The 72,089-nt window shown below is 36.0% G+C and overlaps 1 pseudogene; it reads left to right on the top strand.

Moving 5' to 3' along the window:
• Positions 1-25,992: 25,992 nt before the first annotated feature.
• Positions 25,993-26,116, top strand: LOC116526388 (annotated as a pseudogene).
• Positions 26,117-72,089: the final 45,973 nt, after the last annotated feature.

Here is a 72,089-nt window from a genome sequence, read left to right on the forward strand (position 1 = left end):
AACAGCCTTACTTACTATGGTGAAATCATTAGTGAAGGGTCAATCAGTGCAGCAAACTTCATTGTTGTCTTATTTTAACAAATTGCCACAGCGATTCCAACCTTCAGCAGCCAACACCCTGATCAGTAAGCAGCTGGATCCACATTGAGGCAAGACCCTCCACCAGAAAAGCGATTACAACTTGCTGAAGGCTCAGATGATTGTTAGCATTTTTAAGCAATAAGAAGTTTTTAACTAAGGTGCATACATTTGTTTAGGCGTAATGCTATTGCATACCTAAAGAGCTATATTATAACGTAAATACAACTTTTGAATGCACTGGGAAACCAAAGTATTCATGACCTGTGTTATTGTGAAATTTACTTTATAGGCTGTAGTCTAGAACTGGACTCATAATATCTCTGAAGTATGTTTGCATGTGCAAATAAACTTGAGAAGAAAACAAAAGACAAAAAAAGAGAAAAGAAATTTGGATTTTACCTAATAAAATTTGAGCCTTTCCTATGTATTAGAAATCACATAAATTTGATGATATTTGACCATTTTTGGCCTTCCTTGCTATTTTGTTGCTCCATCTACTATTAGGTGCATTCACATACACAAGTTTACTAACAGAAATATATATTATTATGCCTAACTTTGTGGATGAGGAAACTGAACTTGGTTAAAATCACAAAATTTTTACACAGAGATATCAGGTTTAAATTACAGACTATTTCATCTAAAGTGCACCCTTCCTTATTTTTATTCCAACAGACTTCTCCCTAAGAATCTAACCCTTTCCTAAAAAATTCTCAGAAACACAATGATAAGCTATTAACCTTTTCCATTATCCCAATTCTGGTTTTTATTCTTAAGGTGATAAAAATTATCCTCATACATGGTCAGACACTAGTTATTATGTTCCATTTTTTCTACCAAGTTAGGAACAATAATAAATTTTCTCTCAGAATTCAGGTGAGACTTAAAAAAAAGGGCAGGGGGGTGTTTAAATATTAGGCAGGAAGCATCTCTTAGATGAATTCAAAAGTAAAAGAACTCATGTGTCCAAATTCTTAGTTAAGAAGAGGAAAAAAAAAAAACTCTGAAAATTCTGAAATGTTCCTTTGTGCATATTGCTTTTAATGAATTTGAATTGAGAGTTACTTTATGCTATTAAACACCATTTTTAAGCAGCAGGTTATACTCCTTGGTATGACAGACAGCATAGAAATAAAAAGTAAGAAAGAAAAAAAAAAACATGAAACCCCAAAACTCCGAGAGCATTATTTGTCTAGTGTTGTTTGTCAACTTATGGACATTAGTAGAAAGCAATTTCAAAAATCTGTGCACTGCCAATCTGGGAACTGAAAAGACATATGGATTTCTCTGGACTGGGCCTTGCTTCTTAGTGATTAGTAAAGTCCTGTTATGTGAACGTTTGAAATGATTCAATCTTGACATTAAACTAATTGACAAAAAAGAAGTTTCATTTGGCAGTATTACCACCCTTGTTGCTATTATTTAGCATTTGTGCGGCATGTTGTTCTTGCATATTTCTCCACAAAATCCTTATATAGTGAGAGTCGTTCTTTTTTTTTCTTCATTTAAAGATTAATATTTAAATGATATCCTTAAATTTAAAAACTCAAGTATTTTATCAAATCAGAATTCGATTAGCATTTTCAGAAATCCAGCCATTTGCTCAGGTTTCTTATTTTAATAACAACCTAAAATGACTAGTTCATTCAACTTTACTCTTTTAAATTTATACCTCTTGAAGGCTACATATCTACTTTGCTAAATATGCCATGCTTTTTTTTTTTTTTAATAATTCCAAGTCTTTCTTTTAGAGCTCTGTGACTTATGTATAAGGGAAAGACTGAAAGAAGAGTATTTCCCAAATATTGATGAAACTACTCCTGTGATTGAAGACTACATGTTTCAGAATGGCATTTATAGTACCTGCTTCCATATGCCCCCAGATTGAGGTGATCCCTAACAAGCCAGTGTTATATCTCATCTCTGTTAAAAAAAAAAAAAAAAAAGTGTAAACCTTCTCCAACCTCAACAATTTCTCAACATTTGTTCTTTTGAAAGCTCTGAAAACCTTCTTGTCTCACAAGCTCCTTCATTATTTCTGATACATGAATTGCACCTCAACATTTCCATTCTGTTAAGGGGAAATGTTTGTGCATAAAGCTTTCCATAAATTTTCATGAAATTTTATAAATGTCAACTGAAATTTCAAAAGCTGATTAGATTAGAATTAGCTTGCTACATGTTCCATTTCTTGGTTGCTATTTTGGTTTGAAGATTAGCAACCTAGATTAGGCAGTCGAGTTCCTCTTCTGAAGCTGGTATATAAGACTTGCCCAGGGGAGGAGGATCCAAGTTGGCCATTTAGGAACAGCTCAGGATTGTAGCTCCCAGTGAAAGCGCAGAGGGTGAGTGGATGCCGCATTTTTATTGCCCACAGACTAGGAAATTCCCAGGAGGAAGATCTCCACAGGTCACCAGCGCAGCTGTTTCGGCCAGCGCGGCTATGCCGGCCGGCGCCACTGCTTCGCCCCATGCGGCTGCTTTGTCGGCGCCCCGGAGCAGCGGTTCTCCACACAAAATACACCGGTCTGGGTGCCCCTTTTGGCTGGCGATTGGAGCCACGGGAAGTCGCCCATTCGTCTGTTTAAAAAGGGGACAGAGCAGGGAACCAGGACAGTAGATTCCAGGGCAAAAACAAAAAAAAAAAAAAAAAATAAGTGCCACAAACCTCAGTGCCGCTGTTTAAGCCAGCACAGTGAGTGGCCGCAGGGGAAAACAAACAGACCCCGGCGCCTCTTCAACAAGCGACTGGAACACCAACTTAAAAAAGGCTCTGAGGCAGGGAGCCAGTCGATCAGGCTCGGCTGGTCTCACCCCCACAAAAGAACAGCAACCAGAAACTCTTGATTGAGAGTTTCACAGCAAGAGCAGCTGAACCCGGGACGGTCCAGCTCTGAGGGTGAGGGGCGTCCGCCATTACAGAGGCAGCCCGCCAGGACGGAGGTAGTCAGCCAATGTTGAGGCAGCCACCCGTTGCCAAGGCAACCTGCCATTGCTGAGGCAGCCCGCTGTTGCCAAGGCAACCCGCCACAGCAGAGAGACTCCGCCTCAACAGAGGCGGGCCACCATCGCCAAAGCAGTTCTAACTACATCCATATAAACAGGACTGCAGGGAAGTTCACTCAGCAGCTGGGCAGAGCGCACAGCAGGTCAGCAAAGCCTCTACAGGCAGACAGTGACTAGGCTGCCTCCTTGCTAGGCAGGGCAGGTCTGAAGGAAAAAAAAAAGAAGGCAGCAGCATAACGGAAACTCATAAATAAAGCCCTAAATCCCTGGGACAGAGCACCTGGGAACAAAAAGCAGTTTATGAGTTCTGCTGCAGCAGACCTAAACGTACCTGCCCAGCAGCTCTGAATGAACAACAGACCTCACAGCTCACCATTTGAGCTCCTATAAAGAAGAGACCATCTCCTCAAGCAGCTCCCTGACCCCTATATATCCAAAGAGACACCTCATAAAGGAGAGATCAGATTGACACTAGGTGGGTATCCTTCTGAGACAAAGATAGCAGAAGAAGAAAACTGGTAACAACCCTTACTGTTCAGCAGCTGCTGCAGGTGAACCCCAGGCAAGCAGGGCCTGGAATGAACCTCAGCAGACATACAGCAGAGGGGCCAGACTGTCAGAAGGAAAACCAAGAAACAGAAATAACCTCATCATCAATAAACAGAACATCAATCTGAAAGATTTGAGACCCAATCTGAAAGCCAGCAACTACAAAGTCTACAGGTGGATAAATCCTTAAAGATGGGAAGAAACCAGTGCAAAAAGGATGAAAACATCCAAAACCAGAACACCTCTCCTCCTACAAGGGATCATAACTCCTCACCAGCAAGGGAACAAGGTTGGAGGGAGAACGAGTGTGATGAAATGACAGAATCAGACTTCAGAAGGTGGGTAGTAAGAAACTTCTGTGAACTTAAAGAACATGTTCTAACCAAATGCAAAGAAACTAAGAACCTTGAAAAAAGATTTGACAAAATGCTAATGAGAATGGACAAAATAGAAAGGAATATAAGTGAATTGATGGAGCTGAAAAACGCAACACGAGAACTTCGCGAAGCATGCACTAGTATCAACAGCCGAATTGACCAAGCAGAAGAAAGGATATCAGAGGTCGAAGATCAACTCAATGAAATAAAACGGGAAGGCAAGACTGGAGAAAAAAGTGTAAAAAGGAATGAACAAAATCCCCAAGAAATGTGGGACTATGTGAAGAGACCTAATCAACGTTTGATAGGCGTACCTGAATGTGATGAAGAGAATGAATCCAAGCTGGAAAATACTCTTCAGGATATTATCCAGGAAAACTTCCCCAACCTAGCAAGGCAGGCAAACATTCAAGTCCAGGAAATACAGAGAACACCACAAAGCTATTCGTCAAGAAGAGCAACCCCAAGGCACATAATCGTCAGATTCACCAGGGTTGAAATGAAGGAGAAAATACTAAGGGCAGCCAGAGAGAAAGGTCGGGTTACCCACAAAGGGAAGCCCATCAGACTCACAGCAGATCTCTCAGCAGAAACCCTACAAGCCGGAAGAGAGTGGGGGCCAATATTCAACATCCTTAAAGAAAAGAACTTTCAACCCAGAATCTCCTATCCAGCCAAACTAAGCTTCATAAGTGAAGGAAAAATAAAATCCTTTGGGAACATGCAAGTACTCAGAGATTTCGTCACCACCAGGCCAGCTCTACAAGAGCTCCTGAAAGAGGCTCTACACATATAAAGGAACAACAAGTACCAGCTCAACTAAAGGGCAAAACACCCAGCTAGCACCAAAATGGCAGTATCAAATTCGCACACAATATTCACCCTAAATGTAAATGGACTAAATGCCCCAATCAAAAGACACAGACTGGCAAATTGGATAAAAACCCAAAACCCATCGGTGTGCTGTATTCAGGAAACCCATCTCACATGCAAGGATACACAAAGGTTCAAAATAAAGGGATGGAGGAAGATTTACCAAGCAAATGGAGAGCAAAAAAAAAGCAGGAGTTGCAATTCTCATCTCTGATAAATTAGACTTTAAAGCAACAAAGATCATAAGAGACAAAGAGTGACATTACATAATGGTAAAAGGATCAATGCAACAAGAAGAGCTAATGATCCTAAATATATACGCACCCAATACAGGCGCACCCAGATACATAAGGCAAGTTCTTAATGACTTACAAAGAGACTTAGGCTCCCACACAATAATAGTGGGAGATTTTAACACCCCATTGTCAATATTAGACAGATCAACCAGACAGAAAATTAACAAAGATATCCAGGACTTGAACTCAGACCTGGACCAAGCAAACCTAATAGACATGTACAGAACTCTCCACCCCATATCCACAGAATATACATTCTTCTCAGCACCACATCACACCTACTCTAAAATTGACCACATAATTGGGAGTAAATTGCTCCTCAGCAAATGCAAAAGAACGGAAATCGTAACAAACAGTCTCTCAGACCACAATGCAATCAAGTTAGAACTCAGAATTCAAAAACTAACCCAGTACCGCACAGCTGCATGGAAACTGAACAACTTGCTCTTGAATGTTGACTGGATAAACAATGAAATGAAGACAGAAATAAAGATGTTCTTCGAAACCAATGAGAATGAAGACACAACATACCAGAATCTCTGGGACATATTTAAAGCAGTCTCTAGAGGAAAATATATGGCAATAAGTGCCCACATGAGAAGCAAGGAGAGATCAAAAATTGACACCCTATCGTCAAAACTGAAAGAGCTAGAGGAGCAAGATCAAAAAAACTCAAAGTCTAGCAGAAGACAATAAATAGCTAAGATCAGAGCAGAACTGAAGGAGATAGAGACACAAAAAAACCCTTCAAAAAATCAATGAATCCAGGAGCTGGTTTTTTGAAAAGATCAACAAAATAGACAGACCACTAGCCAGATTAATAAAAAAGAAAAGAGAGAATAACCAAATTGATGCAATAAAAAACAATAAAGGGGATATCACCACAGATTCCACAGAAATTCAAACCATCATCAGAGATTATTACAAACAACTCTATGCACATAAAGTAATAAACCTGGAAGAAATGGATAAATTCCTGGACACTTGCCTCCTCCCAAGACTAAACCAGGAAGAAGCCGAAACCCTGAATAGACCCATAACAAGGTCTGAAGTTGAGGCAGAAATTAAGAGCTTACCACCCAAAAAAAGCCCAGGTCCAGACGGGTTCTCTGCCGAATTCTACCAGACATACAAAGAGAAGCTGGTACCATTCCTTCTGAAACTATTCCAAACAATACAAAAAGAGGGAATTCTTCCCAAATCATTTTATTAGACCAACATCATCCTGATTCCAAAACCTGGCAGAAACTCAACAAGAAAAGAAAACTTCAGGCCAATATCCATGATGAACATAGATGCAAAAATCTACAATAAAATACTGACAAGCCGATTGCAACAGCACATCAAAAAGCTTATCCACCATGATCAAGTAGGCTTCATCCCGGGGATGCAAGGCTGGTTCAACATACGCAAGACTATAAACGTAATTCACCACATAAACAGAACCAAAGAAATAACCACGTGATTATCTCAATTGATGCAGAGAAGGCCTTTGACAAAATTCAACAGCCCTTTATGCTAAAAACCCTCAATAAGCTAGGTATTGATGGAATGTATCTCAAAATAATAAAAGCTATTTATGACAAACCAACAGCCAATATTATACTGAATGGGCAAAAACTGGAAGCATTCCCCTTGAAATGTGGTACCAGACAAGGATGCCCTCTCTCACCACTGCTATTCAATATAGTATTAGAAGTTCTAGCCAGAGCAATCAGGCAAGAAAAAGAAATAAAGGGCATTCAAATAGGAAAGGAGGAAGTCAAATTGTCTCTATTTGCAGACGACATGATTGTATATCTAGAAGACCCCATCATCTCAGCCCCAAATCTCCTGAAACTGGTAAGCAAGGTCAGCAAAGTCTCAGGATACAAAATCAATGTGCAAAAATCACAAGCATTCCTATACACCAATAACAGACATAAAGAGAGCCAAATCAAGAACAAACTTCCATTCACAATTGCCACAAAGAGGATAAAATACCTAGGAATACAACTAACAAGGAACGTAAAGGACCTCTTCAAGGAGAACTACAAGCCACTGCTCAACAAAATAAGAGAGGACACAAACAGATGGAGAAACATTCCATGTTCATGGTTAGGAAGAATCAATATCGTGAAAATGGCCATACTGCCCAAAGTAATTTACAGATTCAATGCTATCCCCATCAAGCTACCAATGACCTTCTTCGCAGAACTGGAAAAAGCCACCTTAAACTTCATATGGAACTAAAAGAGAGCCCGCATAGACAAGTCAATTCTAAGCAAAAAGAACAAAGCGGGAGGCATCACGCTACCAGACTTCAAACTATACTACAAGGCTACAGTAATCAAAACAGCATGGTACTGGTACCAAAAGAGAGATATAGACCAATGGAACAGAACAGAGGTCTCGGAGGCAACACAACATATCTACAACCATCTGATCTTTGACAAACCAGACAAAAACAAGCAATGGGGAAAGGATTCCCTGTTCAATAAATGCTGTTGGGAAAGCTGGCTAGACATGTGCAGAAAGCAGAAACTGGTCCCCTTCCTGACACCTTACACTAAAATTAACTCCAGATGGATTAAAGACTTAAACATAAGACCTAACACCATAAAAACCCTAGAAGAAAATCTAGGCAAAACCATTCAGGACATAGGTGTAGGCAAGGACTTCATGACCAAAACACCAAAAGCATTGACAACAAAAGCCAAAATAGACAAATGGGACCTAATCAAACTCCACAGCTTCTGCACAGCAAAAGAAACAGTCATTAGAGTGAATCGGCAACCAACAGAATGGGAAAAAATTTTTGCAGTTTACCCATCTGACAAAGGGCTGATATCCAGAATTTACAAAGAACTAAAACAGATTTACAAGAAAAAAACTAACAAGCCCATTCAAAAGTGGGCAAAGGATATGAACAGACACTTTACAAAAGAAGACATACATGAGGCCAACAAACATATGAAAAAATGCTCATCATCACTGGTCATCAGAGAAATGCAAATCAAAACAACATTGAGATACCATCTCACGCCAGTTAGAATGGTGATCATTAAAAAATCTGGAGACAACAGATGCTGGAGAGGATGTGGAGAAATAGGAACACTTTTACACTGTTGGTGGGAGTGTAAATTAGTTCAACCATTGTGGAAGACAGTGTGGCGATTCCTCAAGGACCTAGAAATAGAAATTCCATTTGACCCAGCAATCCCATTACTGGGTATATATCCAAAGGATTATAAATCATTCTACTATAAGGACACGTGCACACGAATGTTCATTGCAGCACTGTTTACAATAGCAAAGACCTGGAACCAACCCAAATGCCCATCGACGATATACTGGATAGAGAAAATGTGGCACATATACACCATGGAATATTATGCAGCCATCAAAAACGATGAGTTTGGGTCCTTTGTAGGGACATGGATGAACCTGGAAACCATCATTCTCAGCAAACTGACAGAAGAGCAGAAGATCAAACACCACATGTTCTCACTCATAGGCGGGTGTTGAACAATGAGAACACATGGACACAGGGAGGGGAGCACTACACACTGGGGTCCGCTGGGGGGAAATAGGGGAGGGACGGTGGGGGGTGGGGAGCTGGGGAGAGATAGCAAGGGGAGAAATGCCAGATGTAGGTGATGGGGAGGAAGGCAGCAAATCACACTGCCACGTGTGTACCTATGCAACAATTTTGCATGTTCTTCACATGTACCCCAAAACCTAAAATGCAATAAAATAAATAAATGGGGGAAAAAAAAAAGACTTGCCCTTAGGGTAGAGGCAGAAATGTGAAGAAATCTCCAAAGAGCAAGTCACATCTACTCTCCTGAAGCTTCATTCTGTATTGTGTCTACAGCCAGAGAAACCAGAGAAACAGCTTCAATGGCACTGAAAGATTTTGTCAGTTATGGAGAGGCAATCTCTATTCCAGTGAAAAGGCTTTGAACTCTTGTCATAATCCCAACCATAAATTCATCATCTCATTAAAAGAAACATTACGAACACCAAAATTCCAATAAAATTCCTTAGGAAACCTCTTTGTAACAGAGCAATGTGCCCTACAAGACAGTATGAATATCAGAACAATTTGTACTTGGCAATCACATAAATAGTTTAGGGCACATAGCCCTAAAAGTAAATTGTGGAGAGCTATTTGGGGGAACAGAACTAAAAGAGTGAACTCTGTCAATGAGATAATCTAGCAATCTTTCCATTTCAGTGGTAGCTTATTATGTGCCTCGATAGAGATTCCACAATTTCTAAATGATTACCAGTAGACGTTATTAAGAAAAAATGTCTTCAATATGCCATCTTGTATATACCAGAAAGATAAGCTTATTTGTTAGCATCAAAAACACTTTTTTAAAAAAATCTATATTTTCCTTTCCAAAATAATGTGAGGAAAGTATTCAAAATATGTAAAAAGCTATGAAGAAATTAGTAAGTAAAATGACAATTCAACAACATATTTTATTATGGATTTCAGCTTCTTGTTAACCTAAACTGAGTTGAATAGTTTATAGAATCTCCCTAAAGTGGACATATTTGTTTAATTTTGCTTTAAAAATAAAAATGTAGCCCAACTAATGTGTAGAGAAAATGTTAAAAAATTAAATATGCTTCTTGGCCTCTTCCTCTAGAAGATAAGAAAAATATTTGAAACTCAGTAGTTTTAATGATTTATGGTTAATAACCTTTGACCTTAAGATATGGCATTATTTCTACTACTGAAGACAAAATCACAGATGTAGAATTTATCAATTTACTGCATCTATCTGATTCACATTCTGATTTTGAAAATGAAACATTATATTATAGTGTCAAAATGAAAGAAAATAAAAAGGCAGCTTTAAGAGTATTTGGATAACTTAACTATAAGTTGCTACAGTCAAAGCTGCTAAGATTTTGTAATTTTTTTAAGTTGGTAGATTTTTTTTTTGCACTTTACTATCTTTCTTACTTTCACATAAGTACATAAGTGAGAAAAAAGAACTATCCATTACAGAGCATCTCAAAAAATCGTGTTTTGTTCATCTGCCAGACTTTTTCAGCAAATGTGTCTATGATGAATTTCACTCTGCCCCATCCCTCTCTTTTATTCCATCACCATTTGAGAAAATACAGTTGCAGGATTGGACTTAAAGAATTTTTTTTTTGTGAGGGGTGTGCACTGAGAAATCTGGAAGGCCAGATGAAACACACTTATTGCTACTGAAATTATGTGGGAAGAGAAAAATCCAGGAGAAGATGGCGTTTATTAAGACCGAATAGTAAATTACTTTCCATTATTTTTCTCCTCATTGTTTGTAATGAATGGTTTGTTTTCCAAATTTCTTTTATAGGATTTGTGTTTGTGCATGTGTGTATGTTGATATTTGATAGTCTTCTATGTAGACTTATGAAAATAGTAATGTTTAAAACTAGATTTGTAAACCCAGAAATTGTGCTCTTGGACCACAATCCATGATTATGCATTACTCCAAGTAGACTGTTCTTCACCAAGAACTTGTCTTCAAATCACCTCTATTCTCTTAATTTAATAAAAGCCTCTCTTTCCTTCCCCTCTTGCTTCTATAGCCTGAAATCATGCCTACTAATCCTTCTGATGTTATTTTAACTTCTAAGTCTTGTATTATTTTCCCTATATTTCAATCCCCAGCTCTGCAATAGTCCAAACACTTCCATCTCTTCCCACCTTTGGTTACTTTGTGGTGATCAAAGAAAACTGTACAAGATAATTCACAACATTTCAATAATAACACCAACATTTTCTGTCTTTTTAGTTCCTACTAAAATGTATCCTTCCAGCTTCAAATTAGCAGATAAAGCAGTCTCTAAATCTTTATCTGACATATTTACTACATTTTGACTATGAATCAAAATGACCAAGACAAACACATACACCCTGTCAAATAAAAAATATCTACTAAACTACCTCTCACATTTCATCTCTGATAGTACCTTCACCATCCACATGTTCTCATTGGAGTCATTTTAAATTTTCACCTCATCTGTCACCTTCCAAGATACTAGCTCTCCATTTACAGAAATCAGGGAGACTTGCAAACAATCATCTAAAATATGATGCAGAAAGAACAATGAGATGTCTCCACTGGAAACTTCGGAGTTACTTCCCAACACCTTGTTCTTATTCAATTTTCAAACGCAATCTGAAACCCCAAAAATATTGTTGAATTTATTTCAAAAACATATGTCTTAAATTGATCTCCCAAAGAATGTTCTACTGATTTCTTGCCTGGAATATTGCAGCAAGTGCATGCCTTCAGTGTCTTCTTTGTTTTCAACAGAACCCGACGCTACCACCACTTGGTTTTTTTTTATGACCTATTCACTTAAATTTTTATGACTTCTTATTTTCTAAAACAAGAGACTACAAATTTTGACTGTGTACCCCATTAGTAAAACAAAAAAAGTAAAAAAGACAATGCAAACATATATGGAGCCATTTATAAGCTGCATATGTTGATGAAAATAGTCAAGTTCTGTAAAATATTTAAAGAGATTTATTCTGAGCCAAATATAAGTAACTAATGGCCCATTATACAACCTCAGGAGATCCTGAGAACATGTGCCACAGTGGTCAGGTTACAGTTTGGTGATATATATATATATCAGTGAGAAATATATATATATATATATATATATATATATATATATATATATATATTTCAGTGAGACATAGGACATCAATCAATACACATAAGATGTATATTGGTTATGTCTGGAAAGGTGCGACAAGTCAAAGGTGGGGAGGGGAGTGGGAGAGGGGCCTTTCGGGTCGTAGGTTATAGGTTTTCTGATTGGCAACTGGTTAAAAGAGTCATTATCTAACACCTGTAATCATTAAAATAGAATATCTGTGTTAAAGGTTTTATCATGCACATGAAGCCTCCATGTAGCAGGCTTCAGAGCTCTTTCAGGCCTAACATGATGCCATACTTTTGGTTAATTTTCTCCTGGATCAGGGAAAAAACCTGGAAAGGAATGGGTAATCTCTATATAATGCAGATTTTTCTCACAAGAGAAAGCTTTGCAGGACCAGTTCAAAATATGTCATATAAGCATATTTTTTACTTCAAATTTGTTCAGGGTCTGCTATCTGTCATATGATACTATACTAGAATCAGGCTGGAATTTGGTGTTTTATTACCACACAAAAAAATCTGTTTCAACAGTCTTAAGAGTTCTGTTTTAATGTAAATGCTGGTCCGCTGTGCCTGAATTTCACAGGGTGGAGAGTATAATGGGGCCTGCCCAATTCCAACTCCCCATCATGGCTTAAACTACCTTTTCAGGTTGATTTTGAAGTCCCCTTGATGAAGAGGAAGCATCCATGCTGTTGACTGAGGGATCTCAGAATTTGTTTTGCTTTGTTTTTGTTTATACATACACGCTGTATTAGTCAGGATTATCTAGATGGAATACACACACACACACACACACACACACACACACACACACATATATATACATATATGTATATATGGATAAATATACATATATATCCGTATATACATATATATGTGTGTGTGTGTGTGTGTGTGTATATATATATATATTTAAATAAATATTAACTCACATGATCACAAGGTCCCACAATAGGCTGTCTGCAGGCTGAGGAGCAAGGAGAGCCAATCTGAGTTTCAAAACTGAAGAACTTGGAGTCCAGTGTTCGAGGGTAGGAAGCATCCAGAGAGGGAGAAAGATATAGGCTGGGAGGCTGGGCCAGTCTCTCTTTTCACATTTGTCTGCCTGCTTATTTTCTAGCTGCCCTGGCTGCTGATTAGATTGTGTGCAGACAGATTAAGGGTGAGTCTGCCTTCTCCAGCCCACTGACTCAATTATTAATCTCCTTTGGCAACACCCTCACAGTCACACCCAGGATCAATACTTTGTATCCTTCAGTCCAATCAAGTTGACACTCAGTATTAACCATCACAGGTCCACTCCTTGTCAACTTGAACCCATACACATCTCCTGGGATCATACATAATCTTTGAATAAAGACAATAATAAGGTAATAATTATGCTAACATAATACAACTATGCTTCTTACAACCAAAAATGCACCAATCCTTAACCCAAATACTATTACATAAAGTTAACAATACTTAAATGCTGATGTGATGCCAATAAATCTTATGTCCCAATGATAAAAGAGAAAGGAAATAAAATGAAGATGTTTTCTTAGTACAAGTGTATACATGCACAAACATGTTTTTAATGAAAGATCTACTCATGACAATTACAGTCCTTGTGTCTGCAGCTGGTCATGTGGTCATAGCTGGTATTAATGACTACCTTCTTCCACTACCCATTCTGTATTTCCTTTGACTTCAGCAAGGACCCCAGCAGGTTGTGATTTCTTTCCTGGTGGAGTGATCCAAACCTTCATTCCTGAAGGGGCTGTGTCATTTGTAGTCCTGTCTGAATCAGGCTGTTTTAGTTTCCCATTGACCTTAAGAACAGGGCATGGTAACACTTAATGAGATGCCCTAATGGATCTCCTGTATTCCATGCATACTCTTCTTTAACTCTGTTTTGGAATAATAGACTGATATTATCCTGAAAGTTTCAGTCAATCACCCCAGCCAACACTGTAACTCCCTTCTTAGCCTGTTTACTTAAAGGCATGAGACGCCCAAAGTGTCCAGATGGCAATCTTAACTTCTAGTTTAATGGAATTGTTGTTGTGTCTCCTGGTGGCAGCATTCCTCCCTCTGGAACTAAGACCCCCTAGGCCAACAGAACAGAATGTCACAGGAACAGGAAGCAAAAATCTTGCTAGTAGATCACTAGGCGGGATTGTGAATGGTGCCACTTCCACTTTCACCCCTTGGTTCCTGGACCCGTGAATCCTGGCTGTGGGAAAAAGAGTGCCATATATTGGATGGTGATTCAGAGCATACACAGCCTTCTCGAGAACTTTGCCCGGCTCGGCAAAGTATTGTCACCTAAGCTGGCATTGTAATTGTGACTTCAAAAGGCCATTCCACCATTCTATCAATCCAGCTGTTTCAGGACGATGGGGAACATGGTAAGACCGGTGAATTCCATGAGCATGAGCCCACTGCCACCCTTCTTTAGCCATAAAGTGAGTGCCTTGGTCAGAGGCAATATTGCATGGAATACCATAATGGTATTAGGTGTGAGTAATAAGGCATTTTGTGAGTCCACAGATGGTAGTCTTGGCAGAAGCATTGTGTACAGTATAGGCAAACCCTATCTTGAGTAAATATATATTCCATGAGGGCAAACCTTTGCCCTTTCCATGATGGATGAGGTCCAATTGAATCAATCTGCTACCAGGTAACTGGCTGATAACCCTGAGAAATCGTGCCATATCGAGGGCTTAGTGTTGGTCTCTACTGCTGACAAATCAGGCACTCAGCAGTGCTGGTAGCTGGGTCAGCCTTGTTGAATAGAAGTCCATGTTGCTGAGCCCATGCATAACCTCCATCCCTGCTACCATGCCCACTTTGTTCATGGGCCCATTGGGCGATGTCAGGATAGCTGGGGAAAGAGGCTGAGTGGTGTCCATAGGATGGGTTATCCCATCCACTTGATTATTAAAATCCTTCTCTGCTGAGGTCACCCACTGATAAGCACTCACATAGGATATAAATGTCTTCACAGTTTTTGACCACTCAGAGTTGTTAATCCACATACCTATTCCATCCACATATGTGGTCCATCCACATACCTCTTCCCAAATTTCTTTGTCAGCAATTTTCCAATCATGCTTTTTCCAAGTCCCTGACCATCCAGCCAAATCATTGGCTACAACCCATGAATCAGCATATAATTGCATATCTCACCATTTTTCCTTCCATGCTAAGTGCACAATTGGACTCACTGCTCGAAGTCCTGCCCATGGGGAAGATTTCTCTTTACTGCTGTCCTTCAGGGATGTCCTAAAAAGGGTCTATAGTGCTGCAGCTGTCCACTTTCGGGCAATGCCTACATATTATTGTGCAGAACCATTTGTAAACCAGGCCCTGGTCTTCTCTTTCTCTGTCAATTGATCATAGGGAACATCCCATGAGGCTCTCAGTGCAGGTTGGGGGAGAGAAGGCAAGGTGGCAGGAGCGGAGACCATGGGCATTTGAGCAACTTCCTCATGTAATTTACTTGTCTCTTCAGGACCTGCTCAAGCTTGATTAGGTATATACCACTTCCATTTGATGATGGAATGCTGCTGTGCACAACTCACTTTACAGCTATGTGTCAGAAAGCACCCAGCTCATGATAGGCAGTTCAGGTCAAATGGTGAACTGATGACCCATAGTCAAACATTCAGGGTCCACCAAAACCCAGTAACAGGCCAAGAGCTATCTCTCAAAAGGAGAGTAGTTACCTGCAGAAGATGGCAAGGCCTTGCTCCAAAACCCTAGAGGCCTCCACTGTAATTTACCTGGTGGGACCCTGCCAAAGGCTCAAAACATCATCCCTATCTGCCACTGACACCTTAATTACCCTTGGATTGCCCAGTCATATGGCCCAAGTGGCACAGCAGCTTGCATAGTGACCTGGAACTGTTGCAAAGCCTTTTCCTGTTCTGGACTCCACTCAAAAATGGCAGCCTTTAGAGTCACTTGATAAATGAGCTGGAGTAACACTCCCAATGAGGAACACATTGCCTCCAAAATCCAAATAGGCCCACTAGGTATTGTGCCTCTTTCTTGGTTGTAGGAGGGGCCAAATGCAGCAACTTATCCTTTACCGTAGAAGGACTACCTTGACAGGCTCCACGCCATTGGACCCCTAAAAATTTTACTGAGGTAGAAGATTCCTGAATTTTAGTTGAATTTATTTCACATCCTCTGGCACACAAATGTCTTACCAATAAGTCCAATGGGTTTGATACTTCTTGCTTGCTGGATCCAATCAGCATAATGTCATCAATGTAATGAGCCAATGTGATATTTTGCAGATGTGAAAAGTGATCAGTGTCTCTCTGAGTAATATTATGACACAGAGCTGGAGAGCTGATATATCCCTGAGGTAGTACAGCAAAGGTGTATTGCTGGCCTTGCCAGCTGAAGGCAAATTCCTTCTGATGGGCTTTATGGAAAGGAATGGAGAAAAAGGCATTTGCCAAGTCAACTGCTACATATCAGGTACCAAGATATGTGTTAATTTGTTCAAGTAATGAAACCACATCTGGTACTACAGATGCAATTGGAGTCACCACTTGGTTAAGCTTACAATAATCCACTGTCATTCTCCAAGATTATTCTGTCTTTCGCACAGGTCAAATGAGAGAGTTGAATGGGGACTCAGTGGGAATCAACACCCCTGCATCTTTCAAGTCCTTGATGTTGCCAATAATCTCTGCAGTTCCTCCAGGGATGTGGTATTGTTTTTGATTTACTAGTTTTCTAGGCACAGACAGCTATAATGGCTTCCATTCAGCCTTTCCTGCCATAATAGCTTTCACCATACCAGTCAGGGAGCCAATGTAGGAGTTCTGCCAGCTGCTAAGTATGTCTTTGCCAATTATGCATTCCGGCACTGGGGAAATGACTCCAGAATGAGTTCAGGGACCCACTGTAAGTCAGACCTGAGCTAAAACTCCATTAATACCTGACTTCCATAAGCCCCTACTTTACTGGAGGACCACAGTGATGTTTTGGGTCCCCTAGAATCAATGTCAGCTCAGAGCCAGTGTCTAGTAGTCCCCGAAAATTATGATCATTTTTCTTTCCCCAATACACAGTTACCTGGTAAAAGGCTGGAGATCTCCTCAGGGAAGGAAAGGAGAAAGATTCACTGCATAAATTGTTGGTAATGTAGTGGGGGGTCTTCCTCAAGGGGACCTGGCCTTTCCTTCATTCAAGGAGTTCTGGGTCTGTAAATTGGCTCAAGTCTGGAAATTGATTGAGGGGCAGTGATTCTCTGTTTTTATAATTCAAATTAATCTTTTGTCCATTTGACCTAGAAGTTTTCTGCTTGTATAAATTAAGTAGGAATGCAGTAGGCTTCCTATCAATTTCACTTCTAGCAACACTGTGATTAATTAGCCAATGCCAGAGCTCTATGTGAGTCAGACTATGCTGACTGCTGCTTTGCCTCTACTGTCCATTATGGTAGCTACGCTCACCTTGCCTTTGATGGTTGAGTGCCACCACTTGGCCCCTGACACCGTGGGATCCAATTATTCCCATTGTATTTAAATTTTGTAGTTAAGTGACTGCAGTCCCACTGTTAGATATGACATAAGAGAAGAACAATTACAGGGCTCTTCAAAGCTGCAGGTGCTGCCCTTACAAATGTATTTCAAAGGCATTGGTCAAGGATATATCTTCTGGACCCTCCCAACTAGGATGAGTAGGTCAAAGCAACTAATCCACTCCACCATCCCAATCTCCCTAAGCCTTTGGATCCCTTCTTCTACATTAAACTAACGGACATCAGGCACCTCCAGCTCACTCGCAGTGGGCCATCCTTAAATCCATATTTCAGCTAACAAAGCAAATAAACAATCAGGACTTTTTTTAACTCCCCAAACTGCAACATTAAATGGAGGGTTTCTACTTACTGGGCCTAAATCAATAAATTCAGCCTGATCCAACTCTATGTTGAGGCTCAGTATCTGCTTATGAAGCCAGGATATAGAACCTCTGAGTATACTATTTTCTTTCATCACTTTGTCCACTGAACTTCGGAGCAACGAACCAGCTTCATTATGTTCCTTTGTTCTCCACATATGGTCAAAAGTATTATGCATAGAATCACTAAACTCCCTGCCTCTCATGAGCAATGAACCAGGAGTGTCAAACATATTTATTTTGCGTAACTCTCTAAACAGTTCATGCCAAGGATCATAAGTGTTCTCCAAACTATTAGAAGTAGACCCCTTAGCATTTTTGTTTCTAATCATATTAAGTAGCCAACTCCAGACACCCCAAAATCAAAAAAAGGACTCTATCATTAATATTCTGTTTCTCCAAAACCACTCCTGGCAACAGAATCTGTGTTAGTCAGGGTTCTCTTCAGGGACAGAACTAATGGAATATATATATATGCATATTCATATATATGTATGTGTATATACACACAGACAAACACACACACATATATACACAAAATCTATATTTGTCAGGGTTTTCTACAGGGACAGAACTAACGGAATATATGTGTGTGTATATATGTGTATGTGTATGTGTGTGTGTGTGTGTGTGTGTGTGTGTGTGTGTCTGTGTGTGTGTGTGTGTTTTAAGTATTAACTTATATTAACTCACATGATCACAAGATCCCACAATAGGCTGTCTGCAGGCTGAGGAGCAAGGAAAGCCAGTCTGAGTTCCAAAATTGAAGAACCTGGAGTCCAATGTTTGATGGAAGGAAGCATCAGCATGGGAGAAAGATGGAGGCTGGGAGGCTGGACCAGTCTCTCTTTTCACATTTGTCTGCCTGCTTATATTCTAGCTGTGCTGTCAGCTAATTAGATTGTGCCCACCCAAATTAAGGGTAGGTCTGCCTTTCCCAGCCCAATGAGTCAAATGTTAATCTCCTTTGGCTCATCTAGGATCAATATTTCATATATTTCAATCCAATCAAGTCGTCATTCAGTATTAACCATCAGAGATGCATTACAAATGTATGCTTTGCATGCTATAAAATCTACTTTCAAAAAAAGTTTTTAAAATGAGATGAACGATAACATATTACTGTCTTATTTCCAAACCCTCATGTATTTTTTCATCACCTGTTAGGTTCAAATATCTCATTTTCGAGATCATCGGTCTATCCCAGTGCTTCTTAATCTTGGACTATTGACATTTTGGGTTGAAATATTCTTTTGGGAGTGGGGAGGGTGCTGTCTTATTTATAGTAGGATATTTGGCAGAATACCTGGATACTCACTCTATGCCTGGGCACCCTATCCCTGAGATATTTGCCTTCAGTGTCCCACAGAAACAAAATTTCCTCTGGTTGAGAACCACTAGTCTATAAAGAGGATAAAATAGAGAAAGATAAGTCCTGTTTGTCACCCATGTAGTGTCTCAATATACCTATCCTGCTTTGTTTCACATTATACACTACAGATATACACCCTCCAGTTACAACTCATGTCCTCATAATAGAATGTAGAAGTGCAGTTATAAACCTCAAATAAGTATACGCATACTTATTTAATTATATTGTGATCCGAATTCTGAGGGAGAGGCATGGATTCTGATTTATTTAGAAAGATTTCTCTTTGTACAAATAAAAAAAAGATATTATATAACTATGTCTTTCAATTTGGATATAAATAAATATATATATGAATATACAGATATGGCTATATCTCCATATATATGGTTTTTTATATATATATATATATATATATATATGTGAATGTGAATAAAATAGGTACAGATAAAATGTGGATAAAAACTGTTAGAAAGTAACTAAACTTAAATATTAGCTATTTCTTAGTTTGTTAATGAATATTTTCCTAATTTTTTGTATGTTCAGTACATTCTAACATCATCATATATTATTTCTGAACATAATTAAAAACTACGTATTTAAAATAAAACCCATTCCCCAGTCATGTTTTCCATAGTGGAAACACTTATTTATAGTTATCAAAAAAAGTGAATAAAAAAAAAATAAAATAAAACCCCTATAACATACAAGAAAATTTTTCTATCTAGTAAGAGAGCACAATGGCTTTAGGGAGAGTTTTACAAGATTTAAAGACTATTTCGGTGACTGAACACAGCAAGACATTTGGACTGATGGGAGGTAGAACTCTTTGTTACTTACAGCGCCACAAGAGAAAAGGCTGTCGCACAGCACCACAGAAGGGGTTGTATCCAGAGAAAGAGTAAACGGCAAGCTGGAACTGGAGGGGCAGCTTAGGTGTGGCAAGTGGTGAGGTGTTAGTTAGGCCCTTAGGTTCCTTGTGGATTGGCTAATTTGGGTAATTTCCAGGACTCCAGGACACAAGAGCTGTCCCTAGTTATCTATTATCTGGCCCCAGGGCAGTTAGGGTTGGTGCATAGTGCCTCTAGTGTGTGGTTGAAGTGTGAAATTAATCAGCTACTCAAGAAGGGAAACTGACCTGCAGCTAGCCAGGGCCTCAAGCTAGATAAAGACAGCATTTCAAAACAAACAAAAACACCAAAAATTATCACAGAGAGATAACATTAACTTAAGATATAAATGCAAATATTTTGCTACTGAAAGAAAGGAACACTAGAAAAAAAATGTTATTCTGATTGGGAAAAGGGAGAAACCATATCCTTGGTATGGAGATATCAGAATTGGAAAGCTGAATGACTTCTGAAAGATAAATTTTATTCTCAGTATTACCTATAATTAACTGAAATCATGAGTTTTTCATAAATAAATAAAATATTACCATATATTAAACTAAAATATTGAAATGATATTTCCTTCAAATTTATGACCTATTATTTTGAAAATGATTGTTTTCAGTAAAAAAAAGACCTATTATTTTGAAAATGATTATTATTTTCAGTAAAAAAAAAAGGAAGAAGAAGAATCCTTAACATTTATTAAACATTTACTATATGTCAAGTAATGTGCTGGGCACTTTGCTTGGATTATCTCATTTAATCTTCATAATATCTTAAATCAAATTAATGTTTTAATTACTTTGTTTTAATTGATAAGCCAATTAGTCTTAGAGAGGTTAAGTAATTTGCCTAAAGCCCCTTAGCTAATAAGAGATGAACCCTGACTTCAAACTCAGATTTCACTGAGTCCAAAGATCATATTTTTAAAGACTATGCCATGAAGTACTGATTGATAAATTATAGATGATTAACAGATGAATAGATTATGGATGGTTAATAGATTGGTAGATATATGATTAATCCCTGGATTAAATATGGAGATATCAAAGCAGGGAAGTACATTATGCAATCTCGTGTTCAGTTCCACCCAACCATTCAATGCCGTGTTGGGGGGAGAGTGGTAAGCAAACACTTGTCTCCCAGCTACTGTGAACATTCAGAAAAAGAAAAAAGAAACACTTATGATTTAAAATAAATTCCTAAAAATCATCTGCATGTGTTATATTTGGTTCATCAACAGGGAAAAAAATAGACACATGCATTGAAAATGAAATATCTATGCTAAATGTCTTTGATATCCTGCCAGATTTACCCACAGAAGGTCTCGACTATAAACAAACAGCTACTTACACATGTATGACCCTGGAAAGAAGACTGAGTGGGCACAAAATGGTGTCTGTTTTAATCTTGGGTTTTTGCTTCATTTTGAGCTGTCAGATTTTCACCTCCTTTCAAGGAAAAGAAAAACAGGAACTGTGATTCTGCTTTTAGTATTAAAGAGTTGCATAACCATATCCAAGTAGCTGAATTATACCTTTACTAATGAAGAGAGTTGTTTTCAAGGGTGAAATAAAATTTTTGTGGCAGAAATGGCAATGTGACAACCACTGCTTCATTGAACATAGACACTTCCTACACTTGGTTTTAATCACATCTCAGTCAGATCATAATATTTATTAACTGTTCAGAACACCTCCTAAATCTTTTTGTGTTCGAACTCTTCTTGATTTCTCCTTTACTTTGGGAGGGATTGTGTTTTCTTAAAAACTATTTTTAAAAGTTGAGTATCCGTTGACAGAGGGTTGCTAACAGAAAGTTAGATTTTAGTTTCTTTAAAAGCAGACCCTATGTTCTAAACTTCTTCAATATCTTCTTATCCCCAAACCAAAAACCACTAGTTCAGTGTTAAGGATATAATGGCCAATACATATTTACGGACTGGTTACTCTCAAAATGAATTGTCTCAATTAAGCTCTATATATGCTAAATACAACACAAATATCCAGCTCCAATTCAGCATTATCTATATTCTACAAACCGCTTCCAGTGGAAATATTTGTGTATGCACCATTTTTGCGTGAAAATTTGACAAAGAAACAAGCTGCTTATGTTTTAAAAATACTGATCTTTAATATTGTCTCTAGTCCCAAATGATTGTTTCATTTGAACACATTTACATAAATTATTCAGAAACGCATACTAAATAGAATTTATTTCAATACAATGAAAAGTTAAAATTATTAAATATTCTAATTTCACCTTTTTGATTGTTGTTTATGTAGAGTTCTGTAATTTCAATGGGGACTGTTTTATTTTTCATTAGTGTAATTGATTTTTACTTTTGTAGGTTTCTTGGGGGAAAAGAAAAAAAAGGAAGGAATTAAGACAGGCATTTCAACATATACTTAGGACTTTATTATATTTTACATGGCCATCATATTTTAAAATAAGCCCTGTTATACTGGGGGCAAAAGTAAAACATTTAGAAATTAATTAAAACTGTTTTTCAAGGTAATCTTGGAGGCACATTTCTAAAGTATGATTGGATTAAATGTCCTTATTTACCACAATGTGAAATATATTTTAAAAGCTAAGAAACATTATGTACACTAGCAAAGTTCATTTTCTAAGTAGGCAATTAATTTGGATAAAGCAAATTCTTACAAAGGGCCAAAGGAAGTAATATGTACATACATGAGTCAATTTAGAAAATTAATGTCTTTGATTTAACACTAAAAATTCATTAAGGCTTTCTTACTGACTGTTATTTAGGATTCAGTGACTGCTGTACTAGCATAGTTATGGAAATAGAATAGACCAATATTCTAAATTTCCATCGCCATGAGATTTGTGACCATCTATATGAGAAAGCAGAGTTATTTAAAGCTATTACCCGTTTTGATTCAATTGTTATACATATAGATATTAAAAAATCAAGTAGCCAGCAAATATGAAGTGTCTATGCCTAGCACTACACCTTTAGTTCTTGGCTTAACTTTCACTAAACTCTTCTTTTCCTTTACCACCTCATTTTTGCTTTTGTAAAATGAAAATAATAAAATGTCTCATATCTAAATGATGAGAAATATTTTAAGACTAAATGATATCACCTTATTTATTGATGACATGACTGCATTGTCACTCACTAAAAGAGACATTTCATAATATTTTTATAAGTTGTATTATTATTAATTTGCATTAGCTACAAGTAAACATGTGTTGTTAAAGTCTTCCAACCTCCAATAATTTTAGTCACCTTTCTGTGGTAAAATTTGTGGACCAAAGTAGCCACTACATTATGTCAGAGAGAACCCTAAGTGATTTGTTCAGACAAATTTCTGAATTCTTTAATACATCACTCTGAAATTCACTTCTAGGTAGAAGTGTGATTTTTCTATGTTTAAGGAAATATTTTTAAAAGGCTTCTAAGTTTTCCCAAAAGGATGCCAACCTTTACACTTACTCATCGAATTTCCACAGCCTACATGTTCACTAACTTTCAAGCATCAACTCAAAAAGAGACTTTAAAATGAAGCCTTTAGTGATAATGCCCAGTGTCCTCATGGTTACCTATGGCAGCTCAACAGGCACTCATACCTACACATATGGACTGGCTTGGCTGGCCCACACCCAGCTCCAGGCTTGGGCTTCTGCTTTCATTTATAGTTTTTTTTTCCCCAGTAGCCCTACTTCTTTTCCTTATTTATGTTGCATTATTATTTTGTTACATGTGTAATCTGTTTTAAATCATTTATGAAACGAAGGCTGAGTATAAACAAACAAGACCCAGTGATATTACATATGCAGATATTTGAATTGTTCTGAGAAAAGGTGCAATTTAAAGTTCAAGATATTACAGGCAGGCTGCGTTATAGATGGGAAGTCTTCACAACCATGTTTTTAAGCAGTGAATTGAGATTCAGACTATTTTTCCTGTAAAAACAATGCTACATAAATAATGTAAACAAGTGCTGGCTATCACACAACCTATTTAACCCATGAAATAACTTCAGTAAACCTTATTTTCTCTGAAAAAATAATGAAACAAAGTAATATTATTGTTAGCAAGACTGAAAATTAGTCACATTGAAAATGAGTTTCTATTTTTTGATCAGGAATTTTAACTTAATTATTCTGATATTGTCACTGAGTAACTCAATGTGAGTGCATAGGGCTTAAGAGATGTTTACTGAGTGGTAGGAAGGAGAATGAATGACAGCAAGGACAAGAGAGATACCTGAGGCATGCAAAAGAGAATTCTGGGGATAGCCAAGGTGACAGAAACACTTCAGGTTTCCATTTCCTTGACACTAGAAGACTTATGCATTATCAGACTACATTAAATTTGTTTGAGCAAGGAGAAAAAGAAGAGAAAACATTATCATTATCATTATCATTAGCAGCAGCAATAGAAGGGAAGGTCAAAGAGAAAGGGGAAAGGGACTTTTCTTAGGTGAGCATTCAAGGCCTAGGGAAAAAAAGAGTAAATAAGATATAGGTGCTCCCCAACTTAGGATGGGGTCATATCCTTATAAGCCCATCATAAATCAAAAGCATGGTAAGTTGAAAATGCATTTTAGGGCTGGGTATGGTGGCTCACGTCTGTAATTCCAGCACTCTGGGAGGCCGAGGAGGGTAGATCACGAGGTCAGGCGTTCGAGACCAGCTTAACTAACATGGTGAAATCCCGTCTCTACTAAAAATGCAAAAATTAGCCAGGTGTGGTAGGGGGCACCTATAATACTGGCTACTCGGAAGGCTGAGGCAGGAGAATTGCTTGAACCCAGGAGGCAGAGTTTTCAGTGACCTGAGATGGCACCACTGCACTCCAGTCAGGGCGACAGAGCAAGGCTCTGTCTCAAAAAAAAAAAAAAAATGCATTTTAGACTTAATGTTATTTCCAATTTATGATAGGTTTATCAGGATGTAACCTCATTGTAAGTTGAAGAATGTATGTATTGAATGTGTATCTTTTTGGCACCATTGTAAAGTTAAAAAATCCTAAGTCAAACCATCATTAAGTCAGAAACCTCTGTAGTTATAAAGATATATATGTCCATGTCATAAAAGAATTTCAGAAATGGAATGACCTATTTTAGGATTAAATTTTAAGAATAAATGAGAGCACATCATTTGTCTGATTTTCTTTTCTCTTTGAGAAAGTAGAAAGGCAACAGTAGTGAAGGCTTTGGTCATATAGTATCTTATACCGGCCACAAACAGATGGTACCATCATCACAGCAACTCTTGGTTGCATACTTTTTAAAATAAAGATATTACATCATTTTCCTAAAATACGCTGGCAGTGACAGCCAGGGCTACTATTGTGGGTTCTCAAAATCTTATTTAACACTTCTAAAATTACAAATAATTGGTAAACTACCATACAGTAAATATTGGAATAGTTTTTCAAATGAGATGACTTGTAAATTGTCATTTTTAGTAATTTGCCTGCCTTGTGAAGTTAGCGACTTACAAAGTCAGTTGTTCATTTGACAGTCCATGCCAAAAGTTAAAAATATTTATAACGAAAGACATATGAGTGAAAGAGATGTACTCTCCACATACTTTCTACTTAATTGTGGAAATGTGAAAATTTTAACTCAAGCAATTATTGAATATTGTTTAATGTTGGTAATTAAAATCATTTAACACAATATGCAATTAAAATAAATGTAGAAAATTTAAAATAAGAAAACTTTTAAACTTTGATATATTAAAATTATTGTTTAATTCAGAAAAATGAACATAAAATTTCATCCAGTCCTCGAAGTATTTCAGAAAGATTCTGTTTCTATGAAGAACACCTGAAGATACTATGCACCTCTTTTTTTGTTTATTGCATATTTATTTACCAGTTTGGAGTTTCTTTATTTTTAATTTACATTCCTCCATGACAAGCTATTGTGTTTTTCAATGTTTTCAAGTGATTTAACCCTCTTTCTTGTTATGATATTATTTAAGATTGTAATAAAGACTATACTTTCAGGAATCTTTTCTATAGTTTGTTACTAGAGAAGTTTCTCTGAACATGTAGAGCACTGATAAAACAGAACAGAGGCCTCGGAAGTAATGCCACACATCTACAACCATCTGATCTTTGAAAAACCGGACGAAAACAAACAATGGGGAAAGGATTCCCTGTTTAATAAATGGTGTTCGTTAAAGTGGCTAGCCATGTGCAGAAAGCTGTAACTGGACCCTTTCCTTACACCTTATACAAAAACTAATTCCAGATGGATTAAAGATTTAAACATAAGAGCTAACACCACAAAAACCCTAGAAGAAAGCCTAGCCAATACCATTCAGGACATAGGCATGGGCAAGGACTTCATGACTAAAACACCAAAAGCAATGGCAACAAAAGCAATAATAGACAAATGGGATCTAATTAAACTTAAGAGCTTCTGCACATCAAAAGAAACAATCTTTAGAGTGAACTGGTAACCAACAGAATGGGAAAAAAATGTTTGCAAGCTACCCATCTGACAAAGGACTAATATCCAGAATCTACAAAGAACTTAAACAAATTTACAAGAAAAAACAAACCACCCCATCAAAAAGTGGGTGAAAGTATGAACAGACACTTTTCAAAAGAAGACATTTATGTGGTGAACAAACAGATGAAAAACTCATCATCACTGGTCATTAGAGAAAGGCGAATCAAAACCACATTGAACTACCATCTCACACGAGTTAGAATGGCAATCATTAAAAAATCTGGAGACAACAGATGCTGGAGAGGATGTGGAGAAATAGGAACACTTTTACACTGCTGGTGGGAGTGTAAATTAGTTCAACCATTGTGGAAGACAGTATGGCGATTTCTCAAGGACCTAGAAATAGAAATTCCACTTGACCCAGCAATCCCATTGCTGGGTATATACCCAAAAGATTATAAATCATTCGATTATAAAGACACATGCACACATATGTTTATTCCAGCACTGCTTACAACAGCAAAGACTTGAACCAACCCAAAAGCCTATCAGAGATAGACTGGATAAAGAAAATGTGGTACATATATACCATGGAATACTATGCAGCCATAAAAAAAGATGAGTTCATGTCCTTTGCAGGGACATGGGTGAATCTGGAAACCATCTTTCTCAGCAAACTGACACAAGAACAGAAAACCACCGCTTGTTCTCATTCATCAGTGGGTGTTGAAAAATGAGAACATGTGGACACAGGGAGGGAAACATTACACACTGGGGTCTGTTGGGAAGTGGGGGGTTAGGGAAGGGATTGCAGGGGGTGGGAAGATTGGGGAGGGTTAACATTAGGAGAAATACCTAATATAGATGACGGAAGGTTGGAGTCAGCAAACCACCACGGCATGTGTATATCTATGTAACAATCCTGCAAAATTTGCGCTTGTATCCCAGTACTTAAATAAAATTAAAAAAAAAGATTGTAATAATAATTTTGCACACCTGAACTGGGAGAAATAGCATCTGTGCTATACATGAAGAAGACCAGATTAGTGTTTCCCTTGTGATTTGATAGTAAAACAAAGAACAGGGAACAGTAGCCAATATTATGGATGATATTGAGATGGTAAGTGTCACAATGTCTTCCTCTGTCATACTAGTGAAGAACAATTATTTTTGGCAAAACATATGGGCAAAGTCATCTAAAACAATATACAGCAGAGATAAACATACTATGATGTGCTTTCTTGAATAAACAATTATATTAAATTGAAAGAAAGGCAATAATGAAAAGCAATAGTTCTATGTTCTAAACATCTGAGTTATACATCAGTCTCTGTAATGTCTCTAACATAATGATGGCACAGTATCAAAGCTATCACTGATTTAGCTTTTAAAAATTTCAGCCATTTGCTATTACAATCATTTCAAGATGCTTGAAAGATGATATCTGAATAGAATAGATATTAAAGAGAATATTATGCATACAGGTCTTTCATCAGTTAGGAAGGTAGAGTAGAAGAAATTGTTTAGGATAAAACTCATCTAGAATATTGAGTTAATGTGATAGCATTTGCTAGCATATGCATGCCGAAGCATCCTATGCTTTATTCAGAGCACTTGTGAAAACTCCTTATTTTGGTTCATTTCTTTCTCATTTCCTAAATGTGTCTCTTCTAAGCAAAGAGAAATGCCTATGTGGTCTATATCTTTATTCCTCAAGTACTCATTTTGAAAAACATATCATAAAAAAGAGAGAAACATGGGAGGAAAATTTACAATTATGCTTTATATATGAAAATAAAATTTTTACTAACTTAGTTTTCAGTTACAGAGTTGGATATTAAGCACAGCTTAAATGCAAATATGTTTTAATAATTTCTCAATGCTTTAATATATAGGAATTTTACATAGATTTGTATGCAAAGTACATACTTTCAATTCATATTCTATTTTTGAATTACCTTACATTGTGCAAAAATGCACAACACTACTAAATGACAAGAAGTAATAAAAATAACTATAACAAGAAAGAAGATTGGGTTTCATTTCCATTCCAATATACTCAGAAAATATTCTAGATGTATGTGTCTTTTCAATAGATGTGAAACCCAGATATTTTGCAAATTCTTATACTTGCCTGAATTTACCCTCGTTATCTGATCTGCAAATTAAGAAGTAAGCACTGATTTGTAAGGAGTATTTAAAAGTTCATATAGTATTATAGAGTGTTAAAACAGAATAATGTACTTCTTTGAATTATGTTTAAATGATGGCATAAAGAACATAATATGAGGCCTGGCATGGTGGTTCATACCTGTAATCCCAGCATTTTGGGATACTGAGGCAGGTGAATCACCTGAGGTCGGGAGTTCAAGACCAGCCTGGCCAACATGGTGAAACCCCATCTCTACTGAAAATATAAAAATTAGCTTGGTGTGGTGGCACATGCCTGTAACCCTGGCTTCTCGGGAGGCTGAGGAACAAGAATCACTTGAATCTGCGAGGCAGAGGCTGCAATCTGCAGTGAGCCAAGATTGCTCTACTACACTCCAGTCTGGGCAACAGAGTGAGACTCCGTCTCAAAAAGTAAAAAATAATAGTATGATATTGAGTGCTAGTCCTAGGTGGTAAAGCCAAATAAGAGAACACTTTGGCCATTCTAGAGAAATTGAGATAGCCTATGCTTATGATTCAGAAAGTTTAAACTGGATATATAAACATAACATAAAGAAATGGCTTCAGATCATGTAGAAGAGTATTCATTTGTAGCCATTTTTTAATAGTGAAAATTGCCAACATCTAAATTTACACTAATAGAAAGATAAATAAATTTGTTCAAACAAATATTATGTGGCATGTAAAATGAATAAATTTATGCTGTGTAAATGGGAAAAATCTTACTTGGATGAATTATAATAATATAAAGTAGAGTGGTAGGATACCATATGCATACATTTTAAAAACATATATTTATGTGGTTTGCGTTTTAAAATTACTAAATGTAAAGGTATAAAAATATGCCTGCTGATGACAAGCACTAAATTTAAAATAGTAGTTACCTTTGAGGGGAAATTAGAACTGGATTAGAAAAAAATATGTAAGACCTTTCAAATATGTCTACAAGGTATATAGACACAAAGAGAAAGAACTGAGGCAAAAATAGCACGGTTTTGAGACTTGCAAAAGATGAACCGGGGTTATTTAGTTTTTCATTACCTTGTTTTTTCATTGGTTCAGTATTTTATAGACTTTACAATGGCCTTTAAATTTTTTAGAAGTGTGAGATTTTATTTGGAATCAGAGAAATTAGTTTTAGTTCACAGTTAACTGACTATATAAACTTGATAATATCAATTTTTTGTATAGAAAAAGAGGTTAATGATAAGAGTTTTGATGAAGATTGGGCTGATATATGTGAATGTTCTTTATGAACTGGAGACAATGAGTTTAAAATGTTATGCATGTATATAGATTTTTAAGGACAGACTTTGGACCCTGCTGTTTTTTCTAAAGTTCTAGATAGTGACAGAGACATCTTTGCTGTCACAGGAGTGTCACCAAATACAATGCTGTTCAGTCTTTGACTAACTTATAAATGTAAATACATATATCTATTGCAAGTATTACGTTATAGTATAAAAGCATTGGTACAGCTTTGTAGAGAGAGAGGAGTCAGTACTTGCTATAATCGTTTGTTTTTTGCTCTAAAAGTACAGTTTTTATTTAAGTAAACATAAAGTCAATATCTAACATCAGATACTTGGCAGATGGTGGTACTATTGAAAATTGGTGGTGCAATAAATTATCACTGTCTCTTGAATCCTTCCTATATCTCTTTCTATTTTTTAAAGTTTTAAACTTTTCTGTTTTGTGCATTCTATGTCTTTTAAGGCACACTATCAGTTGTATTTAATTATTCTTGGTGTTCTTTCTAGTTCAGTCTTTATTTTAAAGGCTTTTTTTTTTCTTTTATATCTAATTATGTTTGGAATTCATTCATACATTTCTGAGCATTTCCAATACTGATTTGTGTCTTTCCATTAGGGGGGTACATTTTCAATTGTACCACCATTTGCCAAGTAACTCCTGTTAGGTATTGCCTTTATGTTTCATTGGCTAAATGATATAAAAAAAGGAGTTTTAGTAAATTATAAACTATAAGTCCTGAAATTTTGGAAGAAATAAACATAATGTCAGCATTAATTAAGGCAACTGTTATGTAATTTGGGAACTTGAATTCTTATTTCCATTCTATTATTACATAGCTACCAGGCTTTGTGAAAGTTGCTTGACTCTGGCTCTCTATATATTAACCTCTAAAAGGAGGATTGTAAGAGTAAGGGTTGAATTGGGTGTTTTATCTTCCCTAAAATATTTTCTGACTCTAACACTGTAATATTCTATTAAAAGTACAGTGTTCAGATTACAAGAATTGATAATATGCTGTGTTCTGTACTGTTTAAAGTTCAAATTTTATATTCAACTACAAATGTGTCGTTTTTAAGAAAGATTGAAAAATGAGATTGCATTCAAAAGAGAACAATCAACATAGTCTGAAAATATGTCAAATAAATTCAACCCATTACCACAGTGCTTTTTCTTGTGCTTGCCTTGCCCCTCTCTCCCTCTTCCATGGTCGTTTGCCATCCTTTGAGTACGGACGTTGTCTTGACTGGCCGTCAGTATATGCACTGGCAGTTTCCACTGCTGGATAGGGACTGGAGAATGATATATGAGGAGTTTAACAGCGGTCTTTGCTGTCTTTATGGCACTATTGCATCAATTTGCAATATTTGACAATCGTATCTTTCACATTTTTTATTTGCTCTCCTACTAGTATATTTCCTATACTGAATTATGGCAGAAGAATATCTATTTTTTCTGCTTTAAGACATAGTTTAAAGTCTCTCTTCCCAAACCCTAGCTTGAGAAGGCACCAGGCTCCAGGAAAGAGCCAGGGATGAGAACTGCAAGAAAAAACTAGTCTGTTTTACTTACTCCCTGAAACAACCTTCAAGTCCTTTCATAAGAAGCGCTACTCCTTTTCCATGACCTACAACTGTAAAGACAACATGAGTGTCTAAACTGATACTACCCACAAAAACGGCACCCCCTAATCCCATATGACTCCATTCTTATGAGATGAGACAAATTCTTACCATTCCTTTAAGTCCAAATTCATGTTTCTCTCCCAAAGAGAGAGGGCTCCACCTCTTCTTGAATGCTGCTGGATAGAGGCACAGACGGGATCTATTTTATTCATGGGGTGTGAAAATGTTCTTAGCGTTGATCTCAACTTCATTTAGCATACCAACTACTCTTCAATTAAATAAACTGTTTCTATACCATAGATTCTAAGCAGGTCCAGACAGTTCAAAGATCACAATTTTCTCTACAATGTCTTTTTCCCATTGTGAGCTTATTTCATGCACCCTTATTACTGGTGCTGAGTCAAATTTCATCTTCTGCTAAGAGTTGGCTGCCCTGTTGAGGTGGCATTTGGTTCAGTGCTGCAGTGTAGTTTGAATCAGGTGTAGCTGGCTCCTGCTACCATTCAATAATCTCTTATAGCCCCCTTGCTAGGCCTTAATTATATAAAGGTCAGCAGTATATGAGCTAGGATATGCGTTCAGCAGCTTCAGTAGAGGCCAAAATAATAGTAGCTTTTACAAAAGAGAGTGTTATTAATCCCTCACTGAAAAGGTTGACCTGGCAGGTGGTTGAGTGAAGTAGAATGACTCCACAGATCATTTATGTTACTTCTCTGTCACTTTCTTAAATCCTACCTGCTCTGTACCTAAGTCTGTAGCAAGGATGAAATATGAAGTGGGAAGCAAGAAGCTTCTTAGTACACAGCTAAGAAGTGACATGTTTCTTTGTTCACATCTCATGGGCTAGAACTTAGTTACATGGCCATTGCTTGCTGCAAAGGAGGCAGGAAAATATCTTATCATGGACAGCAATATACCCTGTTAAAACTTTATTTATCTTACAAAGTATTTTATTATTAAGAATAAGGAATGACTACTGGGGATATTATTAGTGTTCTTTGCCACTATCTGAAAAAACAAAAAACAAACAAACAAAAAAAGGAATGTGCTCTCACTGTTAGTTGGTCAAGCATACCCAAAGAGCCCCAAAAAAGTTTCATCATTTTTCATTTCAGATTGTAGTCATATAAGCCAAATAGACTCTAGAAAAGTAGGAACGTCATCATAGAATATTTATTTTATTAAATTTAGTCCTGTGCCTCAAGCCACAGAGTATGGGACAGTTCTCTCTGAACTCGTGTTCTTTCTCCCTAAGTGTGTCCTCTGGGACTTTTCTCTTGTTTTCTTCTCTTCCTTGTTTCCCTTCCTCATAACACTCTAAACTGTTAGACACTTTTGCTATTCCTTATCCAAAGTTCCACTTCCTCTTCTGGTTTGTGGCATGACATATTTTATGCTCTCCTATACTCTCCTCCTAAATAACAAGTGGAGTGCTTTGTATTCTGAAAGCAGAAGAGGAGAAAAAATCAGGCACTCATGATTGTTTGTCATTGGCATACTAAGACAAGCAGATCTTTTCACTGCAAAGACTTTCCTTCTAGCCTATCTTTGGTATCTTACTAGTATTATACATAAATATCTTTAACTGACAAATCATAATTGTATGTATTTATAGATACATACAATGTATCTATAAATGTTTTGATATGTATGTACAATGTATAATGATTAAATTATGCTGTTTAACATATCAATCTCCCCATTTATCATTGGAAATTCACTCTCTTAGCAATATTTAAACATACAATACATTACTATTAATTACAGGCACCACACTGTGCCATAGATCTCAAAAACATATTCTTCCAGTCTAACTGAAACTTTGTACTCTTTAAACAGCATCTCCCTATTTCCTCACTTCCCAGTCTCTGGTATCCACCATTCTTCTCACTGTTTCTGAGTTTGATAGGTTTAGCTTCCACAGTACCTTTTTGTGTGAAAAGGCTGCATGTGCTCCAATAGTCTTGAGTTCTTTCAAATGCTCATTTCTATTACATTAGCCTGTATGAGTATGAGCATTCAGAAAGAGAGTGGGGAATTTTTTTTTTTTTTTTTTTTTGAGACGGAGTTTCGCTCTTGTTACCCAGGCTGGAGTGCAATGGCGCGATCTCGGCTCACCGCAGCCTCCGCCTCCTGGGTTCAGGCAATTCTCCCGCCTCAGCCTCCTGAGTAGCTGGGATTACAGGCACGTGCCACCATGCCCAGCTGATTTTTTGTATTTTTAGTAGAGACGGGGTTTCACCATGTTGACCAGGATGGTCTCGATCTCTTGACCTCGTCATCCACCTGCCTCGGCCTTCCAAAGTGCTGGGATTACAGGCGTGAGCCACCGCGCACGGCCGAGAGTGGGGAATTTTAATCTCAGGTCTTCACTAGTCAAATGACTAGTGAAGGAATATTTGTTACCAATTTGTTTCATAAGTCTGCAGCTTAGACTTGAGACTGTCAGACTATACAAGAGTCACCTTATACACTTTTTATTTTTTTTGGATTTTCACCTATTCAATATTTATTACTGTCGCTTGATTATTTCTTTTATTTCTATTTTTTTAATTTTTCTTTTTCTATATCTTTTAAGACACACTATCAGTTGTATTTAATTATTCTTGTGTTCTTCCCAGTTCAGTCTTTATCTTAAAGGTGATTTTTTTTCTTTTATTTCCAATTTCTGGAATTCATTCATACATTTCTGAACATTTCTAAGATTGATTTATGTTTTTCCATTAGCATTAGATCATTTTCTTTGTCTTTTAGTTCATTTTCGAAGATTAGTTTCAGGTTGATTCTCTTTTGTGAGTTTGTCTTTCTGATGTGGGATATTATTCTGTTCTTTATTATCTTTCTTTATATAATATTTTCGTATGGGATTTGACCTAGATTTGTATGTGTTACAAATTATATAAAGTTAATCTTGTCAAACTCCTGAATGAAGTGGGGTTTAGGGAAGCTTTTCTAACTTCTAAGAGCTTTCTTTTTTACTGTTTTTCTATAGTATTTGGAAATAGATTGGTTTGCTTTTTGAGATTTTCTGGCTGTTTTCTTCCTCCACTTGGTTTACACCAGGGATTGATAAACTTTCTGTAAAAGGCCAGATAGTAAATATTTTAGGCTTTGCAGACCATACAGTCTCTGACACAACTACTCAACTGTGCCCATTTACAGCCACAGGAAGCACTTAAATGAATTAGAATAGCTATGTTCTAATAAACATTATTTGAAAAACAAACAACAGGTTAAAATTGGCCCTCAAGCTATAGTTTGTCTACCTCTCTGACTTAGAACAATTTATCCTACAGAAATACAATAAAAGCCAAAAATATAAGGCACACATGTTGTTTAAAATTTTTAATAGTCGTATAGAAATAAATGGAAATAAGATAAAATTAATTTAATAATATATTTTACATAATCCAGTATATTCAAAATACCATCATTTTAACACATAATCAAATATTTTAAAATTATTAACAAGATACTTTGCATTTTTTATTCTAAGTGTTTCATACATAATGTGTATTTTATACTTACAGCACATCTCAATTCAAACAAGTGTCAATTTAAGTGCTCAGTAGTGACTTGGAGCTATTGGCTACTTTACTGGCATCATAGGTCTCGACTTCCCCTTTCCTCAGCTGTACCTCTTGCCCCTATTCCTCTTCATTTTTTATTCCAGCTCTTAAATTTCTCCCCTGGACAGCTGTTTCTAGGTTCTCCCATACTCAAGTCCACTAGGCACCTAGTTTCTTTCTCTGCTTTCTCTTGCACAGACACCTCTATCATGCCTCGTAACTGTTAACTATTGGTCTCCGCCCAACTGATTAAAGTTTGTGAACTATTTTTCTGTCTCATTTCATTGACCTTTCTTCTTTTTTACTTTATTACTCCCTTTGCAATCTTTGCACACCATCTCTTGTTCCTCTCTCTCTTTCTCTCTCTCCTTAGTGTAACCTCTTTAATTCTTGGTAAACAGAAATAAAAAAAGGAATAATATGAACCCTATAAATATTGTAAAGATCACATAAAATTATGTCTGTGAAAGCACTAGGCAAACTCCAAATTGTCAGGTAAATTCAAGAAATAAATAAATTTATGGAACTTGTGGAGGAAAAAAAGGCTACCAGAGAAGAAGGGCTTTCTATACTTTTGGTGTCAGTTTTCTCTTTTATCCCTAAAAGTTTTGTATTTGTGAAAGAAAACACTGATTAAATACAGAATGTTGCAAATTTTATAAGTTCTTGAAGGTGATACTTACATTTTTGTCTCTCTCTTTACACACACACACACACACACGGACTGCAGTAAACGAAACAATAAAAGGGACCCTTTTCTCCAGGGGCAAAGTGAGTAAATAGGCATTATAGTAAATTGGCATTGAAGACAACTGGAAAATTTGACATGATAAGTATTTTCTTGTTCTTACTGATTCGTGACTTTGGTTTTGCAACAATGTAGTATATATATACATGATTCATTTGAAGTATGTCATTAAATTGTTATAACAGTAACTTTAAAAATTAAATTCAGTAAAGTCCTTCCTTTTTCATAAAAAAGTAAAATATTAAACAAAAGAGTGACACAATTCAAAACCATTGGGCATCTATAATGATTAAAATCATTTTATAATTTGTGAAATTTTTATTTTCCTTATTGTAGTTCCTGCTTAATTGTTTGGGGAAGAAAGGAAGAAAATTAATCATATTTCAGCTACGTTCGACTCTTATTTAAAAGGTCCTATGAACAATCCTGGGGACCTAGCCTTCTTATATACGTGGTAAGAGTTTTCAGACAGAATAATCTTCCCCTGAGTTTTTCCACAGTAAGCTAAGGAGACATGACAAAACATGAATCAATGTTCCATCTAACCTCCAGCTTAATAAACTTAATAACTAGTGGGACATGTTTCTGTTCCTAAGACTTTCTAAGGCACAAGTTCACCAGAGGGGTGCACACCATTTTTTTTTTTCCACCTCACTGGGGCTTGATGCATACCATCTTGTCTAAAAGAAAAACCTGTGAATAAATGTTGCACTTCTGTATTGCTTAAGGTGTTTCATAAATGGAACTTGCCTTAAATATAAAACGGGGTTAAAAGACTCGAAGACATTATCTTGGTCAATTTCTAATACAAACTGTTATTGTTGATCTTTATTTTTAAAAAATATAAACAGTATCTTTTCTCTTAAAAAGTTTTTTTTACATAAAAATTGGAACTCAGTTTTAAATTCTTGAGGGAAAAATTACATTTTATGTATTTCTGTAGATATCAGGGTAAGTCAATTGTCAGTCATTGAGAAATTTGAGATGTTGATTCTACTTTTCCAATTTTCAGATTTAATACACGTGGTTATATAGTCAGACTATAGCTAAATGCAAACGTGTTCAAATGGAAGGTATAGTGATGTCAGAGCTAAGGGAATCAAACATAGTAAATATATATAACAGCAGTGTGTATGTTTGAAGGCATTTCAACACATTTAATACCAGAACTCAGATGATATATTACTCATGTCTTTATTATAAAAAGTGATTATGGAGGTAGCATACATACTATGAGATTTGGTAGTTGCCATGGTAACTATATTTTTTACTGAACAGAAGAATAAATAGCTACACACATTTTTTGTCATTATTAAACTGGTAATTTACAGCAGCTTTAAAGATAGTGTGTCTGTTCATTTTAAAAACTACAAATTGGAATATACTCATTTTTATTTTTCTGAGCTAATAAAAGAAAAATTTAAAAACTAATTTGCTTTTTATCTTTTTAATTTCTGTGGTTGTTCTAAGACATTAGGCAAAGCATAATGTTTACAAATTACTTTCTGGTACTTAGTCCTAAGGAGTTGATTTTTAAGGACTTTTTATGCAATATGTTAGGTTACTCAAAAGTAAATTATTTATATAACAAAGGCTTTAATAATGCTTACTGTGTGCCAGATAATTTCCTAAAAACTTTATGAATATGGTATTTATTTAATCTTCATTTATGAAACCTTAATATCTTCCTTGCAATGTGATTCTCTCCAGAGTTGAGGTCAACAGCAATAGCCAAACTTAGTGAAGGAGAGAAAGAAAAACAAAACACTTTCATATCTCTTTTAGAATATCGTCTTCTGTGTCTGCCCAGATAATAAAATATTCAATATGTAGTAGTAGAACATTAAATTTGAGTTTGGGTCCTTTGTAGGGACATGGATGAACCTGGAAACCATCATTCTCAGCAAATTGACAGAAGAACAGAAGATCAAACACCGCATGCTCTCACTCATAGGCGGGTGTTGAACAATGAGAACACATGGACACAGGGAGGGGAGCACTACACACTGGGGTCAGTTGGGGGGAAATAGGGGAGGGACGGTGGGGGGTGGGGAGCTGGGGACAGATAGCAAGGGGAGAAATGCCAGATGTAGGTGATGGGGAGGAAGGCAGCAAATCACACTGCCACGTGTGTTCCTATGCAACAATTTTGCATGTTCTTCACATGTACCCCAAAACCTAAAATGCAATAAAATAAATAAATGGGAAAAAATAAATAAATAATAAATAAATAAATAATAAATAAATAAATTTGAGTAATGTAGAAATGTGTTTGGATAAAGAATAATTTTTTTCCTCTGAAAAACACACTTGTTTTTATCCCTCTTCCCAACTAATTCATCATCCTTCTCAGACCCATTAACTGCATTTTAAATATTTGTACATATCTTTATATCTACACAACTCTTGTTCTCCCTCCTTCATCTTGCTCAAATGTAAAAGTTTATAAAGGTTTTACATACTTTTTCCTGCAATTGGTACTCTTCTAAACTCAGAATTATTTTTATTTGATGATCATTAATCTTTTATTTAATTACTTTTATTTTGAGTTGGTTTGATTTTTAAAATCTTGAAAATATAGAAAAGTTGAAAGGAGAAAGGGTAACCATTGTACCATTACCTAGCAAAAGTGTTGCTGTCTTACTTGTAATTTCATTTTAAATAAATGCTTTTATTTATATACTTTTTATTATACTGTAATAGGATATATCTTGCTTTATTCTGTTAACATTTTGTGACTTAATTTTAGATGTCTCTATAAATATTTTTAATGGCTGCATGATGTATGCCTACCATCATTTGATTGTCCATTTCTTGTGATTGAAAATGTAGGTTTCTTCTAATTCTGTTCCTTTATAAATAATATTGCTTTGGCTGTCTTTACTCCTAGGACTTGTTTTATTTTTCATATTTTTAGTGTAGATTCCCAGAAATAGAATTAAATGACCAAGGCTTCTGAATCCAAGTCCAGAGTTCTTGAGACCTTAAAGTAGTTTTTACAGAAGATTAACTAAAACAAAGAGGAGTATTAGGACAAAAATTTCACCTCAGATTTATGTCTCTTCACCTTCCCCATAGTATGAGTTCTGTATAGAAGGCCCAGAAATAGGAGACAACATAAGGGAATCTCGGACAATTATTGGCTTATTTGGTCCATCCTTTGCCCTATAATACTCAGCTGCAAATAGAAAATCGACTTGAACACAAAATTGCTATGAGCATAAGTAAGATAACTAGTATGAAACTTGCCAAATTACTCTACAATGCATTCGGGGGTTAGGTACGCAGCAGAACTGAGGGAGAAAATAAAGAGTGGAAAGTGAGATTAATAGAGAATGCAAACCCAAGATAAAAACATCAAAATAAACACATGCCATATGTTTCAGAAATCTTCCCAACTACTTTATTTCCATTTTGCATCTTCTTTGTCTCATCTTCTGTCATGTTTACCTTTCTTTTTTTGTTTTCCCCCTTTATACTTTCTAATTAAATTGACTATCTTCATTTTCTTCTGTTTATTTTAATATTCCGTAGTTTTTTAAATAAAACTGAACTTGAGGTGTTAGTATTACAGGGATAAGAGTAACAGAGTAAAAAGAGGCCACTACTGCCAAATTCAGAATTTCTGAAATAGCTATAATTGTTGATTTTTAATGAAATAAAAATATCAACAAATCTATAACCATATTTACTTCTTTAAGTTTCCTTTCATTTTTTAGCTATTATACATGCATTTCTAGATTCTACTTACACATCTTTCCTTTATATAAGTAGCTCCAATATTAGTTACATTTTTTCACAGCTATATTTTATTATTTCAAGCCAAAATTTGTGTAAGAAAATGTCTATGACATAGGCCCTCTCTACCAGCCTAGGTGTGAAATAAAAACAAAAGATAAATGAGCAAACAAGCAATAAAAGGAAAAAGAGAAGAAGAGACAAAAATGCCCTTCCAGTACAAGGTATGGTTCTTTAGCAGATGTTTTGTAGACTGGTGAATTTCAAATTTGACTATCCCAAGATTCCATTATCTTCAGCACAATGTGAATTTCTTCTTTATGACAATAAAAACATAGATTCATCACTACCCACATTGCCATTGAACTACTAACAGATGCAGCCTTCAGAATAGTGGTTGTCAAGTGGGAGGATTTTGTGCCCTAGGAGACCCTTGACAATTTCTGGAGACATATTTTGTTGTCACAACTTGGGTTGGGGGAGGCACTACTGTCATCTAGTGGGTAGAGGCCAGATGTGCTGTAAACAAATGCACAGGACAACTATTTATAACAAGATTGTCCGGTTCTAATGTCAAAGGTACCCAGGATAAGGGATTATGCTTTAAAATAAGGCATTGATCCTATGGCTATAGAAATGTTACAGGATATTGGAAGATATTTGCAAATTTTTTATGGGTGAAATTATTTTTTTTAAATTTACTTATTATACTTCTGGGGTGCATGTGCAGATCGTGCAGGTTTGTTACATAGGTATACATGTGCCATAGTGGTGGTTTGCTGCATCCATCACCCGTCATCTATATTAGGTTATTCTTCTAATGCTATGTCTCCCCAATCCCCCCACCCCCTGCTATTCCTCCCTTAGTCCCCCATCCCCGAGGCCCCAGTGCGTGATGTTCCCCTCCCTATGTCTGTGTGTTTTCATTGCTCAACACCCACTTATGAGTGAGAACATGTGGTGTGTGTTTTTCTGTTCTTGTGTCAGTTTTCTGAGAATTATGGTTTCCAGTTTCATCCATGTCCCTGCAAAGGACATGAACTCATCCTTTCTTATGGCTGCATAATATTCCATGGTGTATATGTGCCACATTTTCTTTATCTAATTTATCATTGATAGGTATTTGGGTTGGTTCCAAGTCTTTGCTATTGTGAACAGTACTGCGATAAACATATGTGTTCATGGTGTGCATGTGTCTTTATAATAGAATAATTTATAATCCTTTGGGTATATACCCAGTAATGGGATTGCTAGGTCAAATGGTATTTCTATTTCTAGATCCTTAAGGATCCACACTGTCTTCCACAATTGTTGAAATAATTTACACTCCCACCAACAGTGTAAAACTGTTCCTATTTCTCCACATCCTCTCCAGCATCTGTTGTCTCCTTATTTTTTAATGATCACCATTCTAACTGGCGTGAGGTGGTATCTCAATGTGGTTTTGATTTGCATTTCTCTAACGACCAGTGATAATGAGCTGTTTTTCACATTTTTGTTGGCTGCATAAATGTCTTCTTTTGAAAAGTGTCTGTTCATATTTTCACTCACTTTTTGATGTAGTTGGTTGTTTTCTCTTGTAAATTTTTTTGACTTCTCCATAGATTCTGGATATTAGCTCTTTGTCAGATGGGTATATTGCAATTTTTTTCCCATTCTGTTGTTTGCCAGTTCACTCTATTGATAGTTTCTTTTGCTGTACAGAAGCTCTTCAGTTTAATTAGATCCCATTTGTCTATTTTGGCTTTTGTGGCCCTTGCTTTTGGTGTTTTAGTCATGAAGTCCTTGCTCATGCCTATGTCCTGAATGATATTGCCTAGGTTTTCTTCTAGAGTTTTTATACTGTTAAGCCTCATGTTTAAATCTTTAATTCATCGGGAGTTAATTTTTTATAAGGTGTAAGGAAGGGATCCAGTTTCAGCTTTCTGCATAAGGCTAGCCTATTTTCCTAACACCATTATTTAAACAGAGAATCCTTTCCCCATTGCTTGTTTTTGTCCAGTTTGTCAATGATCAGGTGGTTGTAGATGTGTGGCCTTCTTTCTGAGGCCTCTATTCTGTTCCATTGGTCTATATCTCTGTTTTGGTACCAGTACCATGCTGTTTTTATTACATTAGTCCTGTAATATAGTTAGGTAGCATGATGCCTCCAACTTTGTTTTTCTTTTCTATTTTTGTTTTTTTTCTTAGAATTGTCTTGGCCATGCAGGCTCTTTTTTGGTTTGTATAAAGTTTAAGGTGTTTTTTTCCAATTCTGTGACGATAGTCATTGGTAGCTCAATGGGGATAGCATTGAATCTATAAATTACTTTGTCAGTATGCCCATTTTCACAATACTGATTCTTCCTAACCATGAGCATGAAACGTTTTTCCATCTGTTTGTGTCCTCTCTTGTTTCCTTGAGCACTGGTTTGTAGTTCTCCTTGTAGAGATCCTTCACATTCCTTGTTTAGTTGTATTCCTAGGTATTTTATTATCTTTGTAGCAATTGTGAATGGGAGTTCACTCATGATTTGGCTCTCTGTTTGTCTATTATTGGTCTGTAGGAATGCTTGCAATTTTTGCACATTGATTTTGTATCCTGACACTTTGCTGAAGTTGCTTATCAACTTAAGGAGATTTTGGGATGAGAAAATGGGGTTTTCTAAATATACAATTATGTCATCTGCAATCAGGAACAATTTGACATCATCTCTTCCTATTCAAATACGCTTTATTTCTTTCTGTCACCTAATGGCCCTAGCCAGAACTTCCAATACTATGTTCAATAGGAATGGGAAGAGAGGGCATCCTTCTCTTGTGCCAGTTTTCAAAGAGAATGCTTCCTTTTTTTGCCCATTCAGTATGATATTGGCTGTGGGTTTGTCATAAATAGCTCTTATTATTTTAAGATACAACCCATTGATACCTAGTTTATTGGGAGTTTTTAGCATAAAGGGCTGTTGAATTTTGTTGAAGGCCTTCTCTTCAACTATTGAAATAATCATGTGGTTTTTTTCTTCGGTTCTGTTTATGTGATGGATTATGTTTACAGATTTGTAAATGCTGAATAAGCCTTACATCCCAAGGATGAAGCCAACTTGATAGTGATGGATAAGTTTTTGATGTGCTGTTGCGTTCAGTTTGCCAATATTTTATTGAAGCTTTTTGAATTAATGTTCATCATGGATATTGGTCTAAAATTTTCTTTTTTAGTTGTTTCTCTGCCAGCTTTTGGTATAAGGATGATGTTGGTCTCATAAAATGAGTTAGGGAGGATTCTCTCTTTTTGTATTGTTTGAAATAGTTTCAGAAGGAATGGTACCAGATCCTCTTTGTATATCTGGTAGAATTTGGCTGTGAACCCATCTGGTCCTGGACTTTTTTTGGTTGGTAGGATATTAATTGCTGCCTCAACTTTAGACCTTGTTATTGGTCTACTCAGGAATTCAACTTCTTCCTGGTTTAGTCTTGGGAGGGTGTAAGTGTCCAGGAATGTATCCATTTCTTCTAGATTTACTGGTTTATGTGCATAAAGGTATTGTAGTAATCTCTGGTCATAGTTTGTATTTCTGTGGAATTGATGGTGATATCCCCTTTATCATTTTTTATTGGATTCATTTGCTCCTCTCTTCTTTTTTATTAGTCTGGCTAGTGGTCTATCTATTTTGTTGATCTTTTCAAAAAACCAGCTCCTGCATTTACTGACTTTTTGAAGAATTTTTTTGTGTCTCTGTCTCCTTCAGGTCTGCTTTGATCTTAGTTATTTCTTGCCTTCTGCCAGCTTTTAAATTTGTTTAACCTTCCTCCTCTAGTTTTTCTAATTGTGATGTTAGGGTGTTGATTTTATATCTTTCCTTGCTTCTCTGGTGGGCATTTAGTGCTATAAATATCCCTCTAGACACTGATTTAAATGTGTCCCAGAGATTCTGGTACATAGTGTCTTTGTTATCATTGGTTTTGAACAACATCTTTATTTCTGCCTTCACTTCATTGTTTATCCAGTAGTGATTCAGAAGCAGGTTATTTAATTTCCATGTAATTGCAAGGTTTTTCATGAGTTTCTTAATCCTGATAATTTGATTGCACTGTGGTCTGAGAGACTGTTATGATTTTTGTTCTTTTGCATTTGCTGAGGAGTGTTTTACTTCCAATTATGTGGTCAATTTTATAATAAATGTGATGTGGTGCTGAGAAGAATATATATTCTGTGATTTTGGGGTGGAGAGTTCTGTAAATGTCTTAGGTCAGCTTGGTCCAGATCTGAGTTCAAGTCCTAGATATCCTTGTGAATTTTCTGTCTTGTGATCTGTCTAGTAGTGACAGTGGGGTGTTAAGTTCTCCCACTATTATTGTGTGGGAGTCTAGGTCTCTTTTTGGTCATTAGGAACTTGCTTTATGTATCTGGGTGCTCCTGTATTGGGTGCATATATATTTAGGGTAGTTAGCTCTTCTTGTTGCATTAATCCCTTTACCATTACCTAATGCCTTTGTCTCTTTTGATCTTTGTCGGTTTAAAGTCTGTTTCATCAGAGACTAGGATTGCAATCCCTACTTTTTCTTATTCTCCATTTGCTTGGTAAATATTCCTCCATCCCTTTATTTTGAGCCTATGTGTGGCTTTGCATGTGAGATGGGTTTCCTGAATATAGCATACTGATGTGTCTTGACATTTTGCTCAATTTGCCATACTGTGTCTTTTGATTGGGAAATTTATCCCATTTACATTTAAGGTTAATGTTGTTATATGTGAATTTGACCCTGCCATTTTGATGCTAGCTGTTTGTTTTGCCCATTAGTTGATGCAGTTTTTTCATAGTGTCAATGGTCTTTACAGTTTGATATATTGTTACAGTGGTTGGTACTGGTTGTTCCTTTCCATGTTTAGTGCTTCCTTCAGGAGCTCTTGCAGGGCAGGCCTGGTGGTGATGAAATCTCTCAGCAGTTGCTTGTTCATAAAAGATTTTATTTCTCCTTCACTTATGAAGCTTAGTTTGGCTGGATATAAAATTCTAGGTTGAAAATTCTTTTCTTTTAGCATGTTGAATATTGGCCCCCACTCTCTTCTTGCTGTAGGGTTTCTGCTAAGAGAGTGACTATGAGTCTGATGGGCTTTCCTTTGTGGGTAACCCAACCTTTCTCTCTGGCTGCTGTTAACATTTTTTTCTTTCATTTCAACCCTGGTGAATCTAATGATTATGTGCCTTGGGGTTGCTCTTCTCAAGGAATACCTTTGTGGTGTTCTCTGTATTTCCTGTATTTGAATGTTGGCCTGCCTTTCTAGGTTGCAAAGTTCTCCTGAATAATGTCCTGAAGACAGTTTTCCAGCTTGGGTTCATTCTGCCTGTCACTTTCAGGTTCACCTATCAAACGTAGACTTGGTCTTTTCACATAAACCCATATTTCTTGGAGGCTTTGTTCATTTCTTTTCACTCTTGTTTCTCTAATCTTGCTTTTTCATTTTATTTCATTAAGTTGATCTTCAATCTCTGATATCCTTTCTTCCACTTGCTCGATTTGGCTATTGAAACCTGTGTATGCTTCACGAAGTTCTCATGCTGTGTTTTTCAGTTCCATCATGTCACTACGTTCTTCTCCATGCTGGTTATTCTCATTATTATTTCATCTAACCTTTTTTAAAGGCTCTTAGTTTTCTTGCATTGGGTGAGAACATACTCCTTTAGCTTGGAGAAGTTTATTATTACCCACTTTCTGAAGCCTGCTTCTGTCAATTCTTCACACTCATTCTCCATCCAGTTTTTTTCCCTTGCTGGTGAAGTGTTGTGATCCCTTGGAGGAGAAGAGGCATTGTGGCTTTTCATGAATCAGCCTTTTTGTGCTAGTTCCTTCCCATCTCCATGGGTTTATCTACCTTTGGTCTTTGAAGTTGGTGACTTTTGGATGGGGTTTCTGAGTGGACATCCTTTTTGTTGATGTTGATGCTATTGCTTTTTGTTTGTTAGTTTTCCTTCTAACAGGCCCCTCTGCTGCAGGTCTGCTGGAGTTTGCTGGAGGTCCACTCTACACCCTGCTTGCCTGGGAATCACCTTCAGGGGCTGCAGAACAGCAAAGATTGCTGCCTGTTCCTTCCTCTGATAGCGTCGTCCCAAAAGGGTTCCTGCCAGATGTCAGCCAGAGCTTTCTTGTAAGATGTGTCTCCCAGTTAGAATACACGGGGGGTTATAAAGCCACTTGAGGAGGCAGCCTATTCCTTAACAGAGCTCAAGCACTGTACTGGGGGATTTGTTGCTACCGTCAGGGCTGCCTGGCAGGAACGTTTAAGTTTGCTGAAGCAGAACCCACAACCGGCCCTTTTCCTAAGTGCTCTGTCCCAGGAAGGTGGAAAATTTTTCTGTTCATGGTAAGTTTATAATACTGGTTTCTAAGACCATAATTGTAAAGTGAAAAAAGTTATTGGAGAGTTGTGAGTTAGGTCTGTATCACCTAACACTTAACATGCTTTACTATCTTTCTCCTGTCACTTGAATGTAAGATTTTAAAGGGTGATGCTTTTTTGTTTTTGTTGTATTTCATTGATGACACATCAGAGGTGCTAAATAAGTATTTACTTTTTAAATAAGTGAATGTCTACATAGGGTTAATTTAACCAGTAATTACAAATTTTTTGCATCTATTTTTCCTTTGATTCTTCTTCCATTGTTCCTTTATTTAAAAAAAAAATTCATAGACTTCTTGGTAGATCAAACAGTTGTTAGAATTCCTGTCCCTATCAACAATATAAGTGTGTATACACATACAGAAATAATTCTATTCAATTTCAGAAATTTCATAATCATTATGAAAATCATCCATAGAGTCCATGGATTCTCAGCATCTTTGGGTCCTAGGTGGAAAACTGTAAAACAAAACAAAAATGCAATAGTCAAACAAATATCCAGCTTCCTCAATGTGATAAACCTGTGAAATAAAAAATGACCCTCACCAAAGTTCATTGACGAGCTCCCCAAGTATCAAATTTTGTAACTATGGAAAAGTGACCACCAAGTTTGAAAATAACTTCTGGAACTGTTGAATAAATTTTATGTTGTGGGTACTGGTCCTACTTCTAAATTCTGAGGTACCTTATATATTGAGAAATACTAATTTTCATTCAATGTCTTTATTGAAAACAAAGAAATATCTTAGTTAAGATATTTTATTAACTCTTTTAATCACTAAGGTTTAACCAGGGTTTCCTTACTTCTAACTTATTTGCAAAGAAAAGGCAAAAAGGCGTGTAATATGTCTGCAGGGGGATTATTTTCTATTGATGGATGTCCGTTGACAGAATCCTCATCATTTCTTGCCAATTTTCTCAAAGAACATTATGACAACTGCTCACAGCAGGCAGAGTCAGACTCCAGAATTGATTTTGGCAATCTGTATTGATCATATTGTTGATGATCTTTAAAACCTCTTGCTGTCCCAGACATGACTTATGTCAAAGAGAACTAACAAATCTATCTGATATTGGTATGTTCATGCCTTTACCAAATCTTGAATTCTGAAAATAAAAGCATAGAAAGTAACTTGTGGTTGTCATCAATATTTAAAAAAATCTCTAGCCAAAATGCATCAACAAGCTAACACAACATTTTACAAAGATGCTATTCCCATTTTACTCAGCTGCGTAATGACTTCAGAGATCCATAAAAGGAAAACAATAGTGGAGCCTGTTATTTCTGAGGTTCTTATTTCACTTTTGTTCTTTGTGCAGGAAACAGAAAAACAGAATTGAGGGCTGCAATAGAGGAAAAGTGAAAGGAAAGGAAAATAAGGAAAGAGGAGGCAAAAAGATAGAATAGGGAATTTTCAACTGCTTGCCAGCTTTCCTAGTAAAATATTTTTTAAAAGATATCAGAAGACTAATAATAGAAAAATGAGAAGTTGAAGCCAAAATGACATTGATGGAAATGAATACATACATATATCTGTATGTGTGTGCATGCGTAAGTATATGCACAAATATAGGTATATTAATGTGTCTGATTTATTCAGTATTCTTCCAAGAGCACAAGAATCATATTTGCATATATTTTCTTAGTCTTATTGCATAATTCTCATCTTGTAGAAGGAGAAAATAAAGCACAGAAATAATAGATGAGCATAAAGTCACCAAGTCAGTGGAAAGAACAAAGGGAATTTAGTTCCTTTGAGATTGAATCAATTAACTACCCATTAAACTACATCGTTTTCTAAGACACGAGAAACATGACATATACTGCAGCATAAGACAGTACCAGGAGTCTGATAGTTTTATTTCAATTTAAAACAAATTAACCTAAAAGGATTATTTGACTTTGAAATCCAGATTCCATGGCTAAATACCTTACACTTATATGCATTTCAAAGACAGGTTAGGGCCTAGACTTAGGACCAAGGGCTCATTTGTCCATTCTCTAGATATCTTAGTTTGAGTCAAGAATGTCTTCAGCATGTGTACATCAAGTCAGACTTGTAGAGTATATCTGAAACATAAGAGTTTTATGTTATTTCTTTTTTTCAAATGAATTTGGACTAAAATGTTAACAAAATTGGAAACAGCTGTGTTAAGAAACTACTTTCTTTTCCATTTATAGTCTTGTCGACCAATATAAACTTCATCATTTTAGTGGAGCTTCTCCCCCACATCCAGATGTTATGGATTTCTCAATAATCTTCAGCAAAATTGCCAAAACCAACAAGAAGTTTTAACATGTAAATTCAACACATTGTTTCATGCTCATCATGGCCTTTTCTCCATCAACCCCATCCTCATCAGATTTCAGATGCTCGGCAGTTGACACAGCTACAGCAAAGGACTCTGAGTCATCATCTCATTGTGGGATGGGTTCCTTTTAAATTTTTTTTGTCTGATTCATGAACTGCTTTTTGAAAATCTAAAAATGGTTCATGAATTGCTTGGGAGTTGGCAAAAATTAATAATAATGAGCCCATTTTGAGTACACTGAAATGAACTGATTATCATTGCAAGCTGTTGCTAATTTGGATTCTTGATGGCAAGAAAGGGTTCTACAGGAGACTTTTCACTTGCAAGTAGGACAGATTTCACGGCGTGGCAGATAAAACATTTTTGTAACCTTTACCTCTGTATTTCCTTTATTGGTTATGGTGGGATATGTAATAATAATAGGCCTGTTATCCAGACTTAAAAAAACATAGTGGGAAAATGATAGAACCAACAGCCCTTTATAAGCTACTGGTAAAATGCAGGCATGTCATGTAATCCAAGAATAGTGCTTGGGTGTTTTTGCAAAGTGCTTGGGTGTTTTTGCAAATGTTAGGAGATTATGTTCTGCAGAATAAGCATGGATATATCTAGTTATTTCATCCTAATTTATTAGCTAGATATTGTTAGTTTTGCTCATATCACTTTCTAATCATTTCCTCCTAACCTTTCAAAGCTATTAGCTTTAGCATCATCCTTCAGTTGAGTTTTCACAGGGTAAATATATGTTACGCATAAAGTAAGAATTCCTCTTGCTTTTGTTTCATGAAAAAAAGTAGGGTAAACATTGGTGGGCCACAGATATTACTGGAATAAATGAAATGTCAGAAATGACATTCACTGAAATATCAGAGAAATATTTTTGACATCATTTGGGGAAAAAAAACAAAAAACAAATGTAAAACAAAAAATCCTTTTTGCCTTCTTATGAACTTGTGAAATCAAATATTTTAAAAGCTAGTTTTCATAGTAATCATACACCTGGAAGATGTCTTATGTTTTGAAACTAAGTAAATTATCTTTGAAAGCAAAAACCTATGTCTAAAAAATAGTCATGAAAGATATAATTTGACCTCATGTGGTTGAATGCACAATGGGATGAGCTACTTTAGAGTTGAATTAGCAAGCATAAAATATCATGAAATAATCAAACTTAACACTTAGAGAAATCATACTGTCCCTCAGCATATTATAGTCATGGAAAAAGTAAACCTTTTGACTAAACTATTCTTTAATCCAGCTACATAGAAAGGGCAATGAAAATCTGTTACAGTGCTGGAAAGTTCTATTTTATGTTGCATGCAGAACTCTGGTTCATTCTGCAATAACACAAATGTTTTCTAATTTGTATTTCTTGAAGTTTCACTTAGATTATTTATATTCTTAATCAAAGGTGACAAGTACAACAAAGCTTTGAAAATAGTCTATGCACCTTTGATAATGTGCAGGATAACCATAATTTAGCATTTTAAATAAATACTTTACAAAAGAAATTTCCTTATCATACTAAAGAAAACAAGAAAAAAAAAACATGAAAAATATGTGTGGAAAGTGTCAGCATGATGGAAGACAGCAGAGAGAAGTTCTTGGATTAGAAATGGTACCTTTATTTGGTGTTGAGTAAAAATAGACATATGAATCTTAGCCTTGGCAAAGCAGCTTCAAAATCCTTATCTATTTATTTGTTAGTTTGTTTGTTTTTTGGTATCTGAGGTTTTACTAAATCCAGAAGCCCTCCTAGAAATCACAATTTAAAACAGGTAGTGTTTCACTCTCTCCTACAGGATACATAAATGCCAAATCATGTTACAGTTTAATGCAGAAAACTGTTTTATTCTCAATGGGAGTTTTAAGTGTGAAAGGGATTCAGAAATACTGCACAGCACACACCAAATTTTAAATACTTGTATAGTAGTTCTAAAAAATTGACTTAATAGTGTTTAAAAACCTCTAGGGTCATGAGCATAGCTGTTAATTTGAAAAACCTGAATACATTACTCCATTATACCTAAAGGTCAAAGGATTTCATCTTCAATTAATGTGTTAGACTTTACCCTAAGACAAGGGGGTGTGGGGGGCAAAGATAGAAAGAGAAGAATCTGGTAATGTTGGTCTATTTACTCTTTACCACCTGCTGGATACAACACTCCAAATTTTTTTTTTTTTCAAATCATTTTTTTTCTCCCTTAGCTTTCCTTTGGACCAAAAAGTAGGAGGGGAAAAAGACTATAAGAGAATTGAGGGATTATATAAGGAGAAGCACATTAATTAAAACTGAAAGAAAATTCTCCTTTAATTTCTGATTTGAAAATACCAGGATGCTGAAGGTCTAGGTTCTCTGAAAAATAAAAAGATCCTTTCAAATTTTGAAAGCTAAGACTTAACAGCTTTTAGAACTACCTCTAGTTGATTTTGATAGCTAAGAGGTTGCTGAAAGGAAATATGAAGCTAACTATAATATTTAGCCTTCAAATCACAAGGGTAAGTTCGCAGATTCCCGGAGCTCCTGACATAGTGTTTTTCAGAGCGGAGGTCGAGATGTCTAGGAAGCAGTAGAAAAGTATGGTTCCACAGAAACCTCATGTTAATGTTCTAAGTTACTGTTTTATAGGAAGAACAATACATATCTGCAAAGAATTCTTGTACTTGACTTCATTTCTTTCTATTATATTTCTCTCTGCAAAATCTTTCTGTCTCTGACCCTGACACTACCTCTAGTCCTAAGGCTATGAACATTTCTTTTATGAAGGGATTAACTTGCCATTCCAGTTCAGGAGTTAGCAAACATACTAGTCAAATCTGACCCACCACTTGTTTTTGCATGGCCTTGAGATAAGGAGTTAGAACGATTTGTAATCATTCTATCATAAAGACACATGCACGCATGTGTTCATTGCTGCACTGTTTATAGCAAAGACCCAGAACCGACACAAATGCCCATCAATGACAGACTGGACAAAAAAAATTATGGCACGTATACACCATGGAATACTATGCAGCCATAAAAAATGATGAGTTCATTTTCTTTGCAGAGACATGAATGAACCTAGAAACCATCATTCTCAGCAAAATGACATAAGAACAGAAAACCAAACACTTCATGTTTTCACTCATAGGTGGGTGATGAACAATGAGAACACTTGGGCACAGGGAAGGGAACAACACTCACAGGGCTAAGTGGGGGGATGGAGGGGAGGGGAGGGAGAGCCGGGGTGGTGGGGAGGATTGGGAGGGATAACGCCTAGAGAAATGTCTGATGTAGGCAAAGGGGAGGGATGGAGACAGCAAACCACCATGGCATGTGTGTACCTATGCAACAATCCTGCAGGATGCAGGATGTGCACATGTACCCCAGAGACCAAATGCAGTTAAAAAAAAGGGGAAGGAGTTAGACATTTTACGTGGTTAAAAAAAATGAAAAGCGGATTAATATTTTGCTAAATGTGAAAATTGTAGAATATTCAAATCTGTGTCCACAAAGTTTTATTGAAACCCAGCCATGGTCATCCCTTTAGGTATTGCCTATGGCCGCTTTTGCACTACAGTGGCACAGTTGAGTAGTTGCTGCCGTCTGCATGGCTTGCATCCCTAAAATATTTATTATCTGGCTCTTTGGACAGAAAAGAAATTGTTAACTCCTAAGGAATAAAAACAAAAGACACTACAGTTTCCATTACCTCTCTTCAACAACCCTGCCTTCAGATTCCAATTATTTCAGGAAATGTTACCAGCAGTCTTCCATTAATAATTTATGATGAAAATCTTACAGTATTTCTCTCTTTCTCTCTTTTCCTCCATCACTCTCTCTTTCTATCTCTCATTTTATTATGGTTGTGGTCTTGCTCTGTCACCCATGCTAGAGTGCAGTGATGCAATTATAACTCACTGCAGTCTCAAACTCCTGGGCTCAAGCAATTCTCCTGCCTCGGATTCCTAAAGTGCTGGGCTTATAGGTGCCAGCCACCATGCCCACCTTTATTAGAATTTTTTAAATTCTTTATTAGAATTTTTTAAACACTGTGCCTCCAGTGGGTTATAGTCTGTCCAGATTCACCCAAAGGGAAGAAAGGATCAACAAAACAATCATTTTCCCTTTAGCATGCCATGCTTTTAAAACATTGAGAAACACTTCTCACATATTATTTTCCTGCTTCCAAAGAAACTCTTACAGGTTTAATATGAATTTACAGCCCTTATTTGTAATTCTGAAATCTAAAAAGCTTTTCCCTGAACTTCTTTTAGGTAGAATCTGACTTGAACTGATTTGAGCTATTTATTATCTTAATTCCTCCCATTTAAGGATGAGTATTTCTGCTGCAGATTTTAATGTGCTTGATGAAGGGATTAAGAGATAGTGTCCCAGACTCTGTTAGGGATGGTATGTGATATGAATTACATGAATAATATTAACATCCTAAATTCTGAAAAAATCCGATTCGCATTCACATATTGTCTCAAGGGTTTCAGATCAGGGATTGTCCTCTCAAAATTATCATGACCATACAGAATTCTTTCTTCTCATCCATACCATGCTTATGCTAGTAAATGGTATACCACTCACACAGTTGTGCTAATTGAAAAATATATCTGAAACCACTTCCTCCCAGCTCTGCTATTATCACACTAGCCCAAGTTCTGATCGTTTCTGCTGTGTTACTGCAATATCTCAAAGTCTATTGATCTGTCCAGGCTTGGTCTCTCCATAGTGAGTTCTCCATAGATAGTAAAAGTGATTTTTGTAAAAAGTGTATCTTTCATGTCACAGTCCTGATCAAATCCTTCCAGTTCATTTGCATTACACTTAAACTGCAAGCTCCTTCACATGGACTGCCAGGCCCCAGGAGATCCCCCATGACTTGACCTCTGGCCTACCAACCTCATCTTGCACCATGTAACCCTTCCTTACCAGTTAAGACATCACAGCCCTCATGCTTATTTCTGTCTCAAGGATTTGGAAGTGCTGTATATCGTACTTAGAACTTTCTTCCTCTAGATTTCACATGACACCCCATCACTAATTCTGTTCAAGCATATCCTCTAAGCGAGGGCTTTTGTGACTAACTTATATAAATACTCTCTCCCTCAAGGTCACTGTTATTCTGCACTCTTACATTAGGGCTATTTTCTTCAGTCCGGTGGTTATCTCCTCCTTTAGAATCTTACCACTTCTTGCTTAGCCTGACACAGTAGCCTTTTAACAATATAACAGAGCTACAGATGAAACACTAGCTTAGAAGGCAGGAGACCTGAGCTTTACTGAAGCTACATCAGACGAGCACCGTGACTTCTCTTGACTTCAATTTCTTCATCCCTAAATGAAAAGTCTTAAACTATACAATTTTTGATGTCTTTAATAATCTTCATAGTCTAAGGTATTTTTCTGCCTCTATTATTTTTCTTCTCTAGTCCAATATGTAATAGCTGTCAAATTAAACTCAGAAAGGTCTATTTCAAATATTTTATTTTCCATGATTTGCCACTGACTGTATGTTAAAGTATAAATTATCCTCCTTAGTTTATTTTAAAATATGCTCTCAGATCAAGTGCTCACCTTTTCTATTTAAATTTCTCACCACTCATATTTAAAGACATTAGGCCGGGCGCAGTGGCTTACGACTGTAATCCCAGCACTTTGGGAGGCCAAGGTGGGTGGATCACGAGGTCAAGAGATAGAGACCATCCTGGTTAACATGGTGAAACCACATCTCTACTAAAAATACAAAAATTATCTGGGCATGGTGGTATGTGCCTTTAGTCCCAGCTACTCAGAAGGCTGAGGCAGGAGAATTGCTTGAACGTAGGGGGCAGAGGTTGCAGTGAGCGGAGATTGTGCCACTGCACTTCAGCCTGGTGCCTGGTGACAGAGCGAGACTCTTTCTCAATAAATAAATAAATAAATAAATAAATAAAGACATTCTAGCTCACAGTCAAATTGTTCTACACATAAAAATGTTTTATTTTGTTTTCACAAAATTCCTTTTGCTAACAATGCCCATATCCTGTCCAGCCATCAGAATCTTATGCACCCTTGAAGGCCCAGCTAATATTTTACCCTTTTATAAAATATTATGTATACCAAAGCAGCCACTTAAAAATGAAGCAATGGGTTGTAGCTAATAAGCCAATAAAGTAGATTAAATGGAACAATACAATAATTTTTAAACTAAAAGAAAACAGGAAAAGAAAACGAAGAGATAGAACAAATATAGTTGACAAGAAGGTAAATTTAAACAACAATAAATATAATTTAAACATATTAAATGATAAGTAAAAATTGTCAGAATGGATTGAAGAACAAGACCCAACTACCAGTTACTTACAAAAAACTCACCTGCATTTATTTATTTATTTTGAGACTGAGTCTTGCTATGCCACCCAGGCTTCAGTGCAGTGGTGTGATCTCAGTTCACTGCAACCTCCACCTCCTGAGTTTAAGTGATTCTACCACCTCAGCCTCCTGCGTGCAGGGACTGCAGGTGCACACCACTACGCCCGGCTAATTTTTGTATTCTTATTAGAGATACGGTTTCACCATGTTGGCCAGGCTGGTCTCAAATTTCTAGGCTTAAGTGATCAACCAGCCTTTGCCTCCCAAAGTGCTGGGATTACAAGCAAGAGCCACTGCACCAGTTCAAGAACTCACTTTAAATATAAAGACACAAATAGTAAAAAAAATGAGGATATATAGGAAATATTACTTTATTTCTATATTATGAATATGTTATATATGCTATATTACCACTAAACAAAAGAAAGCTGAAGTGGCTATATTAGCATTAGTCAAGACAGATATCAGAATATGGAATCTGGGCAAGGGTAATCATTTTGTAATGGCAAAATGGTTAGTTTATTAATATAACAATCTATATAGTCTTGATACCAAACAGCTGAGTTTTGTATTGTCTGAAGCCAAACCTAATAGAATTCAAAATGAAATAGACAAATCCAAAATTACAATCAGGAATTTAACAACTCTCTCAATAATTGCTAAAAGAAGTAGACAGAAATCAAATATAAAGAATGCTTGAACAATGCTGTCAACCAACCAGAACTAACTGGTGTTTGTAAAATACTTCACCCAATGATAGAATAATTTTTCAAGTACACATATAGCATTTAATAAGATTGGTCATATTCTGGGTCATGAAATATATCATAATACATTTAAGGGGAGTCAAATTATACAAAGTATATTCTGTGACCATGTTATGAAATTAGAAATCAATAAGAGAAAGATCTTTAGAAAATTTCCAAATATTTGGAAAATATGTAAAACACTTCTATATAACCCATTGATCAAAGAAAAAAACTAGAAGATATTTTGAATGAAAAGAAAATGAAAACAACATCAGAATTGGTGCAATGCAGTTAAAGCAGTACTTAGAAGAAAAGAATTGTCTAAAACCAATTACCTAAATTTTGCTTTCTTAAACTATAAAAAGAAAAGGGAATTAAATTCCAAAGAAGCAAAAGAAATAATTTTCTTTATTATTTTTATTATTATTATTTTTTCATTGTATTTTAGATTCTGGGGTACATGTGCAGATCATGCAGAATTGTTGCAAAGGTACATACATGGCAAGGTGGTTTGCTGCCTCCATTCCCCCATCATCTATACCTGGCATTTCTCCCCATGTTATCCCTCCCCCCACACTGTCCTTCCCCTAGCCTCCACCAAGAGACACCAGTGTGTGACGTCCCCCTTCCTGTGTCCATGTGTTCTCATTGTTCAACACCAGTCTATGAGTCAGAACATATGGTGTTTGATTTTCTGTTCTTGTGTCAGTTTGCTGAGAATGATGGTTTCCAGATTCATCCATGTCCCTACAAAGGACAGAAACTCATAATTTCTATGGCTGCATAGTATTCCATGGTGTATATGTGCCACATTTTCTTTGTCCAGTCTATCATTGATGGGCATTTGGGTTGGTTCCAGGCCTTTGCTCTTGTAAACAGTGCCACGGTGAACATATGTGTGCATGTGTCTGTATAATAGAACAATTTATAGTCCTTTGGGTATATACCCAGTAATGGGATTGCTGTGTCAAATAGAATTTCTATTTCTAGATCATTGATCACCACACTGTCTTCCACAGTGGTTGAACTAATTTACACTCCCACCAGCAGTGTAAAAGCATTCCTATTTGTCCACATCCTCACCAGCATCTGTTGTCTCCAGATTTTTTAATGATGGCCATTCTAACTGGCATGAGATGGTATCTCAATACGGTTTTGATTTGGATTTCTCTAATGACCAGTGATGATGAGCATTTTTTCATATGTTTGTTGGCTTCATATATGTTTTCTTTTTGAAAAGTGTCTGTTCATGTCCTTCGCCTACTTTTGGATGGGTTTGTTTGTTTGTTTTTCTGTAAATCTGTTTTAGTTCTTTGTAGATTCTGGATATTAGCCCTTTATCAGTATTTTATTATTTTTTAAATTATACTTTAAGTTCTTGGGTACAAGTGCAGAACATGCAGGTTTGTTACATAGGTATGCACGTGCCATGGTGGTTTGCTGCATTCATCCCCCCATCAGAGATGAAGTAAAGGAAATAGAAAACAGAAAAGACAATGGAAAATCAATGAGATCTAAAGTTGCTTTATTGAGGTGATCAATAAAATTATAAACTACTAAATATCATGAAAAATAACCAGAAAGAAAGACAAAAGCCACAAACTATCAAATTTAAGAATGAGAAAGGTAACATACATAACTGCAGACATAAAAAGAATAATAAGAGGACATTCTTAACAAAATTTTATGCCCATAAATTTACAAACTTGCATAGAATGAATAGATTGCCTTAAAGACACACTGACAAAGTTCCTTCCAGAAGAAATATGTAACCCAAAAAGCCCTGTATCTATCTTTAAAAATTAATCTTCCAGATCCATATCTTCAAAATAAATGAATAAAATAGAAGCCAGGCACAAATGACTTTACTTTTGGGTTCTACCAAGAAAGGAAGAAATAACACCAATTCTATACAAACTCTTCTGGAAAATTAAAGAGAAATAAATATTTCCAACCTAATTATATGTGCCAACATTATGCTAATATCAAAAGGAAGAAATTTATCACAAGAAAGAAATCTACATTCCCATGTACTTCATGAACATAGACATTTTTAAAAAGTTTAAAATCTTAACAAATGGAATCCAACAGGATACATAAAGGATAATAAATGACCAAATGGGGTTTATCTCAGGAATAGAAGTTATTTGAAAATCAATTAATGCAGTTAACTACATTAAATGATAAAAAAAAGCATAAGTATATGATAATCTTGAGAATTTGCAAAAAGCATTTGAAAAAATCACAATCCATTTCTGATTTTAAAAACATCAACAAAATATTTTAACAAACTAGGAATAGAAAGAGACTTCTTCCACCTGATAGTGAATATCTATCATACATGATGAATGAATGACTACTCTTCCCCCTTAAACTAGGAACAAGGCCAGTGTATCACTCTCATCAATTCTATTCAATATTGTACTCTTCATTCTAGCCAGTTCAATCAGCCCAGGAAAAACATAAAAGACATTCAGATGGGAAAATAAGTAAAAAGTGCCTTTATTCACAAATGCCATGTGGGGAATATGTGACTTGATGTGGCCAGATGATGATCTGTGGTAAGTCATAGTTTCTAAAGTGACTAAAAATACCTACTATGTCACATGCTTTCCTACAAAGTGACCTTGATACTGTTCTCATCAAAAGGTGGAATTTATGTCCCCTTCCATTATAGCCAGATAAGCTCATACCTAAAAGATTGTAGCAGAAATGATGCTCTTGACTTTCAAGACTAGATTAGAAAAGGTGACACAGCTTTCACCTATATTCCTAGAGCAAATGGAGCTTAGAGACCTGAGCCACCTTGTTGGAATTTCAGTTACTCTGAGATTGCCATACTGGAAAGAATCCGGTAGATATTCCTGTTGACTGTCCAGCTGATCTTCAAGCTGACAACCAGTGTCAACTGCCACGTAAGTTGGCCATTTTTCATTTCCAGGCAAGATCAGTCTTTCAGATGGCTGAAGTTCCAACCAACATTTGGCTTCAATAGTATGTGCGATTCTAAGCAAGCACTATCTAGCTGAGATTTCCTGAATTTATGATAAAATTGAAAGCAAAATGAAATCATTGTTTTAAGCTGTGAATTTTGGGCAATTTGTTTGTAGCAATATTAATTGCAACAGTTCTGTCTAGAATACATGGAGTCAGATAACTTTTCTTTTTAGTACATGATTATATGCACTGATAAAGTTTTTAGAATAAAAAGCAGGCTGTCTTTTTATTTTTTAATTATAATGTAAGTTTTGGGATACATATGTAGAACATGCAGGTTTGTTACACAGGAATGCACATGCCACAGTGGTTTGTTGCACCCATCAACACATCAGCTACATTAGATATTTCTCCTAATGCTATCCCTCATCTAGCCTTGCATCCCTCAACAGACCCCAGTGTGTGATGTTCCCCTCCCTGTGTCCATGTGTTCTCGTTGTTCAACCCCCACTTATGAGTGAGAACGTGGTATTTGGTTTTCTGTTCCTGTGTTAGTTTGCTGAGAATGATAGTTTCCAGCTTCATCGATGTTCTTGCAAAGGACACGAACTCATCCTTTTTTATAGCTGCATTCTGTTGAATAGTGTAGATGTGTCACATTTTCTTTATCCAGTCTATCATTGATAGGCATTGGAGTTGGTTCCAAGTCTTTACTATTGTGAATAGTGCTGCAATAAACATGTGTGTGCATGTGTCCTTATAATAGAGTGATTTACAATCCTTTGGGTATATACCCAGTAATGGGATTGCTGGGCCAAATGGTATTTCTAGTTCTAGATCCTTGAGGAATCACCACACTGTCTTGCACAATGGTAGAACTAATTTACACTACCACCAACAGTGTAAAAGCATTCCTATTTCTCCTCATGCTCTCCAGCATCTGTTGTTTCCTGACTTTTTAATGATCGCCAGTCTAACTGAAGTGATGATATCTCATTGTGGTTTTGATTTGCATTTCTTTAATGACCAGTAATGATGAGACTTTTTTCAAAATGTCTTCTTTTGAGAAATGTCTGTTCATATACTTATCCCACTTTTTGATGGGGTTATTTGGTGTACAGGGTTCCTATACGCCAATAATAGTTTGGTGTTATTTCTGAGGCCTCTGTTCTATTCCATTGGTCTGTGTATCTGTTTTGGTACCCAGTATCATGCTGTTTTGGTTGTTGTAACCTTGTAGCATAGTTTGAAGTCAGGTAATGTGTTGCCTCCAGCATTATTCTTTTTGCTTAAGGCTATCATGGCTATGTGGGCTCTTTTTTGGTTGCATATGAAATTTAAATAGTTTTTTCTAATTCTGTGAAGAAAGTCAATGGTATCTTGGTAGGGATAACATTAATCTATAAATTATTTTGGACAGTATGGCCATTTTCACAATATTGATTCCTATCCATGAGCATGGAATGTTTTTCCATTTGTTTGTGTCCTCTCTTATTTCCTTGATCAGTGGTTTGTACTTCTCCTTGAAGAGGTCCTTCACATCCCCTATAGGTTGCTTTCCTAGGTATTTTATTCTTTTTGTAGCAATTGTGAAAGGGAGTTCACTCATGATTTGGTTCTCTGTCTGTTATTGGTGTATAGGAATGTTTGCGATTTTTGCACATTGATTTTGTATCCTGAGACTATGCTGAAGTTGCTTAAGGAGATTTGGGGCTGAAATATCACTTTCCAAGCGATGAGAAATAATGCCACACAAGGTAAATAAAGGCAAGAGAGAAAAAATATCCAGGTAGTGAAATGATCAAATCAGTATTGATTGATCTTTTGTATTGATTGTATTTGTACTGATTGCAATAGAGTGATGGATAGTTGGAGTATCATTAGATAAAAAGAGAAAAAAAAATAGATTCCCAGTCTCAACACCATACCTCCTGAATTTTAATAGCTGGAGTGGACTCAGTCGATGTAGTTATCTTTGTAATCCACTGTTTAGTGAAAACACTGTAAATGACTATTTATTTATTCTTTGACTTTAAGTTCTGGGATACATGGGCTTGAATGTGCAGATTTTTTACCTAAGTATACATGTGTCATGGCGGTTTGTTCCCCTATCAACCCATCATCTATGTTTTAAGCCTTGCAAGAATTAGGTATTTGTTCTAATGTTCTCCCTCCCCTTTCTCCCTACCTCCCAACAGGCCCCTGTGTGTGATGTTCCCCTCCCTGTGTCAATGTGTTTGCATTGTTCAACTCCCACTTATGAGTGAGAACGTGGTGTTTGGTTTTCTGTTCCTGCGTCTGTTTGCTGGGAATGATGGTTTCTAGCTTCATCCATGTCCCTGTGAAGGACATGAACTCATTCTTTTTTATGACTGCATAGTATTCCTTGGCTTATATGTAAGAAATTTTCTTTACAGTCTATCATTGATGGGCATTTGGGTTGGTCCCATGTCTTTACTATTGTAAATAGTGCTGCAATAAACATACATGTGCATGTGTCTTTATAGAAGAATGGTTTATACTCCTTTGGGTACATACCCAGTAATGAGACTGCTGGATCAAATGGTATTTCTGGTTCTAGATCCTTGAGGAATCACTACACTGGGAAATGATCACTTTCTTTGTTTGTAGAAAACAGGGTTGATGAAATGGAGAAATTACCAATTTATTTATAATCATATACTGCTTTGTTTATGTCCAATTACAGTTTTAGATTCTTTAGGGCTTTCTTTGCAATTCTAGGACAATTTCTCCTAAGCAATTTCAGATTTTGAAGCCCTCTTTAATATTTTCTAGAAAAGAAACTTGTCTTGTTTCTTTTAAGAAGAAAAAAAATACTTTTTTGAAACCAAGAAATCACATTTATAATTATTGTAGAGAGGATTGAAAGATTTTTTTCTTACTCAGTATAATGCCCGTGAGGTCCACCAAAGTCTTTGTGTTCATAATAATTTGTTTTTCTTTTATTACAGAATGGTATTTCATTGTATAGAGATACCACCATTTGGTTATTCATTCACCCATTGAGGGATATTTGGGCTCTTTTCGTTTTCTGCCTATTACAAATAATGTTTCTATTAACATTTATAAACAGATTTTTGTGTTGTCATGAGTTTTAACTTCTTTAAGATAAATACCCAAGAATGTGATCACTGAGTCTTATAGGAAGAATTTGTTTAACTTTCTAAGAATCTGCCAACCTTTTCCAGAGTAGCTGTACTTTCTTACATTCCTGCCAGCAATGTATGAGAGACATGGTTGCTTCACATCCTTGTCCATATCTTCACTTAATGGAGAGGTACATTCCCCAGTTATGGTGGCTCATGGGATGGCTAATTCTTTCCTGTTCATCAGTCAGATGGCCATTCTACCTCTCATTTAGTAAAAAGGTAAGATCAATTGCTTAATTCCCAAGTCTGTTTCTATTCAAATATGTTGCCTATATTTCTTAGAAGTACTGAGTGGGAGAACCATACTTTATTGCATTATATTAAAAAAACACTCAGGAGGATAAAATGTATTCTTTCACCTCTAAGTAATAACAGAAGATTTTTTTTTAAATGATGTGGAAAGACAACATACACATCCTGAATTGTTCAAAACAATAAAAGATGGAATTAAAAACAAAATAAGCCACCTACTGGTGAAAGGCACAGAACTTGTACCATAGAGGTAAAGATGCTCCCCAGCATACCTGAGGAAAGCTCCGTCTCTAACAATAGGTAAGTTTGCAAAAAAAAAAAAAAAAAAAAAATCACCTCCTCCATTTAATCACACAGGAACTTATTGTTGAACATCAAAGAAAGATTTCCTACTTGGGCAATATTAAGCTTCAGAGTTCATGTTAGAAAAACCCATACCAAGTTGTCTTTGCAGAGTCAGGAGTCAATGAGAGTAATTTACAGGCATTTTTAACTGTGAAATGTAGAAACAATTTAATGTAACACAAAAAAAGTGCTACTATGCTGATTGGGACCTTATAATTTAATTTGGAAAATAAACAGCATTTTAAAATAATGAGCCTTCCAATTTAAGCAATAATAGGCATTGTTGCTCCTACTTTAAAATTATGTAACATTTGAAATAATGTAATTTTGTTCATTACATATTTATTAAATATATGTGAATTCTTACTGTAAAACATAAGATTAATACACATTCAATGAAAGCTCCAATGAATCCTATGTTGTTCTACTCTTCTCCTTAGAGATAAACACTCTTATCTGAATGAAATGTATCATCTCAGAACTCTGCCTGTATGTTCACCATGTATATCTTCGTATGTGTGAAATATACAGTTTTGTTTTTGATAAATGGGATTATACTTTGCACATTATTTTGTAATTTGACTTTTTAACTTAATATGTCTTGAAGAGCATTCTGTGTGTGAAGGCACAGGATATATAACACACCAAATTATTTTGAACTGCTTCATATTTTATAACATAGATGCAGTTGATTTAGATTATCATTCCCAAATTGATACAATCTATTCCTTCATTTTTTGTTTATGGCTCTTAACAAATAATAGTACAATAAACATAGATGGTCCAGAGTCGAATTTAAATTTTTACCCCCAGTGAAAGTCTTTGTCTTTTCATAGTTACAGCTGATATGTTTGATTTTAGTACCTTATCTTGGGTACTAAAGAAAACTTGGGTTTTCTGTTTATAATGGCTTCTTCATCTCTTCTGTATTTTGCTAATAAGGATCATGCTTCTTTTATTTTCTCTAGTAAAAAACATGCATCCTTTTTTTCTAGCAGTTCTGTAACTACACACAAGCTTAAAACTGTATTCCATAATAATCAATGCAAATAATAAAATATTTTCATCCCAGTATTATTTTAATGACTAAAATAATTGTGATAACTTACATTTTCTGGGATTCATTATATTAGGTAAAACAATAGCCTTTATTTTTATAGTTTATTAGGGAATTGAGAAAATATCACCTCTGAATCACATTATCAAAGCAGACTTGGATTCCAACTAGGTTTGGGGATTTTTTTTAAGTTACATATAATCTTTGAAGACTATAAAAGCAGATATGTTTTAAACATGAGCCCTGACAAAGACTTCCACTGGTAACACTAGGCTCAGTAAAGGAAACCTCATTAGAAAACTGCAAGTTGTGTTTGTGTGTGTGTGCGTGTGTGTGTGTGTGTGTGTGTGTGTGTGTGTGTGTGTGTGTGATTTTTAAAGCTCTAGATATAAATCTATACCTAGTTGGTAAGGATATTTTATTTTTGCTGCTTGAGAATAATAATTAATTGAAACAGTAGCTAGGTCACAAGAGGATAAGGGGAGATAAAATACTACTTCTGAGTGACAAGATTGAACAATAAATTATAAACGGCTTTATGATTGGAGGAATTAATGAATAATAAACAAATTCTAAAGAATAGGTTGTGTCAGTTATTTAAAACATTGCTAATTCATATTTTGATTTCCTGGATTGAAATGAGAAGTGAGACAGCGGCTGAGACTTGAAACTTGAAAAGTGAGAACAGATTTTAAGTCAATATCTGCAACGGGAAGATTCCCAGCAACACAGGGGCAAGCCTGGGACACCAGTCTTATGTTGGAATTGGGGAATGAAATTTCAGAAGTGATATCTATGCACATTGCAGATTTTCCTTTTTGTGCTGTTGCTCCTGTATGATACTCCCACATCCTTAGTAAATTTTATTAATCATGACATTCTAGCAAGTAGTCTTGTTTGGCACAAGCTTGGGAAATAAAGAAAATGATTATGTCCCTATTTTGAAATAAATCAAACTACAAAAATCTGGGGCAGCATGTAGATACAGTGTAGAGATGGCAAGAGATATGTAGAGAAACAGGAGTTATGGTTCAAATGGAGAAATATAATAAAACAGATCCTTCATATCTTAAAAATATCATAAATATACTGGATTCCTATTCTTTTTCCTCTGTATCAGCTTTCATCTCTCTTATTGTTTTAAACTTGTATCAATCTTTTTCTTTGCATCTGCAGATAGCACGTTGAGTTTGTTCACATTATTGATTTGTATTGTCTGGCTTGTAACTTTTTTTTAACATTTTTAAGGCACTTGCCAATTATGTTGTATAATTTTAGCTATTCAAAATATTTTCAAATTTTTTTAGTTCCATTTAAAATTATCTCTGATATATCTGTTTTCATCCAAGTCTTGTATAAATGAAAATATGTGAGATAAATGACAGAAAGCCCTACACAGTTTCATATAAAGTTTCATTGACTTATTTACTCTTCCATTCAATGGCTATTTATTGGTCTTATTCAAAGATTCAATAATGTTATCAAGGGCCTGGTTTATTTCCTGCCCCTCAATTTGCTTCATACTGTCACCTTCATTCAAAGGTTAACCATTAATATGGTCTCAATACCATCAATATTCTTATATTACATGTTCAAGAAGAGAAAAGCTGACTCTCGTCTAGAAGCTATCAGAAGGCAAAAAAACATTTTTTCCGTGTGGCTTGTAGCAAATATTATCACCAATCCTGCTGTCCCAAATTGTATTACATGGTCCCCCATTTAAGGCTAGACATGTAATTTGTAGGGCTTAGTGCAAAATGAAAATGAAAAGCCTTTTTGTTTTAGATTTGCTATTTAATATCACTCTAAACAAATAAAAATTAAAAAAAATAAATTGGTAGTAAGTGTTTACCATTCATCTTCATACTATGCAATGCCGGCTTTAAATACAAATATAATCACACTTAACTAGTGCAACATTACTGAAACTGCACAGTTCATAGCAAGTACTTGCATGTGTGTTTTGTTCTTACCATTATAGTTGAAACCAAGTCAATTGTTTTTATTTTACAGCTTGAATGTGCTTGCATTCCACTGACATTCTCTATCTTTGGCTTACTCATCTTAAGGGTGGGCTGAAAGGAAGGGAGATATGGATTATCTTGTCTTTCCCTTTCAGTGCCAACATTTTGAATAAAAGTGGTTGGTTAATACAGACAAGTTACATGAGTAAGAAAGAAAATGATAGGGTTCTTAGATTGTTTATTTTTCTTAAAGTCACTGCCTTCTTTCCTTTGACCCAAATTCCATTTCTAATGGAAAGTTTAGCTTTTCAGAGCTGCCAGTGCCCTCACTCATTCATAGATGCAAAACGCTTTGTACTAACTTTGAGTCTTGCTGAACTCTCATGTGATATGGGACCACTGGAATTCTGTGTATAGTTCAGGGGACATTGGAAATGCTATATGTGACTGTGCAGCGAGGAATGGCAATGAACATACACATGGCACATTTTGCTACTGCTCCCTCAACTTTTTTGTTGTCTCACTGAACTTCATCTACAAATTATACGTTCAAAGATTTCAAAAAATTAATATCTTCAAGATGGCAACGACAGAGCATTAAACCAAATGCAAGGCCCTTCTTAGACCAAATGGATTTTCACAGGACCCTCCTTGATTTTGATAATCACCATACTCTGTGCTTTCTCCTTCAGGTAACCAATGTGTGGATATTGAACAAAACTTTTGATGTGCTGCTGATACATAACAACAACAAACAAATGACACTTATGCAATGTATTCTCTTTTCTGTCTCTTTGCCCCCTCTCACTTTTAACTCTACCTTTATGCATTACAACACGCTGGAGTTGTGCAGGTGTGTAGCCCTTTGCCGTCTTTCTGATGCAGATAGCTCCTATGTGAACTTAAGTAGGCTTGATTGCTGGTTTCACAAGAGCCTATTTGCAGAGACAGAGAAGAATCCAGGCCAAATTGGCATGTTACCATTGTCCCTAATTATTGCTTCTCCTAATCAATGGATTTTATTTTATTTTTCCCAAGGCAGCTCTCACTCTTTGCCTAATGAGTTAAATAACTTTTAGAAAGTAAAGATATGAAAGAGTCTCAGTAATCACATTGTCTCTAGGCCTATGTGTGTTAGATTAGTGTTTTTGTTTGTTTGTTTGTTTGTTTGTTTTGAGACAGAGTCTCACTCTGTCACCAGGCTGAAGTGCAGTGTTGTGATCTCAACTTACTGCAACCTCCACCTCCCAGGTGCAAGCGATTCTCCTGCCTCAGCCTCCCAAGTAGCTGGGACTACAGGCATACACCACCACGCCAGCATGGTGAAACCCCATCTCTACTAAAAATATAAAAATTAGCTGAAATAATTTTTTAAATTGTCTATGTTACAGATGGCACTCTTTGCTATTCCAACTCTGTAATATATTTTCTTCTACTTTAATATTCTGTGGGGCCAGGTACAGTGGCTCATGCCTGTAATCCCAGCACTTTGGGAGGCTGAGGCAGGCGGATCATCTGAGGTCAGAAGTTCAAGACCAGCTTGGCCAGCATGGCAAAACACTGTCTCTACTAAAAATACAAAAATTAGCTGGGTGTGGTAGCATCTGCCTATAATCCCAGCTACTTGGAAAGCTGAAGCAGGAGAATCACCCAAGAGACAGAAATTGCAGTGAGCTGAGATTGAATCACTGCACTCCAGACCGGGTGGCAGAGTGAGACTATCTCAAAAAAAAAAGAAAAAAAATTCTGTGGATAATTTCAATGGAAAAGGAAGGATCAAGTATGTACCTTTATCACTATCATCCCTAAAGTATTCTCACTTGTTTAGAGAAAAAAATAATAAATGAGTCTAAGATGAAATGAAATGCATTTATTTTTATAAATAATTTTAAATATCATTGGAAAAAAAGAAAGGAAAATAATATATCTTATGATATGAGAAAAGCTTATTTATCAATTTTTACTGTAAGCAGAATGTGACTAATTCAACAAGAAAGTCAAGAAATGTTAATAGTATTTAAATTTAACTCCTGTTGCTTACTCTCCATTTTAACCTCTAATTTGCAAAAAAAAAAAATCATGTGTGGCTGGGCGCGGTGGCTCACGCCTGTAATCCCAGATACTCGGGAGGCTGAGGCAGGAGAATTGCCTGAACCCAGGAGGCGGAGGTTGCGGTGAGCCGACGTCGCGCCATTGCACTCCAGCCTGGGTAATAAGAGCGAAACTGCTTTCAAAAAAAAGAAAGAAAAAAAAAATTGCACTTCAGCCTGGGTAACAAGAGCGAAACTCCGTCTCAAAAAAAAAAAAAAAAAAATCATGTGTGGACATAGGGAAAGCATGACAATACTGTAAGATAAATTTGTATGTTTATCTGAAGTAAAACTCTGACAGTTTAGCATGATGACATTTTATGGAAAATGGAACAGAACTAGACAGATAAGGAATCAAGAAAGTGCAGCATATGTTTTAGTAGTCATATGGTTTGGCTTTGTCCCCACCCAAACCTTATCTTGACTTGTAGCTCCCATAGTTCCCACATCATGGGAGAAACCCAGTGGGAGGCACTTGAATCACGGGGGTGGGTCTTTCCCATGCCGTTTTTATGATAGTGAATAAGTCTCAGGAGATGTGATGGTTTTTTAAAAGGAGTTCCCCTGCACACAATCCCTTTGCCTGCTGTCATGAAAGATGTGACTTTGCTCCTCCTTTGCCTTCGCCATGATTGTGTGACCTCTCTGATCATGTGGAATTGTGAGTCAATTAAATCTTTTTCCTTTATAAATTGCCCAGTCTTGGGTATGTCTTTATTAACAGCATGAGAAGGGACTAATACAAACAAACAAAAAAAAATCTGACTGGAACTAGGTTTAGTGGAGTTCAAGATGGAAGGGAAGATCATATTGATGACTCAATATTTCGCTTAAAAGTTTGCACTTCATTGGGCAGGTTGTAAGGGGCCTCTGAATTATTTTTTTATTTCAAATGGCACAAGTCTATGCTACAAAAGTAGCTATGAATGCACTGTTCTTCCTCTTTCCTTGTGCCGTGTTCTTCCTCTTTCCCATTTGCTGATTCTAACTCTGGATCCCTTTTACCCAAATCCTATCCAACAATTTTTTGGTGTGTTAATGGAGTGGCTTAATGCTTATAGTGAGAAAAAAAGTATTTTTAGATAACATCCAGAATATTTCAAATGAAATCCATATATAATTCAAATAAAGAAATAGATACATAGATATAACGTGTATGGCAATCTGAATGTCTAAGATGTCCAGTAAGCAAAATGCACTCTCCCCACATTATGGCAGCATCTGTGGAGGGCAAAGAAAAAAAAGTGTTAACAAGAATAATTAGAATTGGATGAATATAAACAGTGTCAAAGACAGAGTGGTCATGCATTAGGGAGCAGTCATGCACGATGGTAGAAGAGTTTTATAATGAAGTTAAAGCATATTAAGAAAAAGATTAGAAGTGTGAAGACTAACAGGGCATTTTAAAACTCAAAGTATGTGTGATAAAATTGACAATGTTAAAGTTACAGCACAATTAAATTCTGTTCAAAAGTTCAATATACATAATATAATAAAAACTTTTCAGTAACTAAATAGAAGAAATCAGAAGAGTGGTTTCCATCTAGAGATAAATGGTTTTGTAAGAAATTGAAAAGATTTAAATAAGGCTGTTAATTTTAGTCAAATAATTTCTAGAAATATGTTTGAAGTTCAAATACTTATAAATGTACATACACACAGAGAAGAATGATGAAAGAGAATAAAATATAAAGTGCAATTAATGTATTGTACTATTTGTTTCATTATTTTTCAATTTTAAGTAGAATGTAAGCCAACAAGATAGCCAATTTATGAGAATACAGAATGCATGCAACTACTTTTATTATAGTCAACTGAGAGACTCTACAGTTATTCCAGTTATGTTGCCAGTGTTTTGTTTCATTTTGTTTTGTTTTTAAATAAAGATCTCCTCTTTCCTAGGACAACTGATTAGTGTCAAACTAATTCCTATGACACTGGGTTTGGATTTGAGACACGACAAAACCACCCAGAGCAAAGGCAGCTGAAGGCAAGGAGCCAATGTGTCGTTGGAAATCATTTAACCAACTCCATTTGAAGAATGGAAGGAACTCTAGAGTTTAATATTTAGTTAGGACGCTTTTCAAGCAAGCAACAGAAGCAGAGCATAAATTAATTTAAACACTCAGAGAATTTATTGATTTGTTGGAAAGAAACTGAAGTACATTAAAAGCTCAAAGAAATAGCAGTCAAAACCAGGTCAAGTTTGAGGACTTCTGGAATCTATAGTGGAGTCTCTATACTAGAAACCTCCACTTTTTGAATTTTTCCAAGTGGTGCAGATGTGGACATAGCAGATTTAGGATGGTGATATCATTGCTTCAATGATAAGGAAGGAAAAAGGCACTTTTCCCTATTGACTCTAGCAGAAAAATTAGTAGGAAAAGACTAATTGGGTTTGCTTGGATCAATGTCCATTTTTGAACCAATGTTTGGGTGTGGGAATGAGCTCTTAAGTTATTTCAATTCATTGTGGGCTGACCCAATGAGCAGAGAAGTAAGCTCTATTACCAGAAGAAGGAAAAGAGGTTTGACAAACCCAAAACAATAGCCAGCACAATCGTGTATGTTAAACACATACCTGTAAGACATCTCAAAGGTGGCAGGAAACATTGGATATTTTAACAGCATGTCCAAAACCAAACTCATTATTTTTTTTTCTCTCCTCTTTTCACACAGGGCCCACTTCCCACTATATTCTATATGGTGATTTTTGAATCCAACAAACAAAACCTTAGCAAGTTATTTAACCTTTGTGCTTCAATTTTCCTCCTTTCAAAACAGGAAGAATTCACCATTAATAATGGTTTCCCCATTAACAATGTTTTAATGGATTGAGTTCAATGAGTGAAATTTATCTAATCGAATGCCTTATAGAATAGGAATTAACTAAAATTTAATTCCCTTCTACTTCTTTCCCCACTTAAAAAGTCAATACTTTTAAATCTACACTTTTTAACTTAACACTTTCTCTATTCTTCTTGAATTTACTTGGAACTTCTTGAAGCTCTGCTGAATGCCCCATATTTCCATGTCTTTGTAGGTGGCATCTACTCTGCCTGCAATGTCCTCCCTGCCAGACTTCCCTATCCTTTCTTTAATCCTTATCCATTTGGCAAACTTCTACTGAACAGAGCTCAAATACCATAACTTTTGTGAAGCACTCTGACTCATCCAGTAAGTCAGAGTTAAACTCTTTGTGCTCTCAATTCGCATACTATCATGTGCATGCTATTAATATGACTCACTATTTTGTGTATTCTTACTGTTTATCACTTAGCCTCTAACATTAAACTGTGAGCTTCCTGAAGTATAAAACTTTATAGCAAGTGTTTTATCTCATGGTGGGAGTACCAAGATATTTTGTAATGTGGGTAAATAGTTACTGCCCATTAAATGTTTAATGGATGCTTGAAATTTATATGTCTGTCATTTGTTGTCTGGATTTAAGTAGAAAGTGTTATGTTCATTTTTAAAAATACATGTACTATGTTAAAAATCAGCTAATTTCCCTTCTACTAAAATGTTTAAAGGTAATAATTCTATTATTTATTGGATTTGCTCTTCTATCAACATGTTATCTATAGTACCATCTAACTCATTGATATATACATATATGATTACTAAAGAAGGCCCAACTTGAGCCCAACATGCCATAGGAGATGCTTGTTTTTAATTATGAATCTACTAACTTCATCATACTTTTGTGCAAATTTATTCAATCTTTCATCAAGATTGGTACGGTAAAAACTGTCCAACAGCTTGCTGAAATGCAAGTTTGATCAATTAACCTAGTAACCTTATCAGGAAAGGAAAAGAGATTTGTTTGATATAATTAGTTCTAACTTAATCTTCTCTGACTCCTAATACATTGGTGTTTTGAAATTATCAGTTTAACAATACAATTATGAATATCAAATTCATGTTCCATATTCTGTAACACCACCTTTGCTATTGAAAAATATATTATAGTATTTCCCAGCATCAATTTTCTAGTGCTTCCCAATTTTCAGTGGGATTCAAAGAATCCCAACAGTTGCTCAACAATTTTTCTGCAAAGTGTTTTTACTATACTAAATTGTAAAAAGCTTCTGTAGCTGGTAACTACATGAGACAATTCTTATAATATTTTGAGACATATTTCCTCTGTTGAGTGATGTTGCCATATCTCCAGAGTAATCAGATGGTCTCCCAGGGCAAGCACTTTGAAAGACAATATTCATCTAAAATCTAAGTTGGTGCATTTATTTTTTTAAGAAGGTGATCACTACATTTAAGAGTTAAATTTAGTATCAATTTTCTCAGCGCTGCAGAGTACCTTAAAAATTTACTATGCAATTTTATGGATCAAGAATTATATTCAAAAATAAAGTAGACTATTTATCATATACTCATTAATATTCATATGAGATTAGATGCCTCATCTCCTAATTTCTACATATGTTACAGTTGTACATATGAAATTCATGTATGACTTTAAAGAAGCTTTGAACAATCTATATTGTGTGGAAAATTCTGTTTCCACAAACAATACATTCCTTACTGTTGAGTGATTTACAACTTTCATTATATTCTCAAAGGAGTTCATGAACTAAAACTGTTAAGAACCATTAAATTACCTCCAGATGGATTAAAGACTTAAATGTAAGATCTAACACCATAAAAACCCTAGAAGAAAACCTAAGCAAAGCCATTCAGGACATAGGCATAGGCAAGGACTTCATGACAAAAACACCAAAAGCAATGGCAACAAAAGTAATAATAGACAAACGGGACCTAATTAAACTTCAGAGCTTCTGCACAGCAAAAGAAACAATCATTAGAGTGAACCAACAACCAACAGAATGGGAAAAGTTTTTTACAATCTACTCATCTGACAAAGGGCTAATATCCAGAATCTACAAAGAACTAAAACAAATTTACAAGAA

The sequence above is a fragment of the Sapajus apella genome, unplaced genomic scaffold, assembly GCF_009761245.1.
Source record: "Sapajus apella isolate SASKATOON/1434 unplaced genomic scaffold, GSC_monkey_1.0 scaffold50, whole genome shotgun sequence".
Taxonomy (NCBI): domain Eukaryota; kingdom Metazoa; phylum Chordata; class Mammalia; order Primates; family Cebidae; genus Sapajus; species Sapajus apella.